Raw genomic sequence first — 72089 nt, forward strand, 5'->3', positions numbered from 1 at the left:
ATGCTCTCATCTCTAAAACTTGTAGTAGGAGTGTTAGCTAATTACAAGAATGTGAAGAATTTCACAAAAATCTAAGAAAAGTCCATTATTTTCCAAGTGGTTTGCTTGGATTTCTATAGTCCTGGAGCCATATTTCTTTAGAACACGTACACTGACTGAAACAGATCTTTACTTCACATCAGACCAGGAGAGGGGCAGCTACCAGCAAGTGCAGCTGCATTCACTTTTATCCAGATTCAAATGCATTCATAAGTGATTATTAAACTTCACAACTTCCTTAAACCATGTATTTATTTTGAATAGCAGAACCTAGTGCACATGATTACTTTCTCCAGAGTAAAGCAGCTAAGTACAGTTTTCACCTAGTAGAAGATCAGTAACAAAGAGTATAATTAAGTTTTGGCAGTGGACTGTGCCACCTTACACAGCCAGCAGGTACAGGATTTGAAAGTGAATTTGTTATCATTGGGCAGTGTGCTCTCTACCACCTAGAAATCCAGAGTTTTGATACAGATTTTGGATGCCCTGCAAAGCTAAGGCTTCCAGCACACGGAGATGGGAAGAGGCACAAACAATTTCTCTTTCAATCTGCAGATGGGAGACTGGTTTGAAGTACGGCTTTGACAGGGAACAGTGAGGGCAGAGCCTCACATGTGCTATGGACACAATCAAAGGCACTTCAGCTGCCTCCTGAATGGGCAGATCATTCAGGAGCTTTGGGGGTGACTCAGTTTTCCATCCTACTGCATTTGTTGCATTTGAGCAGAGAAACTAAAAATAAAAAGGACTAAATCTGCAATAAGTGGCAACAAATTTAACACGTTGTGGTGGAGAAGGAATATGATAATTTGCAATGGCATCCTTTAAATTCTGTTTCGAGGCTTCCATAATTATTCTGAGTTTGTCCATGGTCTCCATAGCAGCCTTTTCTGTAGGCTGGCGTGGTGACTCATGGCAGTTCAGTGAGGAACTCCTTCCCAAAGGAGCCTGAGTCATAGAATGCCAGACCTGGACTGGTTTCCTGTCATACAGATGTTCCTGAGCTATGGTGGAGACAAACCACACGTGACACACAAGCGACCTCAGTGTGGTGCTCCCAGACAGCTGGATGTGGCTGCAGGGTGTATGAGGGTGAGCAGGAGATGCTGCTGCTGCTGCCACTAGCAATGATGGTATCTAAACAAAAACATTTGGGAACTTCTAAGTCATTGGATTCACATTCTGACCTTCAGTTCCTCAGAACGGCAAAAACAGTTTTCCACAGCACAGCAGTAAAAGAGCTGAATTTGCCCCAGGATGGCTTCCTGACCTCATTAGTGGTATAGCTGTGGGCATGGCACTATAGCAGCTGCCCAGTCACCTTTGCCATAAAAGAAATCTCTCAGCGTGGCCACCCCAAGCACCCTCAGAGTGGTAGGATGGATAGTAGCTCATACGGTGTAGGGGAACTAGTAGGTCACAGCTCGAACTGATGATGGAGCACATGTTGAAGTGGTGGCTGACCCAGGGAGCACAGGCAAATTGTTTGCACCTGTGTTCCCCACCTGACCAGAAGGGGTGGACCCAGGATGGAGCTGCCCTCTGCTCATATAAGAAGCAGCCACTGAAAGGAGACCATGGATTGGACTGAGGCTACTTCTAAGGAGGGGTGCTGCATAGTTAGAGAGCTCTTTCACCAGATGGGTAAGGTCCATTTTTCTTTCTGTCATGCCTATCAGCCTACTTGTGAATACTTTGCCTGGCATTGCTAAGAATGCATCAGAAATGATTTTGCTTCTTTGTGAGCAGAGTATACCGGCACATGGGCATTTTTAATCTTGAGGTTTGTTATAGAGCTTGGAAGAAGGGAGGTCAGAAAAGACTACTTCCATCCCAGTTGTGAGCCCTAATCAAAATGCCACTGATTTAGGCTTTTTTTGCTCTTCCTTTTTGTCTCCTGGCTTTCATTTTCCAGAAAAATGAGAAGTGTGCTCCTATGCAGCAGAAGGGTAGCTCCTTCTTCCCTGGTTTATAACTGTGTATTTTAAAGGATGATCTTGTACTTCAACTCTTATAAGGCTAAGGATGGTCAGAAACTCAGGTCACCCACTCTCAGGATGAGGCCAAGCAGGCCTGGCAGGTGCTGCTACCAAGCAGCTGCAGTGTGCTGTATGGGAGTAGTTCAGAGCACAGTGGATGTTCTGAGGGAATGTTTGCCAGAACAGGCCCACATCACAGCAGAGAGGTATTGCTTTGTTTTCTGTTAAACACAGTGGATAGCCTGAGCAACAAATGGGTCAGGCACTAATCAACTGAGTTATCTCCTAGCTATGGAGGAGGAAGCAGCCAGCCCTGACAGCACAGCTCCAGGTGCATTGTGTCACTAGGAAAACATTTCTGAGTTGTTCTCTTCTCTACTGCCCCACCACCCTAAAATGTCAGGCAAGTAAGTTAGAACATAAGAAAAGTGGGAATCTCTAGCAAGGCCACATCCCACACTCCTCTCCCATCCACCCTTACTCAATGACCCTCAGCTTTCATAGCCTCTCACCCTCCCTTCCAAAATCTTCCCTAGGTCAAACCAACAGTCAGCTGTTCCTTAAGGCATGACCTGCTCTATCCTTATCCAGGAGTAGGGCCATCCATGCCTCTTAACTTTACTTTGCTTTCTGAAGGTGTTAACATCTGTCATCTGCTTTCACATAATGTAAAATGTAATAATAAAATTAAGAATATTTCCTCCCTAGAGGAGGTAAAGCTATCTCCCAAACTTACTGATTCATTGGTGTACTTCATTGTGAGTCCCTTCTGTTGAAACTCTATTCTGTGTCAATCTGAATCAAATATGACCTTGATGAGACGTATATGGAACTTTTTACCAGCTCTTGCCTGGAAACTGGAATGATGGCCACTAATTATTCCAGCTTAGGCGAGTTAGAAAAAGCTTACTTTCAGCCTCTTTGTCCTAACCATACCTTAACAGTAGAATTATTCTCACTATTGCATATTTTTGTCATCTTCTCTTAATCTCCCTCTTCCATTAGAGGCCAGCCAATATAGTTCTTTCTCCACAGGCAGGCTTAGCTAATACAGTACCTTTACTGGTAACTTTTGTCACTTATAAAAAGAAGCTGCTAGGATAATTCACTGTCTTCCTAAAGGAGCAATTCATTGCAGTTCTTGACCATCTTTCTTAATGCTTTCAACCTCCAATAATGAATCTAACATTTCAGTTAGGAGGGAAGACATCTTCAACTTAAAAAGATTTAAAGCACTTTCTTGATCCCAGAACAAACAAAATAGATTGTTATATACCTATACAACTATTCAATTAGTCACTAGCATTTGGCATAAAAAGAGTCACAAACAGTATACATCATCTGATGTTTTTATTGATCACAGGTGCAGTGTTACAAAGATGTTATACTGAATAATGCTGTCACAGTCATGTTTTAAAGTGAGGTTGCTACAACACATTTAAATTTCACACAGTGAAACTACTTAGGAAAAAAAATCATGCTTATAACAGAAGATCAAAGAAATACATTTAGTTAAAGCAAAAAAAAAAAAAAACCCAGGATGTCTGCCCTCTTAAACTGAAGTTAATAGAAAAGCTTTCTGTTGATTTCAGCAGGCTTTGAATCCAGCCTCCAACTTGCCCTGACCAAGCCAGAAGGTAAAATACCTCGCTGATCTGTTGCAGGGTCTTCAGTCCTTTAACAGACTTGTGCGTGATGTATTTTCTTTTAAAATGAGACAAACATGATGTATAATTCACTATGCCATACTTAATACATAGCAGAGCCAATTTTGGCTCATTGGCTTCAGAGGGAGTGGGAGAGTTACAAAGGTGATAGCATGGGGACTAGGAAAGAGGGAGTTACTACACTCCTGAGTGCCTATAGCAGCTGTTTGTGTGGTCTGAGCTTCCAGGAAAGCTCATTATTTGCTTCTGCTGGATTTGCATCTGGCAGTGTCTGCATTCAAGACAGGTAACTTATGTGAGCTGGAATTTGGATGATATAGCAAAAGGAAACAGCTAAAAATGTGTTGAGAATGTGGCTATTTGCTGCCAATGAGCAGCCTGTGGGCACTGACTTGTTTTTATGGGAAGTCATCACTTTACCATTCTGCCATCAATTTTTGTGTGAAATTATCTTGGAGCAAAAAAAAAAAAAAAAAAAAGGGGGGGTAGATTTCAAAACACAACAGACTAAATGATACACCAAATCCAAAAATGGCATAAATACAAGTTTAATTTGAAGCAATTTATTTCTGAGAGCTCAGGGATCTTTCTGAATTTCAGGGGGAGATGATTGCTCCTGCCCACTCTGAGGATGCATGTAAAACATGCAGAATATGTATCAAACTCTTCTTCGGTGTTGGAGGCACTAGAGGGCAGCAACGCACCAGCATACCCTTGCTAATAGAACTCTGTTAGCCAAGTTTATTCCTTGCTGGGTACCAGTCTTACTGCTTACCTCAATATAGGTTCTTGTATCACAATGCTGTGTTATTACGCGAGACCCAAAACTCAGTATGTAACTCACACTTCAAGGAAATATGCTGCTTTTTGTATTTCAATGCTCAATAAGGCAGTTATTTCTTAAAACTTTAAAATATTTGCTAATTAGAATATTGACCACATTGATCACAACTTGTGCTTTATAAAAAATTCTCCCTCTCCAGTGCGTGTAAAAGATAGTTTTGTTTTTGTCTCAGACTGCAATGATCAAATATTGACAGCATTTAATAATGGCCATTGTTCTACCATATTCAAGGGTGAACAACAGGAGCTGCCACCCTGTGTTATATACATAGTCCATCAGGAGTCCCTGAGATACAAATATGGCTCCCACTTTCCTCCCCACTGCATTTTGGTCTCAATAAATGTTCCAGCTTATTTAAAAAAAAAAAAATCATCAATTAAAAATTCTATTTACATATCTGTTGTAAAATGGACAAAAATTACATAGGAAAAATCAGACAGTTTCAAAAGTTGGTAAATACGTTTTTAACTGTAAAATGTCAGATACTGGCTGTTTTCTGTCTTGATAGAAGCTGAGTCCTGTAAGTAATTCTACATCTCTGATCCGAGCTATGTGAAACTTCATTCTCTCTTCAACCCACAGCGACTCAGACCTCCCATCCTAATAGGAAAGAGGAGGAAAAGAATTTGTGAAATGTTCTTTTTTCTGATATAGATTTAAATCAATTAGTAAAAGATATTTTCATTTTTTTATGATGACAGACAAAGCAGTAACTGGCAGCAAACAAATAGAAAGCACTGGATTCTACAAATAATAAGCTTGTACAAATGTACAAATCTAGTACTTACTGTTACTTCCTCAAGTGTACAGAACCTGCAGCTGCATCAGTGGAAGCTGGTGATAATGAGGAGTGGCAGGGAAGGTCCAACATCTATTCAGCATTTCTATGATAAAGCTACTGCTGGGAACTTTGCTTTAAGTGGGCAGTTACTTGTGTACATCCTCCCTGTAGGATAGCACTTCACATGCTTTGTTCTGGTTTATAAGGAGCATAGCTATGTACGTTCCCATCATAATGCCCAAGTACTTGAAATAGAAGCAATCAGTGCTCTTCAAGAAATTGTCTTCTCCTTTAGGGTATACACTTGATCTAACACTGGATCTCTTTTGTGGATGACTCATCCTCTCCTAGAAGTTCATCACCTTTCTCAAATAATATGACTGGATATTGCTGCTATTGAAAACTATGCATGCATCACACTGATTCTCTCAACATACTCCTGATTCTACTCAGCTATCTGTAAGTCTTTGAACAGGAAACTTTCCCCATTTAAGCATATGTACACATTTTAATGTAATTCTGTTTACAAAAATATTGTATTCCCTCTCAAGAAGATTGACAAACTGTAGAGTTTTTACAGCCTTTAATTAGCTGGTCACTGATACTCAAGCAGAATGAGCTCAAGCCTGGCTTTATGGAGACTGAATGGACTACTTACTGCACAGCTTTCACTATTGTCTTCTCTGTGAGGTACAATGAAAGATAAGGCATCTAGAGATCCTTCACACTTCAAAGGAGTTTCAGAAGTATTTTTACAAGTAGTCAGCACAATGAAGAAATGAGTAGGAATGGGAACTTCTGAGTTACCAGGGTGTCTGAAACGCAGAAGATATTCCTGTAAGTCAGTAAGTTAATTCCTGTACAAAGAGCAAATAGCAGTAATCAGCTGTACTGTGGTACACTGTTTTTTAGCAACCCATGTAGTTAGTCTGAAGAAAGCTTGGATCTGGAGGTAAAATTAATCTGTAATCAAAGTTAACAGCATATTTTGGATTAATGTTTTGCATATCAAGTTCAGCTTGTAGGCCCAAAATGGTGAGGTGTGACAAAGAACTGACTTTAAAAGGTGCAAGAATTTATCACCTATCTGTTGTCTTGAACCAGTTTTTCCATCTGGGAGTAACTAGTACACTTGTGCTGACAACTCAGTAATAGAACACCACCAGATATACAGACTCATTAATATAAGCCACAATACCATGGGTAAGCCCCTGCTTCATCCAGTTCTAGAGGCAGTGTTTCAGGATGACACACTTCTAGTACATGCTTATTCTTTCTGCTTTTTGTTTGCTTCTCAGCTTTACACAGCTCAATTGATTTAGGTCCATATGACTGCTTCTCTCTGAACTGGTAAGACCTGCCAAGGATCAGTCTCAGCAAGATGCTTTCCTTGCTAACAAGGATCAAAATTACTTTGTGACTACTAATGGAGAAAAGAAGCAAAGGATTACAATGGGAAAGCAGCTCACCTTTTCACCTTTTCTGGGGTATCATAGATCCCATCAGAGTCGTAATCAAACACAGGACCACTTACTACATTGACACCATTTCTGTCTGCAGCATACCCAGGCAGCAGGGACTGATGGAAGTAGTTCCATAACACTAGAATAAAGTAATGGAAATGAGATACATCATCTCCAAGATAGGAGTTATTAATAGAACTGTGCTGTTCCCAGTAGAGTACTGATGGGCATGGTAAGCTAGGAAAATAGTATACTATACATAATATATTATCCTAGGAAAATACAGGTCTTCATAGTTTTAATCTACCTGAGCAGCAGCATCTCCTGGCATTCTGGTTTCACAGTCACCCTAACCACAAACCTGACTGAACATAGTGACACTGCTCCCCTACGGCCTTGGGCTTCTTTCATGGAAACCAAGGTATGAAGAAGCTAAAAAGGGAAGATGAGAGAAAACCATGACTGTATCTTGCCTCATTATCAAGGTTCGAATGGCTAGCATATATGCCCACATCTCCATTTCATGAAAATTTCAATTTATATGTACCTGAAGCCTCTTCTTACCTCTTTCGTTTTAATTATCTTTAAGAGGAAATGACTGTGTTTTTTTTTTTGTTGTTTTTTTTTTCCTCTCCCTCCAGAGGAAGTGCCACGCTTCTTTACATTAAGAATATGCTTAACCTCCCTCAGCCAACCATCTCATGCTTAATTTCACCCAGGAAAGCCCATATCTTATATTAGAAATCTGATTATTTTCCTATTTTCTCAGTTTTAGAGACTCTTAATTTCTGCCTGGAAACTCATCTGACTTTGAGAGACGTTCCTAAAACAGAAATGAATTTAACTTACTGTCATATGTGGCCTTCCAGTACTTGAAGGGAGCATATAAAGACGAAGGGGAATGGCTATTTATGAGGGTGGGTAGTGATAGGACAAGGTGGAATGGTCTTAAACTGAGACAGGGGAGATTTAGGTTAGATATTAGGAGGAAGTTTTTCCACACAGAGGGTGGTGATGCACTAGAGCAGGTTACCCACAGAGGTTGTGGATAGAATCATAGAATCACCAAGGTTGGAAAAGACCTAAGAGATCATCCAGTCCAACCGTTCACCTATTCCCAATAGCTCCCACTAAACCATGTCCCTCAACACAACATCCAGTCTTTCCTTGAACACCCTCAGGCTCGGTGACTCCACCACCTACCTCCCTGGGCAGTCCATTCCAGTGCCTGACCACCCTTTCTGGAAAGTAATACTTCCTAATGTCCAGCCTGAATCTCCCCTGCCGTAGCTTGAAGCCATTCCCTCTGGTCCTATCACTAATGACACGAGAGAAGAGGCCGACCCCCAGCTCACTACAACCTCCCTTCAGGAAGTTATAGAGAGCAATGAGGTCTGCCCTGAGCCTCCTCTTCTCCAGGCTGAACATTCCCAGCTCCTTCAGCCTCTCGTCATATGGCCTGTGTTCCAGACCCCTCACCAGCTTTGTTGCCCTCCTCTGAACACGTTCCAGGGCCTCAATATCTTTCTTGCAGTGAGGGGATGCCCCATCCCTGGAGGCATTCAAGGCCAGGCTGGATGTGGCTCTGGGCAGCCTGGTTGAGTGGTTGGCAGCCCTACACATAGCAGGAGGATTGAAACTAGATGATCATTGTGGTCCTTTTCAACCCAGACCACTCTATGATGATGATTCTATGACATAACTGGCATTTGGGTTATCTAGAAGATACTGTATAAAACCTTGTTTAGGTAGGTAGGGAAATGCAGATAAAAATGTCGGTCATAAAATAAAGACGTCTATGCCACACCAGTGTGTAACTAGCCATAAGCTAATAATGCTGGGCCTTTTTCATAAGGATCATAAGACCTACTTCAGGAAGTTTTCACTGATGTAAGAAATTCAGGGTCTGGGAAGGTCTTATTTCACAGACACAGCTAAATTGAAATTATTTGTGGTGTTTGGAAGTAAGTAAAAAGACTGCAGCCTTACACTCAAATACACATATAAAGAAAATACCTTTAAATGCAGGATACATTGGCACAATGTTGCTGGTGAGCAAGGCATCATAATGAGATTTCTTTGCATCTGTCATAAAATCTAAAACCAAAAAGCACAAAAATACAAGATTAAAGATCAATGCTATGATGTTAAGGTGGAGCTGACCTAAACTCACTTTTCAAAGTTGATGCGTAAATACTGACTTCAGCATATGCTGATCAGGTCCAAAATAAAATAATCTCATCAGCAGCAACAGTAATTGCACTTGGAAGGTATACAGTGTCCACATTATTTTAGTATTTTAAAATATCCAAACAGACTTTTGAGCAGTGGGGAAGGGAATAAAATTCACTTCCTGAGGCATGAGAATAGCTTTCTTTGAGCTTTGCAAACAGCACTTTGTATGGATGTTAAAATAACTTTCACTCAATGCTTTAGCAGTAAAACCAGTGTAAAATGCTTCCAAATCAAACCAGCACCAGTTTACATGCAATATAACCTCTGTAAAAAGCTAACCATATTTTAAAATACATTTTTGAGAATCAGACCTGCACTCTTTACATCAAATACTGAGTCCCTTTACCAAAAGTCACGTATGCACACAATGGTAAATTTCAAACATAAAATAAACTTAAATCAAGACATTTTTACATTTACAGACAAATGTTTCTATTTTACTTTGGGTAGCTCCAACTAATGGAGGTCATGCAAAATGAATTTGCAGTTTATTAGTTTGCCAGACTTGACTCAAGGTTTACACATTTCTTCCAGTTTCTTCTATGAGATGCCACATTAGAAACCAGACAAGTTGAAAAGCTTTCAGGAAAAACTAAATGACCTTGGACTACTCAACAACTGCTGATGCATGTGCAATGTTTTCCTTTCTCATATGCTAAAAAGAACTATAATAATTCAGCAACTACTGCTTCAAGTTCTTAATCAGAAATATCAATAAAAGAAGATATTACTGCATTACAAACTACTTAAGTCACATGTGGTGTACAAAGAAAGCAATGTATTTACTTGGAGGAGAAAGAAATCCATAAGTTAGTCGAGGATGATTGTTGTAAAATGAACACGTCTGGTTATGATTAGAAGGAATACGAAGATCCTTGTGTAAACAGCTGGAAATATCTTCTACAGTAGAATTCCAATTGTCCTATTGAACAAGAAGAAAGTATCACTAGAAAATTAAAATTAAAATAGCTGCCTTGCAATATTTTGTTCAATGTGGGGGACTGCAGAATTCTAAATATTTACCCACGGCTGCTTTCAGTGGTGCAAAGAGGCTTAAGATTCAAATGTTGTCCCTATTTTACCAAGGCCTCTCATTTGCTGCACATGTTTTGTAAATAAAATAAAATAAGCAAAACTGCAGTATTTCAGTTAAGAATAATATCCCCTTCCAAAGGAAAACTGGGAGGTCCCTACTAAAGCTAACTTGATCTTGTCTGAATGCATACGCTTAGGCTAAGAGTCAGAGGCAGCCATCTCTCTCCAATGGGCCACTTGTTACAATAACTGTTTGTTTTGAGCCACTGACCTCTCAAGAAACTCAGGATAAAGCAAACCTTGACAGAGCTTAGTTTGGTTTACTTATAATGGCCATTATTTAAAACCTGTACAGCCCAGATAATCAAACTAAAAAGCATCTTCTACAGTCCTAATTTCACTTCAAGCATGCCTTGGCTTCTAAATTTTCTACAAACTGGAAAACCAATCTGAAAAACTTTCATTCTTAACATCAACAATCTGCATGAACATCTTAGCACATGGTTCAGGACGGCAAAGTCTAGATTAATCAACAACTTTAAACTCAATCAGAATGATCTTCTGAGGGAAGGATTCAATCAAGGCATCAGTGGTTACAGATAGCTCAGAGATTATCTTTTCAAAAGGGTCCTACATTATTATATACACTGCTTTATCTGGCAGACTGCTATAGCAGGCCTACATTGCCAAGCAGTGGAGTAAATGCAGATTCACAGGATCTCTCAGTCTCTGTGGCAATGGTCTCCTCACTTCCTGGTGGATCTGTTCCCTCCAGAGGCAAAAGCTTATGCCAAGAAGAAGAAAGGAGTCAAAGCCAACTCTTATTCCAAAAAGTGGTTGGGAATAGCTGTCATTCAGTCTTTTTAGCTTTCAATGTTGTTTCTAACATTTCTTCAGATACTTACATTTTTGTTAACGGTGTATGAACTCCACAGTGACATCTTGTAGTCCTTGCTGTATCCATTTACATAGCGGTAATGGTAAAGGAGGCAGTAATTGTGTTTCTTCTGCAGAACTCTGGGCCGTCCGTAGGGCAAAGTGAGTGTCTCTATCTTCTTAACTGGAGTAGATATAATGCTAGTTACATTTCAATTGATAATGGTTGTTGAGAACCTTACTCTTTTATACACCTAAAATTGCCCTGATTTCTACTTGCTAAATAGAGGAATCGTAGTAATAAAACAAAAAACGAAAAATTCTATTCTTGTATCAAAGGTGTAGTTTCTATAAGGCAAGAAATTAACTGACAATACCAATATAAAGAAATATGCCAACATACATAACTCAAATGTACAATGTTCAGTTTTACAGTGCATTTAAAACAACACATTTTGACATTTTAAAATAGTAGATGGATATAAAATGCAAATTTTAGTCATAGTTGATTTTGTGCTTTGATATAAATACACGTGTGGGATCTGCTTTTACTTAACATTTAGCTGAGAAACAAACTAATTGTGGTGATTTCAAATCTGCTGAAGGGGCTGTTTTAGTTTAAAGCACAAAGCTATTTGAAGAAATGACATTTATGGCTCTACATTTCATTGGCCTTTAAATGAATGATACAGTGAAATAACAGATTTTCAGATGCGTGAGGACTAAAATGGAGCTGTAGGAAAGAAGGGGACAGACTCTTTAGCAGGGGCTGTTGTGATAAGACAAGAGGAAATGGTTTCAAACTAAAGGAGTGGAAATTTAAATTGGATATAAGGTAGAAGTTTTTTACAATAAGAGTAGTGGGGCACTGGAACAGGTCGCCCAGAGAGACGGTGGATACCCTGGCCCCAGAGACACTGAGTGTCAGGCTGGATTGGACTCTGAGCAACCTGATCTAGCTGCAGGTACTCCTGTTCATTTCAGGGGGGTTGGACCAAATGACCTTAAAAGGTTCCTTCCAACTTTAAGGATTCTATGACTGTGATGGTCATGAAACCCTTTCTCCCCCCCCCCCCTCCTTTCTCAGATCACACTTCTCTACAATGTTTGCATACAAAAAAAAAAAAAAAAAAAAAAAAAAGAAGCATCTCTAAGATGCTAAGATCTCTAAGGGTTTCTGCCAGATCCTTGCCTAGGGCAGTGCCTGTTTATGTCTATTCACCAACTGCCACATCCAACAGAGCAGTGAAGACTTTCCTTTAAAACAGAAACTGTAACAGAACTGTAACAGAAACAATGTATGTGGGATCAAAAGAGGGGATAGTCATTAGAAAGAAGCTAAACAGAAAAGCAGAGTTAGCAACATAAATACTTTACAGTGTATTTTTTCTTAAGATTCTTAAAATAATAGTGAAAAAAAAAAAGTAACAAAATAGAATCGTAAGAAACATGCTCCTGCATTCACCTAATGCAGTCCAAAAACGTCAAAAAAGGTTCCGAATTTTTGAAGATAAACATTAATTTCATCAAAAGACTGAATATTTATTTAGGTAGAAACAACAAAAAAAATAATATTTTCAAGTTTCCAGTTCTCTGGTGTAAAATAAAAACTAAGAAAAACTAGCACATCATGAAAACATCTCAAAATAATAAAAAATATTGCTTCACTACTGAATATGCAAATGTTTTTGATTCTTAAATGTATGGAATTATAAAGAAGGGGGCCAAAGCTTCAGGTATATTTACCATTGAGTAGGTTACTGCCATCCACAAATCTTCAACTTCAAGGCAATTGTTTTAAATGAGGAATTCAATTCCAAATTTAAAAAACAAAAAAAATGAAGTCAAGTTCATGACATTTATTTCCCTACCCATCATGGAAAAGACAAACATTTTAGGCTTGACTGTTTGTTCTCTTTTTCCATAAAACTTAAAAAAGCAGTAGTTAATTGCTCTTATATGGCTGTCAAGTTATAACAAACAGTGTCAGAATATGCAGAGGTAATCAATAAACTGAATACTTTCAAGGAGTATGGAGGCTGGCTGATAGACAAGGTGTTGTTAGAGATGGAAGAAATGCATGTAATAAGTGCAAGATTCATACGACTTAAAAGCAAATTGCTTATACTAAGATCAGCGGTAACCTAGGATAATCCAAGCTAAAATCCTAGTGCTTCAGAAGTGTAGTTTAGAACCTTTGGTTAATTTTTTACAAAATGGGTTCTAAAACATATTACACGCCTGGCATATTTCTCCAAAGCCATATTCAGCAGGGCACTCAGGCTTCTACCTACATATTAATAGTTTGTTTCAGATAAACTACTTACACGCTATGAATAAAGCACCTGCTGCCGTATGCTACTAATTGGATTTTATTTCACTGCTCTTATGCATGTTGCAATACCAATGAGTGATTTTTTAAAAGTCTCTGGGACACACTTTAACAAGATGCCCTGCTGTCAATGGAAAATGCTCAAGAAAACTATTCACTTTTTGTGCCAGGACAAACTACCCAAGTCAACAGAAGCCTTAAATTAGTTCTGAATAAGCATCAAGCACTGGATCCTGCCTGTAGCTGACATAAATCCAATTCTTAACAGTGAGCTACAGCAGGTTCTCAACAAATACAGAGATTATTTGCTTAAGAAACAAGGTTCCATGAGCAAACACCTAGCAAGGTTTCTATCAACTTATTTTCCTTTCCAACCATCTAACTGCTATGACTCCATTTATTAAGGTATTAGCATGAAGGGCTAGATTCCAACTTGTTTTCCATTATTTAATTAATGTGTTTTGCTTTACAAGTTATAAATACGTATATGGCCTTGCAAACTGCAGCTCAAACTTGGCACAAGTGTGCCCACAGAACTGAAATACAGTATTAGCACAGCAAAAAATGATTTAAAACCACGTGATAACCAGATCATGTAAAATATTCTGTACTTCTTTAGATGTTGCCAACATGACATCAATATTTACAGGGATTTTTTATCACATAGTTATCCATTCACCACTTTTGCTTCTCATTCTGAAGGGCTCATTATTTCAGTGTTGGAAAGTTCAAATATTTCAGATAATAACATGCACCATAAAGACACATATACACAGCTACACGTACTCCAGAACAGTTCAGTAGGATTGTATCTGAATCCTACATATACATGACAGAGTTGTAACCCCAAAGAGTAGTTCAAAGAATTTTTAACAATATACTTGATATTTGTTCAGAAGTTTAGATATCAAATATTTTACATTTTTAATTATCCTCCCCTTTATATTTTCATTCTATTTTACAAGCTAAATGTCTTACCTTCTGTTCCAGTAAGATTTAAACGCTGATGAAAATCTCTTACTGGCAAGCCCTGTAATTATAAAGCAAAAACATTGATTTTTTTACTATGTGTTTCACAAAGCAATTTATATTCCACTTACAATAATAAACATAACACATCTGACTTGCAAGTTAACCCTGTACAAAACTCACAGACAGGGACTGCAGAGGAGCTACGGAGAATTGCAGAAACGCACTGTTTTTGCCACAAGTGTATCAACATCTTTGAAAATCAATCCCAAGCATACAACATAGTCACAGAAAGGAAATTTCAACATAGTAAAGTGAACCAAGTAATAACTAAATGCTTTTCCCATCAAAGTTTGCTTCTGTTTTCCACACTCTTTAGAGCTGAATGTTGCTTTACTTAGGAAACCTCAAAAAATGAACATGCAAATATAGGCTCTCTAACTCCAGGCAAGACATGATTTTGAGACTGGATCAAAAAAAAAAAAAAAAAAAACAAAAAAAAAAAAAACAGGAAGCAAAACTACGAGATAAATATTTATACTAGAGAATCCAGAGTCTCACTCTGAATACAACAGAGACAAATGCCTCGATGACTTCAACCATTTCGGTACGTACTGCTATCCTGCAGGAGCAGCCAAGGCTCACTGGAAAGGTTCTTTGTCCCACAAAAGAGCATTCAGAAGGATGGCTTGTTTCTTTGGGATGGTGAGGGGTGTAAACAGGATTCCTTAAGAGATTATTTAGGCATCCATGGGTTCCATTGTTTGGGGCTGGCTTCAAATCAAGCAAGTCTATGAAAGAATTCAAGTCACAGGACAAAACACACTATAATACATTGCTGCTTGTGTTGTGATAGCAATTATGGTTGATTACAAGATAATAATGAAATAATCCTGCACTGCTTGCTATTCAGAACAACTGAAAGGAAAAACAATGTAAGCACTTTAAAAGACAATATATATATATTCTCAGGTAGGGCTCAGGATGGAATTAGTCTGCTTGCAAGGAGGTACAGAATAAGCACAAAAAAATCACATAACACATATACAGAATCACTGAATGCTTGGGGTGGAAGGGACCTTAAAGTTCCAACCTTCTGCCATGGTCAGGGTTGCCACACACTGGGATCAGGCTAGATCCCTTGCAACCCAAGCTGTACTGCAATTCTGTGAAGTCTAGCAGTTTGAACTCTTCAGAAAACATGAGGTGAAATTCCTTCATTCAGACAAGACAATCAGTTGTACATATCTGATGTTTATGCTTTAAGTGCTGACATGCTGCACAAATGCAAACAGTATTTCTCTTTGGCTGCCCTTGGAAGAAGGTGCAGTCAGAGTATTTCAAGAAAAATCTCAGGGACCTGACTGAAAGAACATGCCTTTCTGCAGTCCAGAAGGTGCCTAAGGCCCTGGGCAAGGAAAAGTTTTAGTAAGTTGCCTCATTTCATCATTTTCTATCTAAAAGTAAAGGTGCTGGCTTCTAATTCCTTCTATACAGGATGGAAGAAATCTGGACATCGATGAGTGAATATAAGAAATCTGATCTGCCACTGAACTTGCTTCTATGAGACGTCAGTGAAGACTGCCACACAGCATATACGGAAGGGAATGGGGGAGCATTAGAACAAGGTTCAAAGAAATCAACTACAACATGAAAAGACATCAAAGCACACAAGGGTGTGAGATGCATACTTTCTGACAGTAGCCTGTTTCCTATTCCAGCAAAGAATTTAAACACATGGCTTAAATATGGTATACCTGATTATTGTCACTGATCTCAAGCATGTGCAGTGCTCCCGTTAAGTGCTTTCTGGATCAAACCCTTTGGTAACAAATTGTCTCTCACAGAAGCAGGTGTTAGAGCAAGCATGGATCCTGGTAAGAGAGAGAAGGAGGCAGGAGATAATGGAAACAGGTGAAGACCTCCAGGGGAATAAGTGAACTCGGCAGAAAAAAACAGCAATGGATTTCTGGAGAAATCATGAAAGAGAGGACAAAGAAGGGACGCAGAAAGTAACAGTAACATTGTATTTGAAAGGGTGAAAAAAAGGAGGGCAGCAAGGTGTCTGATATTCTGAAATGAACCCCCCTTCTCTGGTGCAGTGAAAAATCATAGAGAAATGGGGAACCTAACCACAGCAGTTCTGCAGCTAAAGAGATGACTAGCTTTAGAGTGAGACTCTGAAGTCATGGGACTGTAGGCTAATTGAGATAGTTACCATTCATTGAAAGATGAAAAAACAGCTGTGACACTAGAGAATGAGAATGGATGGGGAAACATCCAAACCCCCAATACATAAATTGAATGACAGGCATCAACGAATTTGGGAGAAGGCTTATTATATGAATCAAGAAAGTATACTGTATCAATCAATTTCAATTTCAGTTAACTAAATTGAAAACCTATCTAAATCAAGGCAATAAAAGATTGAAAATATGATAAAGGAAAATAACAAATAAGAATACACGTAGTAGAACGTACAAGGATTGTTCAAGTGTATGAAAAACTGGATGGGGCAGCGGAGCATGACTCTGACTTCCTAGAAATGAGTTGCCTGGCAGCTGAACCCATACCTCCATTCTCATACTACAGTAATTATTTCTGCTCTGCCAGAATAAGGTTTCATTATTGAAGTAAGCCTCTGGTTAAACAGGAGAAAGAAAGGCAGGGTGTGTTTTTGGCAGGAGGAAGGTAGTGTAGGTAGTTTTAATAGTAGTGAGTCAAAATGTCAGCTTTGGAGCAGGTCAGAGGAACACTCACAGTGACTGGTGGAAAACACAGATACAGGCGGCCTGAACAGCACAGCCTCAATAGCAATTAGTCCTTTAGAAGCTGAGCCTTTCTCAGGTACTAGTGAAAATTGGCAGAAAGTCTTAAAGATAATTTTCTAAGGACATTTAAAAGTTCATTATCAAAAGATTTATGACACCCAAAAGATTTTGTTTTTAACAAACAAAGAAGACCCCCATCAACTGTACTTACCGCACATTAAATTATATACTTCAATGTTTTCAAATGGATCAACTTGCGTCTGAAATTTGAATCCTGGTCCAAAACCAATAAAGATAGCCTAGGGTTCACAGAAAAAAGGGGATGTCTCTTAAAGACAGGCAGAAACTGAAAATATTTTCACATCCCGATTTTTTTTTTTCTAGGAACTTATCCTTAGCAACACAGCACAGGTCAAGTTAAAAGCAAGCTTTTCTTAAAGAAGTAAATATTTTTCCAGTAAAATACACATAATCAGATATTTGAAAAGATGTAGGAATAATTTTAAGAAGTAGTCAATAAGTATTAGGAAACCCAGTTCTGTCTCACTGCTGCCTTTAAAAGACGCCTTCAGCCATTTATGAAGTTCTTTGCTTCCCTCTGCTTTTGAAGAACATCATTCTCTCAAATGACTTAAATGACTTAATGGAAAAGTTGAGCCAAAATAACCATCACTTTGCATGCCTTGTAAACAATTTGGGAGCTTTTAATTTAAGGCTGTGAAAACATCTGTTGGTAGTAATGCTTTAAATGGATGAAGCAATTGCAAGATCCAAGACTTCTATCACTTCTTCTTGCACCACTTCCTGAATTGGGCTGGCACAAGCAATTGTGTAGCCAAACAGTGAACCCAATCCAGGAACTCAGCCAGCTCAAAACACTTAATATTTTTTCTTCCTGGCTCTTTTTCATTTGATTCAGTTCCCTGACCTACTTAACTCCGCAGCAACACAAAGTTAACACTAGCATAGAGCAGGGTTTGCTGCAGCAGGAAAAACAAGGGGGTGAGGGCAGCAAATGCTTACACTCAACTTATGATAAGATTGTTTTTAAACTTACCTTCAGATATTCAGCTTTTTTTTAAGTAAAGCTTGCATCCATTTGTGCTGCACAGATATTAAACAAGGATGCATGCTTTGCATTCAACACGTCTCAGTGCTCTTTGCAAACAATTCAATTGTCTCAGATTTCATAGCTATGTGGAAAAAACAGGCTTTTTTCTTTTCTTGTTCTTTTTCTGAGATGTAAGCATTAGACAGGCTGTCACTCCACAGTGGTTGCTACCAAAATCTGTAGGTGAGTAGAGACCAGACTTGACTGGCTAAAGGATGCTGTTAAGGGTCATGTTCCTCAGTGCTACATGGTGGGAGGCAGAGGGACAATAGGCATAACTTGAAACAAGAAAGTTTCAGTCTGAGTATTGGTAACCCATTTATACCATAAGGACAAAAGAGCAGTAAGGCAATGGAGCTGCCTAAGAGGTTGTGCAGTCACTGTACTCGAGAGTTTTCAAGATTCAATTGCACGAAATCCTGAGTAATCTTGTCTCATCTCACAGCTGACTCTGCTTTGAGTTGCAGATAGGACTGAGACCTCCTGAGATCCCTTTCAATTTGAATTCTCTTGTATTTTATGATTCCCATATTTGAAAATTTGAAAAGATAAGTTCTCTTTTCCTGTTTTTAATGTTACAACAACAACAAAAAATGGGCACATATTTATATTCTCATCAGCAGAAGTTGAATCTCTGCGGCATGGACTGAATAGCGCCAGATCTCAACAATAAATAAATCTCAAGCTTCAGCAACCACAACATTCATAATCAGAAGATGCTGAAAATAAAAGCCAATATAAGTTTTCAAACCTTACCTGCATACTTGGGAAACGATTATCTGAGCCATGGAATCCACCTGTGCAACTTTTAATCTCAAGCGGTTTCCTATTAAAAATTCACAATTTACATAACTCACACTTTACAAACTTCATCAGCCTAAAAAACATTCAGTGATGCACTGTTTACTTGCTATTTAAAGATTTTAGAGGTTTTCCACAGGGAACAGAAAGTCTTCACGGTCTAGAAAAAATGCCTTTTGAATCCTCCACAAATATTACTCCTCTGGAATTCATAAAGGTCTGTCTTAGAGCCACTCAAAATCAAAAATCAGATGACACGTGAAGAAAATATTTGTTCTCAGGCTAAGAAATCATCACTTTACTGGCATTTGAGTAAAAGAACTTGATAATACACAAAATAAATAGTTATGTACTTCAGAGGATTCAGCTGGGCATCTTGTAGTCTAGTAAAAACAAGTCTCAAACATACGTTTGTTCCACATACATTATTGAAAGGTGTTTATTTTCAGAAACTCAAACCTGATTTGCAAGACTTGTACACATTTCATTGTTACACAACAGGACTTAGTGAATACATGGGCTTTCAGTATCACAGAGGTGTTTAAAACTGCGTCGTTACAGCAGATGTCATTATGGGAACTGTTAAGTTCAGTGGTCAGAATATGTAGTGTAATCATTGATAACAGTATGTTCAGTATGGCTCATTCACATGACTGCTTCAACAACAGCAGTTACACGCATGCTTACCAGGACTCACTTTGGAAATTCCTAAAGCATGGCAAGATGTTCATGAGACAGGGGGGACCTTAGTTTCTAACATCTGTGATTAAGCATTTGCACTACCAGCATACTCAATCAGGAGAGTATCCATAGCTGTGAGATTAGAATTGAGCCTCCTCAGGTGAGCACAAACTCACCCAAAAAAGCTTGGCTTCTCTTTGCAACATCTCTTTGCTTACACAAACAAGAATTCCAGGCTCCAATAGCTATCATTTAACTCTATACACCTGGAAGTCAAAGACTACGAGAAAACAATGATATCTTTGCTGTATAATCAAGTACATAAAACTGTAACTTACCTAGCTAGTTGCCACTGGGAATTTAAATAAAAGTGCAGTGGTTCAATCCGGTCATTATTGGCATAATGGAAACGCTTGGGTAGAAACTGTTTCATATAAGCTTTGAAAGGCTGATTTGGTTCTATGCACTGAAATATTTAAAATTAAAATATAAAATGCACATTCAATCACAATTTCATGCAGAGTTCTTAGCACTTCTCTCACAAAGGGTCTGCAGTAGTTTCTTCTAAGAACAATGGGACTACATCATGTTTGGAGTAACAGGACACATAAATATTAATAAATATATAGCAAATACGAACTGGTTTTGCAATCAACAGTTATTAAAAGAATATTTATATGGGATTATTAATATCATTTACTCTTGTTATTTTTTTACTTACAGCCTACAATTGTACAGAACCAAACTGTACACTGAGACATTATGATACTTTCAAGCGGTAGGAGCGTATCCAGTAAAATAATTCTATATTTCTGTAATATTAGAGTCACAGATACTCAAATCAGGACAGTCATTTTATTCTGACAGCTTAGGATCCATTCATTGTTAAGAACAACATGACTGAAACAGTAGAACTTTGAATTCACCTATACAAACAGCTTAGCTCTCACTGACAGCAGTGTCAGCACAACTGAGAAGCTAACAACAGGTTATGGTGCAGGCATGAGAACAGAATCAGGAATAGCAAAGTTCAAGCTGGAATTGACAAAAAGATATCACTACCCAACTAAAAGCTGTTTATCAAATAGGTGTGAGCAAGCTAATCTTATGCTCATCCAGGAAATGGAGTTAAGATTTACATTATTGTAGCCTTCAGCCAGTGTGGTCCAGAAGCACAAGTTCTAAAGAGCAACGTGATTATAGCATTAGGTAAGAGTTAGTGAAAACAAATGAAAACAAAACCTTAGTTAATACACAACCAGATACAGCCATATGATACCCTAATAAACTTTGGCCTTCTCCTACATGGAATTACTTTTATGTTGTTAACTTTATAGAATGTAGAAAGTCACTGACTCAAAGTCCTGATGTCATTTTAGCAGCTTAGAAAATAGTTGATGCTACAAAATGCCTAGTAGAAATAAAGCTAGAGCAGCAGATAAGACAATACTTACTGTGAGGTTTCTGACAATGCCTTCATAATTAACTGGAAGAATCATATGTAAGAATTAGTCACCTAAGTTAAAAAAGATCAGATGTAAAATGAAAGCATCTTCCTTACGTAATTTAATTACCTTCAATTTCAAAAATTTTCCAGAACAAAAGCTATCTGTAGCAAAACAATCAAACTATTGCTTCTGTGAAATTTTAGTTCACCTCCCTTGCTTACTTACAGCTTTACATTTTTAAACAATATTAGCTACATCAGAAAAGTAATCAAAGAAGTATGCTCCCACAAAAAAGGCAGCTAAGTGCTGTGCTAATTAAGCTAGAATTTTTCTGCTTGCTAATAAAACTAAGGAAAAAAAGAAACAAATAAAACAGTAAGGACTGCAGTCTTGTCTGGCAAACATCCTTAGCAAGAAAAGCCAAGTAAAGTTAGCCAAATACAGATTCTTAGATTGAAGCCAAAAGGGGACATTACATCATTTAGCTTGACATTTTGTGTAACAGAGGAACATTAACATTTCACACAGTTACTCTGCCCTAAGTCTGATATTCAATGCTTGACTGAAGTACATAAAGGATCGCGTTTGCAAGGAACCATTAATAGTTCCTGCAAAGATACGTGCAGTGCTACAAACACAGCTATGTTACTTCAGGAAGACAGTACATATATCAATAACAGAAGATGCTCTGCTTTTCTTCCTCCTGAACTTGTTTATCCAGACAGAATCTGGAAGTGCAGTTGACTCCCACATTCTCCAAGGAAACATTTAAAGTTGTTTAGAATAGCACCAAGAAATGACATAAAGAGAAATAAAAGTTACTGGTGTTAATGCATACAAGTTTTAATGAGCTTGGAGAACAATGGAAAAAGCATGTCTTCTCTGAAAGAGATATGAAACATGAAGGAAACACTCATGTTCTACATTAAAAACAGTCAAACCCTGCAGATATCAAGTGTTCCTCTGCAATGTGACTGCATAATAAAGTTAAAAATTTGTAAGTATTCATTGATTTTTACTGAAGGGGATTATCTTCTTTTACAGTTTACTCTGCTGATCTGTTGCCAGGACATTAGGAGAAAACCCATTTTTTCATTATAAAATAATATGTAAAATACAAAAAAAAAAAAAACCAACAAATATTACTTTAAATCAAAAATAAAGCATATTATACGTTTACACATGTTTATACTGGTAAATCACTAAATAAGGTGAGATATGATGGAGGATTAGAAAGCTATCTTGAGATCTGATTCAAAGGAATGTCTTTCATATAGCAAGAACATTTGTAGTTGTTCGCATGCAAAAGGAATTTGTAGGATTTACGCACACTTTTGGCCCTACAAAGCAAAATGCTCTTTAAAAGCATGTGTGCACCACTCAGTATTTTTCTTTCATTATTACTCAGGTTGTCCCCAGCTGAGCTTCACTCAGGTTTACCAGTGTATTATGTGAATCTTAAGTTTGTATTCAGAAAGCACTACAGTGTATAACCAAGTAATAAAAATGAGTTTAACAACTACATACAAGAGAAATACTCATCTGGAACATTATTAGGTCGAAGGCGAGCTGCAGGACCAGGCACTAATATGAAATCTTGAACGTTGTGCAGATATCTGTTCAGATATGCTGTTTTTCTGCAACTCCCTGCTTCCATCCCTGCACAAGGAAGTACATTTCATTTAAAAATGAGAATATCAACGTGGAGTGTCCTTACTGATGAGAGATATAAGACATAAAATTTAAGCTGTAGAAACCACATATGTAATATCTCAGGCCTTTTTTTTTTTTTCCTTAAATCAGCAATACCAAGACATGTGATCCAAGGATACCACAATACACTTGTACATAAGAAAGTGTAAAACATCACACGTACATATATATATGCACATATATAGCCACTTCTTCAGCCCAGAAAGTCACTCCAACTGAGTAAATTTGACTGGACAAATTTTCTCAAAGGGAAAGAAATTACATGTGTCTAAGAACAGTGGTAATGATGAGATCAAATATTGATAGAACAAAGGGCTTTCAACTAAAAGAGGGGAGATTTAGATTATATATAAGGAAGAAAGTTTTTACTCAGGGAGTGGTGAGGCAGTGGCACAGGCTGCCCAAAGAAGCTGTGGGTGCCCCATCCCTGGAGGTGTTCAAGGCCAGCATGGATGGGGTCCTGGGCAGCCTGAGCTGGTAGACAGCAGCCTTGCCCACAGCAGTGGGATTTAGAACTGGATGAGCTTTAAGATCCTTTCCAACTTAAATCATTCTATAATTCCATGATTCTGTGATTCACTTAGTCCAACATTCCACCTAACTGTGTTTCAACTGATGCTTGGAGAAATAATGTGTAAGCATATCAACTACGGACTGAACTTTCTCCCATTGTTTCTTAGCAGTTTCCAAAAGTCATAAAGTTGCACACTGCATTTGAACTCTTATATTGAATTATAGCGCGACAGGTTCATCCTCCATTTATTTGTTAGATGTATTTTAAACCTGCATATATATTTGGCTTAGATCATTCCCAGTGACAGTGAGTTCTGCAAGTTGGTCCTATGCAGCATCAAAGTGTACTTTCACTTGTCAGCCACAGTTGAAAAAATGGAATGGTGAAAGATACAACTTTTTAGCTCTTATTATAGAAATAATTAAAGAAATATAGAAAAGCTACTACAGAAGTAAATCCAAGTTTCATATTCACTGTTTTTTAATAATGGATAAGGTAATTAATAACTGAAAAGAATACATGGCATTGATTTTTACTTCTTCAGCAATTCATAGACCATTGCATAGTGTAGTTAAAAGAATAAAACAAAACCTGTTTTTTTCCAATTCATTTTTTTACTTCTCTTACCAGGTGGCCCTCCCTGTGCTCTTCACTTCTTTTCCTCACACTCATAGCCTAATTCCCACCTAAACTGATTGTCTCTTATGCCATCTTCATAATATAAAACATATTTTATATGTTAACATTACCAGAAACACGCAAGAATAAATTCAGAATATTACTTTATGAAAGCCTTTCAAAATTGTGACATATTTTATAAAAACAAATTTACCATGATCTGATATAAAAATAATGTTCAGGCATTTGTGCAAGTTCATTTGTTTGAGACCATCCATCAGCATCCCAACTATTGCATCTACTCTCTGCAATGCCAAAATGACCTGCGAGGACAAAAATAGGCATGTCATCTTCTTAAACATTTTAACTGAAGAAAAAAAAAAAAAAAAAACCCAAGCCAATAAGTAAGTAACAATTAAAAAAAACAATGAACTCCTCATTTCTAGAGAGAGGGAATAAATTTAAACTTCAAAGGTATGTGCTAATCATAAATAAAAATCTCTCCATTTAAGGTGAGATGCAGTTCAGACATAGGTGAGGGACATAGGGCAACTGGCCAACTATGCAGCAACCTTCAAACTCACTACAGGGAGCACATAAAGGAGGAACATATAAAGGTGCAAAGTAAAGGAAGAAATTCGAGGACAAGAGAGTGAAGCATTCTCAATACCTCATTAAACTTGCTTCTTGTCTATTTCCACTTCTCTCAGTATCGCATCCTTCATATGCATATTCTTTGTGTCTATTGAGAAGAGGCTCAAGAGGTATAACTATCATGCTAAATGGAACAAGAGCCTGAAGACTGCCTAGGATCTGCACTACTCAAAACAACCTCCATCTACAGAAGACTGGCTGTATCCCTACAGCTCTTGGTTCCAATTTTTTCTGCCCCTCACGCTGTACTAAGACTAAGCTACATGTTTTTATGTGTTCTCTCAGTTAAAAACATTTGCAAAAAAAATTAGATTACAGCCTGTGAGATCAGTTTTAGAGTATGAAATTGAGGATGTTTGTCAATTTACCAGGGGCACAACCAACGACTACAAGGAATGCCTCACAACACAAGTGCTGGTGGCAGAACACCAGAGGACTGAAGCGAAGCCCGCAGCTATCTGCCTCAAAATTCCCATTTGGAACAGCCCCGGCGGCAACTATCCTTGAAATTACCCTTGAAAAATCAAGAGCTTTCTACTATTGTCACTACTGAGGTTAGATATCTAGATAGATTCTCAAGCTTTATAAACATTCAGTAAAAAGTTCTTGAATTTTTGAGAACTTTTTCCTTTGCATTTTTCACTTCAGTTTGTAAAAATAGAAAGCCACTTAACACTCCTGGAAACAGAAACATTGATCATTCCTGAATACTTCTTACGTATACAACAGCTATATTACAGCCTGTGATATCTTCCCTTTTATTACCTTTCCCAAGAAGGTATTAATTATAACCTCAGGGAGGTAAGATTAATATTCTTTTAACCTTCGTACAGAGACTGGTAGAAAATCATAACACGAATGTTTATCCACCAAAATTGGACCATCACCACTAAAACCTCTGTTTTTGACAAGGTGAAAGTATATAATCAAGATAGTGTTTCTGTTGCTGTGTTGGGTTTGGATTTTTTGGGGGGTTTTTTTGGTTTGTTTTATTTTTCTAAATTCATCATTCAGAATTAGTATCAGACAGATAAAACAACACGCAATACATCCAAACACGCTTTGGTGATTAAAGTTATTGAAAAAAAATATATAAACATTAAAGCTAGACCTTCTAAATAGGCTGCTCATTACATGTTATGCATCAATGTTAATTACGGACAAACCATCTATTTACAAATTTTTTTTGTAATAAGAATGCTGACTGTGGTCTTAGTTAATCAAACACAATTTATAAAAGCTTTATTATACAATCATATCAAAGCTTTAAATTAAAAAAAGAAATTACTTACTCCACTGCTTACTGGTCCAAACTTATGGCCTGAGGAATCTGGTTCTTCTAAATACAGAGTGTAAAAGTGTGGTCTAAATCAAACAGTACCAAAAATGTAATATTTTCCATACACATTGAGACGGCTTGAAGAGATTATATTTCAACAGTGGATACAAAATATCAGAAACAACTCTATCATTCAGAGGCAGGACACATTAAAGGCAAAGAGAGAAATGTAACAGTAAAAATAGGTTTCACTCATAAAAACAGGCTTGCATTAACAGTACTTTAACATTGCCAGAGTAATGTTTAAGACTATTTAAAACAGAAATCATATTTACAAAGTATTTCATTGTAAAACCACTGGAACAAAACTTGCAATTGTATACCTACCTTTCATCTTCAGGTAACTGCAGCCAGCGAAGAACAGTTACCACCCTTTCTTCAAAGGGGATTGAGCTGTATCAAAACAACAGAAGATCGACTACATATATTTCCAAGATGTATAAAATTTTAGTCCCACATTTTACAAAATCAGTGTTCTTCTGAAGAGAAATTTGTATTCAATGGGATGGTATTAATGGACATATAAGAGAATGCAAGTTTATGTGCTAATTTTCTGGGATTCTTCAAGAGCCAATGACCAATGTTCTCCCCACTGACTGCAGTGCGCTTAGCATTCAGCTCTCAGTATTGCTTGAGTTTATTTCGCAAACAGAATAATTGACTTAAAGTTACAAAGACACACGTAGGTTTTCATTTCTGTATTAAGTCTCAAAAAAGTCTTAGGTTTGGATTTTATATTTATACAGTTTGAGTACAAGTTCCCATACTACGTCACAAAGCAGATCATCATATCAATTTCTGAAATAGACCAACGATGAGCATGTTGACCTGCAATAGCACAAGGCATTCACAAAGTTAATAATTCAGATACCTATCACAAGTTTAACTGAACATATACAAGTCACTAAAGAAAAGTATTGATATTAAGTCAAGAATCAGGATTTCCATGCTACATTAAGGATGTAGGAAGACAGAATGATCCTACAAGACAGAAATGAGAAGCCTGGTTTCTTGGAAGAGAGTTGAGACTACTACATAAATGATGACAACTAGATTTATGTAGCATTTTCATTAGGCAGAAAATGATTAATTGCAATGAAGACCAATCACAGAATAAAGTATCATTGGTTTAATGTGAACTATTTTGAAAATTTGCAATGAAAATAATTTTACTTTGGTAAAATTATCAGTAAGGTGTTAGTTTTCATGGGCCTGATCTATTCACGTTATGAGAAATATAGATTGAGTATTTCTAAACACACACACAGAAGACTTGTATAAATGAAAAGTAAAATAAATGAAAAAGCCAGTACTTTTTCAAAGCTGTTTTTCCTTACTTTTCCTGTAAAACGTTTGCTGAGGAATGACAAAACAGGTAGACAAATAATCTACACTACAGTGAAAAGGAATTAATTGGAGCTTACTTTTCTTCCATACTGCGTACAACTGTTAAGGAATGCAGGAAAACTTCTATATTTTCTCTGGGATTAGTACCATTGCAGCAGTTAAAGTAAAATATTAATCCAAGACATAAGATTTTACATACCTATTGTATTCTTTATACAGATCTGGAAAAGTCCCATCAACTGCTACATCTGATCCAGGCCAGAAGAATGTACCAGCTTTTAGACCTTGGTACATAGCTGTTAGCCAAATCTGCAGGAGAATAACTGTTGTCATTAGTGGATTTCACTCAACTGCAAATCACTCCCACCACCTCTGCACATTCCAGAAAGATGAAAAACTAAAAAATAAGCAGAGCACACAAGACAGTCAATTTTGTATATCACTTTTATCTTCAGCTCTAATAAACTGTCCCATTTGATGCCTTATTGCAAACACCTGTATCCCGTTTGCTGATGCACCAGGGAGAGCCAGGACAGAAGCAGGAGCTATCAGCTCCCACAGCTAGAAGCATGAACACAACAGCAGAACCATGGCTGAATACTATGAAGCAGAAATGTCTCAAGAACGGTGCAGTAAGCAAGAAGGAGCAGGAATGTTCCAAGGAACTATGCATACTGTGAAATACAGGAACAACAGCTAGGTCTACTCTCTCAATTTTACTACAGATTCTGTGATTTACAGGGTTTTTTTTTCTCTTTGAGTGTTTTTTTTCCATTTGACTCATGCACCATTTTCTTCTCCATGGTCTGCAAAGTCTAACTGTATTCTTTCCTCCTCAAAAAATCAATCCTCCCACTACTACTAAAAGGTTGTATCTGTTCCTTTCCTATTCTTCATGCTAGCACTCAACCAATCTTTCCCATACCATTTCATTTTGATGGCAGTCTCAGCAGATTTGCAATAGAAGTACGACTGAACCACAAGGTTTTCCTTTAGAACTGTATCTTTAGACTCAATAGTAATTTGGGTGTAATACAAACTTTCACTACTGCTTTTTACCAAAGCTAACTGTCCCGTCAATTTCCTTAGATGAATTAACTGTAAACACACTTGACATTGAGAACAGAACAAAATCTGGTATCTTTATTAGTTATTTTAAGCTATTTTCTCCTTGGGGAAAATTCCACTGAAGTTCAACAAAATCTATTTCACTGTTTCATTCCTAATCCTGTGGCTCTACTATGGCAATTCCTAACCATGCTGAGTAACCCTTCTTGGCTGACTTGAAAGTACCCTCTGTACTCTTTCAACATCTCTGTGTAACCAAGTGACATTAAATAATATGAAAATACACTGCAGTATGCTCTCAGCAGTGCTCTAATACTTACAGGCTGTCCTTGGTACCACTCCGGATTAAATTTCTCCTTACTTTTAAGGGTAAAGTATGCATTTCTTTTGAGGTCATACATCTTGTTATCAATTATACCATGAGATTCAGGATACAGTCCCTGTAAAGGAGATTAAACTTTGTTGCAATGCAATAAAGAAAAAGAACCTTGTACCTACACAAACAGCTGCTTGTTTGACAAATATGCAAATCAAATAAACATGTAACCTTATTCCTCCAGTAATTCAAGTCCCAAATATAAAATCAATACCTTTAATTGCAACCAAGCCTTGTATTTTAATTCTTCACTGCTTCTCAGTTAGATAAGAAATATAGTAATGATAAAAAGTAGGTATTTCAAGTGAAAATTATCTGTTAATGGCTGAAAGCTCCAAATAGGGAAAACGTGTAAACAGTGAAAGAAGTTCTCTGAGTCATCAGCTGCTAGGTAGTTTGAGTTTTACTGCTCTGCTTTCATACAGGCTTCTTTTTAGATTAAAGGATGCAGTAACAACACCATTAGGGCCCTCATAAATATCATAGCCTGCTAATTTTTACAATAATGGGCAGCTGAGACAAAGCTCTAGACTATATTTAGAGGTACTCTAAAGTGGCTGTAGAACACGATTAATGCCTCTAATTGCATATTCAAACATGGATATTTGGGAGGAAACACAATTAAAAATCTCATTCCTGTCGCTCCTGCTCACTTATCAAAAGAGAGTCCAAAACACTGGGAAGAGAAGAAAGAAGACTCAGATCCTCAAGTATTTAATTGAATTTTAGCTCTCACATCATGAAAATAAGAAGGCTTTGCTGGATTCCAGCTCTACATCCAAACTTGAAAATCTTCTTTTTCTTTTTACACACAGAAAGTAGAGAAATTTACTAGGCCAGGACTGGGACATCCCTATCCAGGTTTGAGTATTGTCAATCACAAAATGAACATTAATGCAATGTTCAAATCTTTCATTTCATACTCATCTTTGGGTCAGATCAAGATGCCTGAAACAAGTGGAACAAGGCTGCCTTCTTACTGAAGAGAGATCTTCAATTAGTGAAAGTATTAATACAAATTAGGAGTTGAAAAGCAACATAACTTTGCACCCATATTGGAACTCTTACAGCTGGTATTGGAAGAATTCAATTACTTAATCAGATTAGACCAAACTACTTAATCATAGTGCTATGTAATGACTGTTAATCCAAATTTTGTAGAGTACGAAAAACATACTTCCACATTCTTTAGGCAAAATCTAATAATTTTAACAATGCACACAAGAGAAAAAACACTGTTGCCTTGGAGACAACTTGATAATAAAGGTTCTTCAGTAGCAGAAACGTAATACACATGAATACCTACTGTGACAATGGAGTAGTGATTGGGAAAGGTTTTTGAAGGATACACTGGTCTCATATTGGAAGTGTACGTTCCACATTTCTCTAGAGAGAGGGAAGAAGGCAAAACAGCTAAATTACAGATGAAGAAATCTCAGTAAGTTTCTATCATGCAAAAACATTTTTTGTTGTTAGTTTTTGGTTTTTTTTAAATGATGCTTCCAAAAAGTTTTAATTTTTCAGAATTCTGGAGTTAATATCTCCTAATTCTTCCCACATTTATTTACAAGCTGAATGAGTGGTTAGTAATACAAATTTTAAATATTCCTAAAGACTAACGCCAATGGTCACATGAGTAAGGTCTACAGTCCTTATGAAAAGCACATGCATAGGTAAGAATGAGTAATCATAGAATCACAGAATCCTTAGAGTTGGAAGGGACCTCTGTGGGCCGTCTAGTCCAGTTCCCCTGCAATGCACAGGAACACCACATCTAGATCAGGTTGCTTAGGGCCTGATCCACACTCACATTTGAAGCCTTCAGGATTGGAGCATCAATCACAACACTAGTTAACCTGTTCCAGTGTCTCACCACCCTCACAGTAATCAAAGAAATCACTCCCTCCAAAGTTGTCCTGCTGAGCAGAAGGTGAAATGAGCAACTTTAGACCAACTAGCTTCTTGAGAGCTCACAGAAGTGAAATAGTTGATGGCACAGTGGTGCCCTGGCACTCTCAATCGCCTATCAAATCGCTATTCACTTTGCACTTTCTTCAATTATTTATTTAAATAAGCTCTTATTCTAGAATGAATCTCAAAGCTTTCTCTACCTTGATTAAAAGGAAAGAAGATTAGTGCACGGTCTTTATTATTTTGAAGATACATTTTCCAGACCAAAACAATTCAGCAAGTTTACTCAAGTTAGCTGCCTAGATTTCCACAGGCAAATGTATGGGACCTGGTTTTTGGTAAAAATAATAGCCTTCATTAATAACATTAAAAATACAATGTGAAAACCAAAAACATTTCAATGGATGCTAAAGAGCCCGAAGTAAAGATCCTGTAGAAAAAGATTGGATCTTCTTCACTTACACTCTGGGTCACATGTATGCTTATAAAAGAGAACAAAAAGATTGATAACACAAGAAGCTTTGCTTCAAAGCACTTAGAACTCATGGGACTGAGTCTTAGCTGAACTAATTTATTTGTGGGAATAAAGATAAAAAGAAGCCAGCAATAAAAACCCTCTCAGATTACACAGGCATTCTCTTTACCTTTGTGTTCTGAAGTAACAAATAATTAGCTGTACTTCTTCGGTACTGCAACACACTTGATGAATTTCAACCAACTGCAAATCTGTTGTTGATGTTGTTTTTGTGAACAGCAGTTAGTGCCACTGTGTGGGTTGTTTTGTTTGTTGGTTGGTTGATTTTGCTTTAAGTTAGAGAAAAAATACACTGAGAACATGTTTTGTCCAAAACTCCAGAGCTTTTTTTTTATGACACTTTCCATGAGTTATCACTCCTATTTTTGGTTTGTTGTCTTAGTTAAAGACTGAAGACAAAACGATTTATTTTAAATTATGATATCACAGTGGAAAAGAAGCATGTGAATATGACCTCTCTGAACCTCTGTGTACACATAATGGTTATGTATATGATCCCTGAGAAGCCTCAGCACCATTCTGAATACCCCACTTTCAACAGACAAATGTGGGTGTGTAATAAAACTTGCTAAATGTGAAATTATGATATTGCTTTATAGGCATTTACTCTACCAAGGATCTCCAAGAAGACAAGGAGAGTTGTACTGTAGATATGTCTGAATTAAAATGTGGGGATTTAGCAACACTCTAATGTAAGGAAACTGTAAGCAGTTACATTAGATAACATGAAAAACTGTTCATGGTTTTGTAAGTGCCATAATTTATTAACTATAAGTCTTTTAAACACTTGTCAGTCCTTTAAAGGGATAACTACAACCTTCAGAAGGATTCAGCACAATCTTTTAACAATTGCCAAGCAATTTATTCACTATAATTTTCAGTCTTCCAGAGGGGGATAGACTTCACTACCCCTTGTAGCACAATAAAATACTGTAGAAATATTTATGCCCTCACAGAAATGACAGCTTGCACCATTTTCAGTGACCACAGATGGATGGGGTGCCAGGCACATGGAAACCTGAAGGCTCGGTGTCATATGATCTGCTCCTTAGTGAAACCAATATCTGATGACTTTTCTTTTACAGAAGGATATTTGCCTCATCTAAGCTTTTCAACAATTTTACTGAGGAAAAAGTGTTAGAGAGCAAGGTTTTGTGAGAAAGACCAGGCTGATTAGTCTCTATACAGTATTATAAAGGACTATCAGCTTACAAAAAGTGTTCCAGAGTAGTAGAAAACAGCAGAATTAACATAGAAATCGTATTTCTATCCATATTGTTTTTCATTTTATTCTAAAACATTATTAGACATTCTGGTTTTAGAATCTTCAAACAATCTAATTTTTGATCACCTAAAACTCCATGGCTCTTTCATGAAAACATTGAAAGATTTGTTTGAGGCAACTGAATTTCTTAGTAGTTAGAATTCATCATGGATTCAGTGGAAACAGAAATACAAACTTGTTATGAAAGTCACGAAGAAAAGTTGCACTGTAACCTATCCAAACCAAAGAACTGAGAAACTTTGCATATAGAAGTGGACATGGCAGCCAAGAAGTCCTGCAGATGCTTTTTGACACCGTCTCATATCTCAGCCAGAGTTGTAACCCTGATTACAGCCAGCATCTCCACTCAAAGCCCTTGTTATGGTGAAAATTTCAATAATTGCATTTATGAAATTTTTTCAAAGCCTCATTTTATTCTAACAATGAATAAAAAGAAAAGCCAAAACCTCAAATGCATCTGTGAATTGTTATGCTCTGGAATAGATCGAGTTGTAACAACCACTGTAAAAAGGCAAGTATTTTTACTGATTTATTTTTAGTCAAACTGAAACCAGTCACACCAGGTAGTAATTTATGAATGACAACAAGATTGGCGTATTTTTCAGACAAGAAATGCCACCATTCTTTACAGACCACAGGCAAAATAGAGACAGGAAAAGTAAAGTTACTGAGAAACTTCAAAGTTCAGTAAGATACTACACAGTCCACAGGGAAAAAAAATCTGCATTTATGAAGCTCTAATTTTTTCTGAAAATGTTTGCTAAATGTTTTCTCAGATTCATCATAATTCTATGCCACATATCAGCCCTTCTAAATGATCTATTCCTAGTATCTTCCTTTTTTTTTTTTTTTTCCAAACAAAATGAAATGCCTTCTACCTGATTTTCTTCAAAGCCGTTCCAGCTAAGTATGAGACTATGCAATGCACTATGCAATGCAGACTAAAATGTGAGCCTACGTCAAACTCACAGCAGAAGCGTCTATCTCCTAAATACTGCAAGGGCTGTGTAGCTGATATTTTTAAGGTTATACTGAAAATCCAAAGTCCAGACAAACTGTTTCTAATACCCTCTCTTCTCCTTGCCCTTCCACCCCCAAAAATCTCAAGTTCTCTATAAAGCTGTTATGTAAGGCAAAAACTTGAATTTTATGCAAGATTAGTGAGGATTTTTAAAAGTAAGAGTAGCGGCATCTACAGAAAAACAAAACCAATGGGGTTTTGTGGTAAGACAGCGTGATATTGCTTAGACAAGAAAACTACTCACGTAATTTGCTAATAACAGGCAGAAGTCCACCCCACGTCTGCAAATATTCTGCTCTGAAGCCATCCAACGAAAACAGTAACACCGGAGATTTGTTAAATCTGTATAAACAGAATATTAAGTATTAAAAGTAACACTGAAAAATAAATTCATATCATTAATTTAAAAACTTTTCCCAATAATGTTAGACATGTTCCTTACGGGACTGTAAACCAGACTGATAAAGAGAGAACTACAAACCAGGCCCAAGAAGAAAGGTTCACAGGCTGGCATAACAGCATGCAAGACATCCATTGCATCCCCTTTCTTTGCAGGGTAGCATAACACCCTGACTGAAGAGGCTGAGGTAAGGTGTGCAGACACATATGCACACCCCATGACAGTGCCTAACTTCACAAATATAAAAATAAAGTACAAGCCAAGATGCTCACACAACCCATCTGGGTTCTTGTGTACTCTATCCTCAAGTCAGCCCCACTGGAGCATCACCCAATTCCTTCCATCCCCAGGTAACAAAAGGGAAAGAGAAAAAGCAATGGTAATCTGTAGCTCTCCTTTATTCACTTTGTTCCTCTACAATTCACAATTTACTTTTTTTCTGTTAAAAAAAAAAAAATTTAAAAAAAAAAAACACCAAAATTTATCTTCTGACTACACAAAACTAAGAAAAATCTCATGTAGAGGATATGTTCAAACGCTACTATAACATTTTTTTTCCTTTCATCTTACAAAGATTATTTAACCACACAGATCTGAACCACCATTCCCTCTAATACTACAAGTACCATCAATCTCAAACCAAAAAATGCGGCCCTACAACTGGAACACTGTAACAATATTTCAAGCCAGAATTTGACAGGTAAATTCAGAAACTGATTTCACTGGAACTAGCAAAAACAAATTCTCCCTTTCCAGTCTCCACAATACGTATGTTTTCCAACCCTGATTTGTTCCCAGCTTCAGCCCTGTCCAAACTATTTATCTTCAACTGTAAGCACTAAATCTACTGCATCACTGACAGGAATAGACATCAGTAATTTCTTCCCTGAAGAAAAAATATCCTTGCATTGAACCTATATATGAGAACATGCAAGGCTGCCAAAGCATTGCAGTTCAGCAACAAAGCAATCACTGAAAATATAGTTTTGCCTAAAATAAATGAATATATAACTTACACTCCAATTGCAAGCTCATTTTTCCTTTTACTGTTTACAAATTGTAAAATGGAAATTTTAAAAAAAAACTTTATTGCACTTCAGTTTCCCAAAATAAAAGTGATGATAGAAGACAAATATTGCTTGTAAAGTGTTGACAATTTCCTAAGTGACATACCACACAAAAAAATCCAAACCACCATTTACCCTGACAAGTGAAACATTTATAAGCCTTATTTCAGTTTAAAACAAACGTGACTGCATTAACCTGAAGATTAGTCAGACAAACAGAACACGTCTATCCAAAGAAAATTTTAATCAACAGGTAGAAACTACTGGAAAACAGTTCAGCCAAAATGACTTCTTTAGTCAGAACTGTCACGCAGCCTGCCTTGTCTCAGACAAAATAAACTATTAAAATGTATTTGTAACATGTGTGCTTGTAGCCTGATTTTCATCTATATATCATCTATAATACCATCTTCTGGAAAGTTCAATAGAGACAGTAAGCTGGGAACAAGAAGCGTATGACCATCAGGGCCAAGAGTAAAGTCTCTGGTGAAAAAAAGAGTAAGAAAACTCTTCACCCATTATCTTTTCACCTATATTACGGGCATTTTTTTTTTCTATCACAAGTTTTGATTTCTACACTTTCTCTCAATTCTTTTTTTTTTTTTTAAATTGATTCTCTCCAATGAAAAAATTTCTAAAATATTTCATTGCAAATGTTCTGCAATAAAATATGACTTTTGAGGCAAAGTCTGTTCAATACTTGCTTACAAATCTAGCTAAAAACCAAAAACTCCTTAGAACGGGACTTGATACTATTGCGCCTTTGGCATTTACAAGTAAACCAACCACTTAGTATATGTCTTAGTTGTCTGCAAATCCAGGTACTGACCACCTCACACACATAAATTAGACTTGACAAGATAGGCCATTGATACATTTTGCTTCTTGTATCCTCTACACATGCTGAAATTCAAATAGTTGATGACCTATCCTGTATTCAGGGAAGCACAGCATGAAAGATTACGTTAGACCGTGTTCTTTGGAAGAGCTCCAGTACAATTCCCTTTGAGTAAAACCCTAATTCACAAACTGACATAAGCTCAGTTCTGAGATAAATCAGTGATTTCTATGACCTTCTGGTGGTATCTAAGCTTATACTTGCTGCTTTCAAAATGCGCTATCACGAGCAAGCAGAGGTGAGAGTTCAGTGGCTCAAGTTTTGGCCCGGTCTGTGATTCATGCTGGCTATGTGCAAGCTGTATGACAAGGCTGTTTCACAGCACTTGGATAAATACGTATGCCACAGTTACATCCTGTCTCCAAGCTAAAGGAAATGCAGTGGCAATTATCTACTCCTATAAGCTGGGTTCAATGGAAACATAATGCAGGCAATACAGGCTTGCTGTGGTCTAGCAGGTTCACCAGCCAGCAAGATTGCGGGAACTGAACTGCAGACAATGCTGCCAAGCCGACCTGCTTCTCAGTCTGGTTAGACCACAGAAATAACAAGAAAACCTAAACATTGTACACAGAGAAGTCCTATAGAACTCTGCCTATACACAGTCATAAAGTACTAGAAGTAAAACTTCATCTTTTCCATCAGCTGTATGTAAGCTTCAACAGGAAGAAAAAAGATTCCGTTATCAAGGAGAAAGTAAAGAATGAATGACCTTCAGACACAGGGTTTCTTCCAGCTCACTGAAGACTCCACCACTTCTCTGGGCAGTCTGTTCCAATGCCTGATTACTCTTTATGAGAAGAATTTTTTCCTAATATCCAGCCTGAACCTCTCCTGAGTGCAACTTAAGGCCATTACTTTCATCCTATTGCTGGTTACCAGAGAGAAGAGACTGACTTCCACCTCATCACAGCCTCCTTTCAGGTCAGTGTAGAGAGCAGTAACATCTCCCCTGAGCCTTCTCTTCTCTGGGCTAAACAATCTCAGTTCCCTCAACTGCTCCTGTTAGACTTGTGCTCCAAACCCCTCACCAGCTTCACTGCCCTTCTCTGGACACGCTCCAGGCTTTGATGTCTTTCTTGCAGTGAGGGACACAAAACTGAACACAGCACTCAAGGTGCAGCCTCACCAGTGCCAAGTACAGGGGACGATCACCTCCCTGCTGGCTGTACTATTTCTGATACAAGCCAGGATCCACTGGCTCTCTTGGCCACCTGGGCACACTGCTGGTTTATGTTCAGCTAAGACCTCCAGATCATTTTCCTTCATGCAGCTTTCCAGCCACTCTGCCCTTAGCTGTTAGCACTGCATGGAGTTACTGTGACCAGAGTGCAGGATCTGGCACTGTTTCTTGTTGAAGCTCATATGATTATCTTCATTTGTATTTCATTTACAGCATTTGAGCAGTCAAACTGAAATCAGCAAATTTTCTCAGATTTAGCACATCATTGAACACTGCAGTTTTTGTCTCCTCTGCACTACATGAACAATCCAATTTGAGCCCAGAAAACAAATACATGAATATGTACAGAATCAGAACCAGTACCCTGAGGCCAAAAACCAAGTGCTGAGCTCAAGTCAACTGTGATCTTGCCTATTCTGCCACAGGAAGAAGTGATTTGTTTACAGACTTGTCAGTCTGGGGAGAAGCCTGTGTGCTAACAGTCTGAGGTGAGCTTTCAGTACACGCTGCTTGATTCAAATTTGACCACACATCACCCTTTCCTTAGCTGGGTTTTATTGCAACATTTCTGGTTTTGCCACAATTAAAACAATTTTAGTAAAGTAACTATGCATTCTTTCCATGGGTTGAATAGGAAAAAAATAACAAAACAAAACAAAACAAAAAACCAAAACTCTCCTTAAAACAAGTTAACCACCAGGAGTTGCCCTATGACATTTACACCATTAACTGTGGATCTGCGTGAGGCTTGTTTGTTTGTTTGCAACTTAGTCAGCATCCTAGGGTCAGTTTCCAGCACACAGCCCTACACTAATATTTCAGAAGAGGAATAAATCACAAAAGCTTCCACAACTGGGTGGTTACAGTTTTTCTATGTAGAAGCTTACCAGGGACTTGGGCTTAATGCAAAAAGAACCTCCAGTATCTGTCTTGAAACAGATTCTGAAGTGCCAGTTTGCTATTCTGAATCAGAATGAAAAATGCTCATTTGGTATAGAAACATTAAAAAAAAAGTACACTTTGACAATATTATAACTCCAATAAAGATAGTATGATTTAAATACTTAAAAAGAGTAACAACAACAAAAAGTTTTACTTTGCTAAGTATATTTCCAGAACATCATTTCAAAATCATCAACATTTGTTTTTGACACTTTTCAGACAAGAATGTAGCTGAACTCAACTCATTCCCACAGCATATATTCACTTTCTTTTCCAGTGGAATGCTTTTCAGTCAGGAATTGCTAAGTCACTTCTCTTAATGCCTGATGCACCCAACAACAGGGTGCAATCAACTTCCGTTTTACTGTAAATTTGAAGATCCCACAGCAAGAATATTACACAAAGTGCAGCCTGACTCATTGGCTGAGAACTGTGCTGTTCCCACATGCTGGTGCCATACAGCTTTCAGGAGCAGACCCTATGTGGAACAGACCCAATGATCAACAATCCCCTGGGAGCTGGGGACAGGCTGAGGGAGCTGGGCTTGTTCAGCCTGGAGAAAAGAAGGCTGCGGGGCGACCTCATTGCAGCCTTTCAATGCCTAAAGGGAGCCTACAGAGGGGAGGGTTGATATTTGAAAGGGTTGATATGTGTAGGACGAGGGGAAATGGTTTTAAGTTGAGGGAGAGGAGATTTAGGTTGGACAGTAGGGAGAAATTCTTTACCCAGAGAGTGGTGAGGTACTGGAACAGGCTGCCCAGAGAGGTTTGGATGCCCCATCCCTGGAGGTGTTCAAGGCCAAGTTGGATGGGGCCCTGGGCAGCCTGGTTTAGCATTAAACGTGGAGGTTGGTGGCCCTGCATGTGGCAGGGAGGTTGGAGATTCATGATCCTTGAGGTCCCTTCCAACCCTGGCCATTCTGTGATTCTGTGAGCTCACATGGAACCTTTTTACGTCTTCAGAAGAAAGTAGCTCAGCTAGCTTGCTAAAAATTCTGTCCTAGTGCCAATGACACTGGGACAGTGATCTGCCCATGTCCTGCAGCTATAGGGTTGAAGCAGACACAGGGTAATGGGGAAGAGAGTCTGAGACTGCCAGGTGGGTCCTCGAGACTGGGTATGTTGGAGCATGTTTTGAGTAACAGTATGGCTAGTACAAAGAAGGGCTTCTCAGAATATACACACAGCTGTGAGAGATGGCAAAGTGTGGGAAAAGATATACCCTGCAAGTCAAGCAAGTGCTGGAATATGTTAGTGCTGCTGGGATTGAGCAACCCAGCTTGTTAGTATGCACAACCCAATATTGTCTGAATGGCTGGCAGTTTCTCCTACTATGAGTAAGAAAGGTAAGCAGATCCCAGGAAGGCACAGGAAGGAAAATAATCTCAAAAACAAAGAGCGAAGCTATGCAAATATACAATATCCTCACCCTTTTGGACACTGAGGTTCAGTAATGTCCTCACACTCTTCTTCAACCCAGCTTGCCTCTCCTTAAAACAAATGAGTGCAATTTATTTTTCAAGACAGTAAATTACTTTATTGATCAATGCAAGTTTTTTGCTTTATAAGATGTTTTTAAAAATACTGTGACCTTATTCCATTCAAACAAACAGAGGTACACAAGAGACACTACAGGAATTCACTGAGGGCATTTACCTTTGCATGCGGCTTGATAATTGACACAGCAATCATTATTTTCCACACAATCATCTGAGCAGGAGCAATGATACTCTGGTCGCCTCTTCTCTCCACACCTGAACTTATTACATGTCCATATATGAGCTACAAACAGATGACAGACAGTACAACAGTTAACACCCATGCAAGTGTCACATTAAAGTATTGAATGGTAAGTTCTCAAATGTGTACTCACAAAAAGAAAGTCCTGAGGTATTTGATGCATGAATAATAGCACAACCTTTGGCATTTTGGAAGACATTAACAGCCATGGCTAAACAATTTGAATGCACAGACATCTGAAGATAATTATGCAGCATATGCTTGAAAATACCGCAGATCATGAAAGGTCAACAGAAAGTATCTACAGGTCTTCTTAAGTATGGTAATTTCTTTGGACTTAATCCAATAAACACATACTATAAACAAGCTCCCCAACAAGTGCATCAAGAAAATCCCTAACTTAGTTGTTAGACAGGCTCTCCTCTTTGTTTTAAAGAATTCTTTAAACTGGTGTTATTAAACAGAGAGGAGGGTAAGTCCCACACAAGTTTTCTAACATGCAAAAAGCTTTATGCAGAGGACCTCTGAACAATAATCAGTTGAAGCAAACAGCTGAATTCAGTTTAATCATTTGGTTCTAAAAAGTCAGCATTGGAATTTTAAATTTCAGGGTGAGACTATGTTAATAAGTTTTACAAAGACTTGTAAAGTTGGGCAAGATGAGAAACAAGTGGTAAGAATATCATATATCATGTATTAAGGTAAAACTACAAGTTCTATCTTTAGTGTTACTATCCAAAATATCATCTTACTCCATACAATTTCTCCATGGTACTTGTCACACCTTTGCCTATCTGGCTTGCAGCTTTTGATAAATCATGACAACTTCCTGCTTTGAGACCATTTTCCAACACTGCAGCCTATTTTGTTGTCCCGCATTGTCCCAGAGGCCAGCATGATAACCTTGCTTCACACTGAAGCAGGGGAATAATAGGGCAGAGTGCTTGAGCAGCAAGGTATTGGATAGGAAAAGACCATTCACAGAGCAGCTCTGTCCTCCCCCTTTCTCATGTGGGTCGTAACTGACACAAAGACCCAATATACGGAATCCACGGGACAATGCATGCCACTGTTCTCTCACTCCCAAGCACAGAAAAGAAAAGGCTGGCTGAGACCTTCAGCCACAGTTCTTGCTGTGCTTTTCAAGGCAGAGTGCAGCAACACACTCTCACATTCTCTCTCCCATTAACCACATTCAAGCTTTACTGGTGTGTAGAACACATAGTCCTGAAGCTCCTTCCCCAGGAGCCCTTAGTAAAACCATTGCCAATAGAGTGAGTAGGAGGATGTGGGACTGCTGCAGCAGAGCCACCGCGCTCAGTCTTCCCTCTCTTGCCCCCTGAAAAGCATTTAAAGTTGAAGTAATGACCACCTGACCACAACAGAGCTCACATGTGCTGGCCCATATGAGAGCTTGCCTCCATAATTTTTTCCATCCTTACCTGGTTGTATGCATGTTTCCTGGTAGTCTAAGCAGCAGTTTCCAAGCTTAACACAATCTCTGTCACAACGACAGCTTCCAAAGGTCCTTTCAAAGCAACGACCTTTGCAAGTTTTTACTGTAATATAGAATAGTGTTATTAATCTATATGCAAAAAAAAAAAAAAAATCAGCCTAAAGAGTGACACAGTTGATCATTTCACTACTCACAGTGTAGCTGCAAAAAAAAAAAGAAAAAGAAAAAAGCAGCAGCTGAAGAAAAGTCTTAAACCAACTAAATATGTTTATTTTCTCTTACTGAATGAAGGTGTCATGTTTTAACGGGAATGTGATGTTTCATTTCTGGCAGACATCATTGAAAGAAAGGACTACAATTCCAGTTGTGACTGCCACTGCCTCTCTGCATCTCCAGGAGATACTTGTACAGTTATTTAGCACATGAAATATCTCCATAAGAGGAAACCCACTGAGGAAACATGAACCCATGTTTCAGCTAGAGAACACCTTGAAAGTGTAGGTAACACTGATCTTCATTTCTGGGGCTGACAATGATCTACTTTAGGTAAGCAAATAATCATCAGTTAAAATCTAGATCACATGAGGCAGGCTTGCAATTCTTCCATAGTCTGAATGGCTATTTTCACACAAAACAGAGGCACTCCAGAACAGAAATTGAAGAAGCCCAGCTCTACATCCCACTGTATCACAGTCAAGGTATCACTCAGAGACACAGGAAGAAAAAAATAATAACATACTACTGATTTGCAGCATTAGCAGCACCTTATTTGGCCAGCGTTTTACTGTAAGCAGTAAATGAAGTGAATCCACAATTCTGTTTTTCACTTCTCAAAAATCTTGAAGTGTGTGGTATAAGGTAATAAAAAAAAAGGTAATAATTATGGTAAAGCTCTAATAAAATGGGGAAAGTTAAACAGATTCTTAATAAGGCGCTAATATTATGCATCTTGGTTAAAAATCATTGCAGCACTGTTTGTTAAACATACTTCCAATTATTTTAGATTTGTAGCATGAATAAAATTGTTCTGAAGGAAAAGCTTGATTTCTTAAAATATTTAACCTTCTGTCTGAAGAAACTTCACCATCAAAAAGATCGTTTATTTTCAGGGAAGAAAACAGTCAAAAAATTTCACAAAAAACATTTTCAGACTACAGTTCCAACCAATAAAAAAAACCAACCTTTTTATTTTCATAGTTGACAGGAAATGATGAAAAATAAATGTTCCCGGACAACGTGGAATATGAAAACGTTGGTTTTTGAGTTTTGTTTTTGTTTGTGTGTTTTTTGGGGTTTTTTTTTGTTTTTTTGTTTTTTAATGGGGAACTGAGAAAAGTCAGCCACATGACATCACCACAGATGCAGCTGAGATACATGGAAGCTGCCAGCTTAGATACTGAGCACAGGGATGAGTTTACTTTCCAAAGAAGTATACAGGTACTAAAGACACCTGATGTTTATTTCCCAGTATTTTCATACCACTCTAAATGAAACTATTTCAACCAATGCATCCAATGTTCTTCATGTAGCAAAAAAGGATGGCATTCTGATAATACTAAAATTAACTCACAGAAGAAGAAAAAAAGAAATTGCTATAAAAGTTACTAATAAACAGCATAATAGTTACCATCTTTTGAACAGCTAGGCTTCAGGCCAAATATACATCCTAGGATTGTTGTTAGCACGCAGACACAGAGTATCTGTGGGACAGAAAGGAAAAGAGAGCAATTGTGAGTGACCACAGAATGGTTTAGAAAGCCTTCATTTTCTCTAGTAACACTGCACAATTGTACTGAACGTGATCAACATGCAGATTAGGAGGCCGATTTCACCACTTGCACAAGCAGTTTTCACTCACAGCAGCAGTTTCACTGATTTCAACTGATTACCTGTGCACGAAAGAAAATTCTCTAGACTGGGTTTCTAAACTTTCTTATTAAGTTAGGTCAAGTAAATACTGTGATTTATTTCCCTCTCACAAATGAAAAAAAGTTGCTTATGTTTAGACATGTATTCATTTTCTACAAAACTTTCTTTGTTCCACTTCTTCCTTCCTCCTGGACTGTTCTAAGAAAATGAAGTTATGCCTTTGACCACAGACTGCAAACAGAAGCCCTGGCCTTTAAGTGATACCTATAATTTTCCTAAGCAGGAAAACCTTTTCCCACTTCCTAGTATGTAGTTCGGTGTTGGTCTATACAATGGTAAGCAGCTGTGGGATGTCACCTTAGACCAACCACAGTGTCTTACACCGACCAGAAACTGTCGCCATGTTTACTTTGGATTCTCAATGCTTTAAGGCTGTTAAACAGGCACCATATTGCTCATACCCAGCACTTCAAGCAAGATCTAATGCTTACTTAAATAAAGGGATAGATTCCTTCTAACCTCACTATCCTCACTGGATTTATGAGAAGCAGCTGAAGGAGCTGGGATTGTTCAGTCTGGAGAAGAGGCGGCTCTGGGGAGACCTTGTTGTCCTCTATAACTTCCTGAAGGGAGGCTGTAGTGAGCTGGGGATCGGCCTCTTCTGTCATGTAACTGATGATAGGACTGGAGGGAATGGCTTCAAACTGCGCCAGGGGAGATTTAGGCTGGACATTAGGAAATACTACTTCTCTGAAAGAGTGGTCAGGCCCTGGAACGGGCTGCCCAGTGAGGTGGTGGAGTCACCAACCCTGGAGCTGTTCAAGGAAGGTGTTTGGTTCTTGTGTTGTAATATGGTTTAATTAATGAGTACTATTGGTGATAGGTGGATGGTTGGACTGCATGATCTTGTAGGTCTTTTCCAAACTTGGTGATTCTGTGATACTGTGATTCGTTTTTGAGGAACAGTGCACATATTATCACTACATCCATAGTAATTAGAAAGCCAGCAATGCATTCATGACTGCGATTCTATTCGAATGTAAATTGTAATACTGATGTTAGCTAAAAGTCCTGAAAGAGAAAGCACTTTCAGAAAAATAATGCTTTCGTATTCAGAAGTGTTGAGGAAGATAATAGAGAATGTACATCTGGTCATTCTTCTCTGAGAAAAATGACTTTGAATCAAAAGTTAAATATTTTCAAACACACTTCAGTAAAAGTTAAGTACTGCCCACATTAAGCATTTCTCTTTTTACCTCCTTCCCCATCAGCAACAGCTGCTGAATCAGTTTTTTTAGTATAATACCTATAAATTACTCTGGACCTTGGAAACTTTCCATATGAAATATCACCTAGACAAGTACACATACAGTGAGGTAGGTGGTGTGTCAGATGCTAGACTTCAAGGCTTAGGAAAATCACTGTGGAGAGCAAAACTTATTACTGTTCTTTTTATTTATACATTACTATTGGAAAATAGAAACTCTTGAATTCGGTTATAAAAAGTGAACCTGAGTCTACTTTATTTCAGGGTGATGATGTATTTATTGCTTTGTGCCATGCTACTAAGCTCAAAGAGTAGAATGTCTGCTGATATGTAACCACAAGCAGGCATCAAACAAATAAAAACCACTCTATTCTGAGTGTAATCCTATTCCTGAGCTTCTGGCACTGAATGTTACAAAGCCCTGTTTTTGCACTGTGCTCCAAGATTCCAGTTTTCACTTCTGTGAATATAACTAATTTCAACAAGCAAAAGCATGGAAAGGATAATGTTTACTGGGACATACTAGTATCTTTTGGGTAGGAAAATGATAATGTTTCTGATAAAGTAGTGGAAGCTGTGTTTCCAGCAAGCGATACTACGGAAATTACTGAGCTTCACAGAACACGGCACACTACCAATGCTTTGCCTAGTACAAATCTATTCTGCTCTCGAGTTTCTTGAAAAAAACAACAATCTCCAGGTCCTTACGTGGCATTCTTTGTCCACCTGTAACTAAAGAAAAGCTGGGAACTATACTGTACCATAACAATGGATATTCAAGCCTTTCTTTTCTTAACACTAGCCCTGAAAGAGCATAGAATTTTGCAGTAAAATATATTTAAGACTATTTTTTGTTCCTTCAAAGCTTAATAAAGAAACTTCTTAGGGATGGTAGCTTAGAGCATTTCATGATGTCCTGGGACAATCAAAGCTGACCAAGTACCCTATACTACATAATTACTTTGAATAAGATCTTTACCTTCAGTCTTTAGTCATTTCAATATTACCCACACAAACGGCACAAGCATTCTGATGGAACAATGTGGAACAACTAAACCTGGCCAACAGCAGTAGCAGTCTTGCCTAAGCCCAGCAAGAGTTATTACAGTAACTCTTAACATGTTGTCTATCAGTGAAAATGCTCTGAGATCATCAGCTCTGCAAATGACCAGAAATGACTGACTTTAAAGAAGACTGCCCAGGTACAAAAGGTTATCTCACTAACGCAGCCCTAAGGTGGACTAATTTACTTCACTTCTTGCTATTCGGGACTTCACTGCGGCAGGTAGCTTACTAATATTACCTGAACTATTTTGCATACACCTAGATCAGGTTTGGGATGCTGCATTCTGCTGTGTAAAGATTTTGTTTATTGCTGTTAAATACAGACAAGTAGCTGCATACATATAGTACAAGGTTTACTAACAAGAACCTTGTTACAACCTTGCAGAAAGAATATGGGAATACAACACATAATAGGAAGGCAAAGAAGCAGACCTCATTATAGACAAAAGCAGCACATGAACTTTTTATGATTTTTACTTTGAGAGATTGCTAGAACAAAATGTAAGGTTCTCAACCAACACAGTAACAACCGAAGAGAAGAAAATGTCCTGTTTTGTTTTAAAAATATTTTCTGAGAAAGTTTGTTTTGGAATCAAAAACATTGCCATCCAGGGATGAATCTCTGTCTATCACTGCTTCCTTTACGTGGGAGGAAGAAATAAAAGCCTTGCTTTGTAAACATTATAGTGGTTGGGAATAGGTGGTTGAGTATTTGGAAAACTGCAATCCTGAGAACATTTCAAAAGCCTTTTATTTTGAGCTGGGAAGATGGCAAGATGATAACATGGTTAGAGGGCAGGCTTATTTTCACCACTCATCTCTGTAGGGATGAAGTCAAAGAGAAATCCACCAGCGGTTTCAGTGAGCTGGTGGAAAGGCTTAAGAGCAGTGTGTAGATACCAAATGCCAAAGTGACTGATCAGCTAACTACAGGGCAGGTCCCAGTGATACACAGTGATACACAGGGAAACCTTTCACCGTTCCTTTGCAAAGGAAAATTAAAATATTATTCTGCCACAGTCCATTTCTCTTCACTTTTTACTATGCCTGTCCATCTCCCCTACTCTACCCTGTATTCATCCATTCTGTATTTCCTATGGCAAAAAATACATTGTCTTTTCCTTTAAGGCATAATCATTCTGGATTAAGTTTCTTCCTGTGCTGACTCTCCTCATTCTTTGTCTACCGTGTATTCAGCTGCTTTCTATCTTTCTTTTTTCATCCCTAGTGTTCTATGTCACTCCACGGTTTAAGGCACATTAGTTAACTAACTGCTGTGCAATTAACAAAGAAACCATGCAAAACAGTGGATTTTCATTCTAACATCCATGATTGACTCTTGCAGTTGCTGTGTCACGTCTGCCCATGAAGTGAGAATGTCTAGACTGGGTTGGTAATGCCAGTATTACAAAAACATGTGGAATTTTCCAAAACCACTGGGATCTGTGAAGGGCTATGTTTTCACCATTTTATGCGCCTAAAATAATTACACATAGACACAGACTTTAACAGTGAAAGACTCTAGAGGAAGAATTTCATCTGCGAAGAAGATAGTAATAAATAATTAATTTCAAGTAAGAGCATAATCACCTTCTGCCTTTATAAAGGGCGTATTAAAAGTACAGAAAACATACCGTACAGATTTAAAAAGAAAACAAAAACAACTTATCCACACGTGCCAAAGGCAGCAGAACATTTGCTCATGTTTATAAAAGCTATTTTTAAGTAGGGATAACCCTCACCAACTCAGCTCTATACACAAACAGGAGGATATTTAATAAATTTTACTGAGCTGAAGTGAAACGGATACTTCATTCATACCAGCACAGCTATTAGGCTAAGTAAATCAGCAAAAAGAAGTTAGCAGTACTGAAACAAATGTGTTACACACGTCATATTTCCTTCATTCACCTCTAATTTTCCAAATTAAATTTTTTAATGATTTTCAAAGACTTGATTGTGTTGATCCACATTCCTTGTCTGCAGTCCACAAGGGGAAAGGGAGTTGCTAAGACTCTGAGATCTTGGTTGTCTTGAAACAGTGAAGGTGACTGAATTAGCCTGAAGTCTACAGAGGCAAAAGATAGAGATCATTGGTTTTCTTCTCAAAGAAGGATGCAGAAGGCCTATTCATGTTGTTTCTATGAAATGCTTTCAGACATTGTATGCTACTGCAGCCATAGCCTAAGGTCATTCAAGGGACAAGAATGTTTTAAAGGTAGCTTGAGCCAATGCAAGGTGCTACAAAAAGCCTTCAAGAAGCTAACCAAAGAACTACAACTCTAAATACCTCACAAAACTCTTAAAGTGTCTAGCTTTAACAAGAGAAAAAAAGATAAAATAGAATCAGTAGCTGCCAACACATTAATAAAAGCAAAAGTAGAGAAGAAAATATGGTGTTCTGCCGGTCACACTCTTCCTCTTCCAAAAATCTCTTTTCAAGAATAAATCTAAAGTTGTCATTATTTATAGTACTTTCATAAGATTAGTAACAAGAAGAGTGTTGCTTTTATTGAATGCTGATAATACTATTGAATTTACTGAGTAAGCCACTTCCATTTTTCACCTGCAGATGTTGCTACTGCCACCATTCAGCAATTTTAGGCTGAACGGGAAGACACAGTAACCTTACAGAGTCAGTGAATAAATTCTGTAAAATGGACCATAAGGAGTATCAAAAAAATTGTGATCCACAAAGGGGAACAGGAATAAGACAAACAGGGTATCAGAGTGACTCACTATGACACTTTACTAATCTTGCTGTTAACCGTTTACAGGCACACTTTTAGCCCTGGCTCCAAAGTGAAGGGCTGATAGAGAGGCTGTTATTTACCTCTGTATTCCTTGAATACAGCTCCTCAAAATACAAAAGGCAGACTATCAAAAGATCCTCACTTTACAACTTGGAAACTTTGTATTTCAGCCAGAAGAGCAGTTGAGCACCGTCCCATCTGATCCTGATAGAGAGGAGTACAATGGAAGACCAACAATATTTTTATTTAGATCAACTTGCCTACATGCCTTTAGAGAGCTGAACTGGGACAAGGTGCATCTGAATTTTTTCAATGCTGTAAATATTACTTCTTTTTCATTAATTCTCTCTTGTCCCCAGCCTTCTTATGCAATGCTGAATAGTTAAACAATAGCCGAAAGCCCTTCCTTATTCTGCTCAATGGAATGTGTTCTCCATCACACTGCATTTACAACAATATCCACCGCTGTCATATAAACACTTTTATGGCATTGACCTGTGCAACATCTGTACAGGAAAGGAAAGTTTATTTAGGGTGATTTTTTGTTTTGTTTTTTTTTCAGTGCAAGAAGTGTATTTTTACTTTGCTTCAATTACTTTCCCCTGTTATTTTCAAAATTCCAAGACATTATAAAATAACTTGTTTGAAAATGACGTGTTTGATGACGGTGATATGAAACACTGACAAATCCCATTAGAGCATTCTTTAAAATTAGTATTTATTCAGTTCCTATTGTGTGTTCACAGTGATGTTTACCAATACATTATTTTCCAGCACTACTCTGGAGCAAGAAACTTTTCAAATTTTCCATGATTTCATACCTTTACCTTGTTTCACTTCTCCTTTCAGCTGACATCAACATTCAAAGTCAGGTCAGAATAATTCAATCATTGTATATTTCTACTGATATTAATGAAAGAATGCCAAGAAAAAGTTTTTAAGAGTAGAGGTTTGGTGGAAGCCTTGCATAATTTTGTATCTTTGACTTCGCCTGAAATTGAAGCCAGCTTGTTCGTAGCAGGTAGGCAATTACTGCAAAATTAAAGAAAGGAAATGAAAATCCTAAGATGGTCCGAATGTTCAAGATCCTCTGAGCACACATAATACTAATCATGGCCCCACTCCTTTGTGCAATCTGACCAGACCAAATGGCTGATCCAGGCACACCAGTCTAATTTATTGGCAGATAGTCTAAACTTAAATTCCTAGGCACAGCATGGGTGTTTTCAACCACACAGTCAGCCATCAACATTAACAGAAACATGCAAGCCCCACAGCTGGATGTACTTGATTTGATTCCAAGCTCTGCACTGCAACTGTAGCCAGGGAAACCAGCAGCACTCATATACTGCACTCAGGAGCGCAACTGAAAACCTCCACCATAGTTTTAATCCTTCAGCTCAATTACATAAGGGAGGAGAGCATTTTGCAGCCTGTCCTAAATGGCACCTATGCTGGTAGCAGTGCCTAACCTACCAAGCTCAAAATGAACTCAAGTACACTAAGAAAAGTGGCAAATCACACCTGACTACAGCCTATCCACACATGAAGTGACTCTCAGGTCATGCGAGAGCTCTGAAACAATGCAAATATATTCCTGACATGGAAGGGACTCACAAGGATTATCAAGTCCAACTCCACACAGCACCACCCAAAATTCAAATGGTACATCTGAAAAGCGTTGTCCAAACACTCCTTGAATTCCGGAAGCTTGGAGCTGTGACTGTCCTGCAGAGCCTGTGCCAGTGCCAAAGGTGAAGAACCTTGCTCCAGGCTCCAACTTGACCCTCCCCTGACCCAGCTCCATGCCATTCCCTTGTGTCCTGTCACTGTCACCACAGAATAGAGATCAGCACCTACCCCTGAAGAATTATAGGCTGCCATGAGGCTTCCCCTTATTCTCCTCTGCTCTGGGCTGCACAAACCAAGGGTCCTCAGATGTTGCTCATGCATCTTGACCTCTAGGCTCTCCATCATCTTCAGAGCCCTCCTTTGGATGCCCTGTAATAGTTTTATGTCCTTCTTATATTGTAGCACCCAAACCTTCGCTCAGTGCTTGAAGTGAGGCCACACAGCACAGAGCAGAGTGGGATAATTCCTCCTTGTGCAGTGGCAGCACTGAGCCTGATGGTCCCCAGGGAATGGCTGGCCCCTTGGCTGCCAGGGCACGTTACTGACTCAGACTCAACTTGCCATCAACCAGCACTCTCATGTCACTTTCTGTGATACTGCTCTCCAGCCTCTCGTCCCCTAGTCTGTACATATATCCAGAGCTGTCCTGTCTCATGCGCAGAATCCAGCACTTGCTCATGTTAAAACTCTTACAGTTGCCCTACCCTCCAATTTATCAAGATCTCTCTTTGAGGGATTCAACAGCTCCTCCCAATTTACTGCTGTCCACAAACTTAACTTAGTATACCTTCAAGTCCTGTATCCAAGACATTAATGAAAATATTAAAGAGAGATGGCCCTAAAACTGAATCTTATGGAATCCCACTGGTGACTGATCTGCAGCCTGACATAACCCCATTTACTACAATCCTCAGCACTCAACCCACCAGCCAGATCTTCAGCCACAACACTGTATTTCTCTCTAATGGCATACTGGACATTTTGTCCAGAACAATACTGTGAGATACAGCATCAAACGCTTTGCTGAAATCCAAAATGACATCAACTGGCTTTCCTTGGTCAACTAGGTGGGTAACCTTGTCATAAAAGTTAATTAAGTCTGCCAACCACGCTCATTAAACAGGACTTACACCTCATAAACCCAAGTTGGCTGTGACCAATGACTGCACTGTCTTTTTTCAGTAATTCCCAGAAGAATCTTCCCCATAATTCTACCAGGCACTGAAGGGAGATCAACCGGTCTGTAGTTAACCAGTGTTCTTTCTTGCCTTTCTTGAAAACTGGAACAACGTTTGCTAGCTTCCAGTCAACTTGGTCCTCTCCAGACTCCCAGGGTCATTGAAATTCATCAAGAGGTCTCACAATGATATAAGCCAGCTCTCTGAGTATGCTGGAATAAAATCCATTGAGACTCTGTATGGGAAGTGCTGAGTCACGGCCTGAACCTCTGATTGATCACCTGAGGTGAGCAATGAGTCAGCCATGGGAGCACAGGTGAAGGCAATTCACCTGTACTGCTGGAAGGGGTGGAGCTTGGTTTCACCCCCCCTAGACCCATTTAAGAGCTGACTACCACTGGGGAAGGCTCTCTTCTGGAGATCCACTCCACTGGAGTTTCCTAAGCCAGCCCAGGATAAGGGTAAGCATCCCTATCTTTTTTGTTTTCTGCTTTGGTGTAATGACTACATAGCCAAGCTCTCTGCTATACTATAACATCTGTATATTCATTGCTTGTACAGACTGTTAAGCATATATGCATCCAGTTGAAGCAGTAAGTGCCACCAAATTTAGGGCTGGCTGGGAATTTATTGTTACTGCAGTCAAAATCCTCCAACTCTGAACCGAAGACAGAGATGAAGAAGGCATTAAACATCTCTGCTGCCTCTGCATCCCTATTTGTGATGTGACCATTCTCATCAAGTAAGAGACCCACGTTATCTCTGGTCCTCATTTTGTTGTTAACATATTGTTCCCCACATTAAGGGCCAGCTTCAACTCTAAGTTTTGGCCAAACAAATTTTATTCTTACAGTGACAAACTTCATCACAGTAGCCCTCCTATGTCACCTAACCTCACTTCCAGCAGCCATACATTTTCTGCCTAAGCTCTGATCAGGATTCCTGCACAGGCAAGCCACCTGTGTTGACTTCTAATGTTTTGGAATCGCCTGTTCCCTGTGCTCTTAAGAGGCGGTACTGGTACAAAAAAAGCCACCAGTACTGATGGATTCTAATGCCTTCAAAAGCAGTTTCCCAGTGAATTCTGCTAACTAATTTCCTGAACAACTCTTCTAGAGTTAAGAGTCTCTCCTGCTTACAGCAGTGGCAAATGCTGACAAGAAAAGATCTGCATCAGGCTAAGCACCCCAATTGCTAAGGGGTTTATGATTCAAATCTTAAACACTAACCTTCATGTAGAAAGCAACAAACAACTGGAACCAGATTTATGGAATCATAAGGCTAAACGAGAGGGACCTCAAAGATGTTTTTAGTCCAATCACCAAAGCAGGTTTAAAACAAAATTCCGGCCATGCTGCTGAAGGCTACATGCAGTTGAGTTTTCAAACCCCTTCAAGAGAAACCATTCAGCCTTCTTGGGCAATGTGTTCAAATACTGAATTGTCTTCCCAGGGTGCTGGTTTTTTCCTCCCTTATACTCAATATGAGAACCTCTACTGCTTCAAATTAAGTTGTTGTCTCATGTCTCCACTTGTACATCCATACAGGTACAAGGTTCATCTTCTTGAAAACACCCTTAGAGGTAGGGGAAGGCTGCTATCATGGGCAGGATCTGAGCCTCATCCAAGCCCATCTAGGCTGAACCAGCCCAGCTCCCTTGGCTTCTCCACATTAGTGAGGAGCTTCTGTCCTTGACCACCTTGGTGTCCCTCCATTGATCACAATCCTGTTTAGATTGATCTTTTCTGTACCAGAGAACTCAAAACCTGATATTTCAAATGGGATCTAATAAGTGTTGAGTATAGAGAAAGAAAAAAAACTCCTCTTGATTTGTCAGCACATGGACTTAATTTTCACTGCTAGAAAGCTGAGAACAGTGCAGAGATTCCCAGGGATGCCATCTTTATCATGGTATCATTCACTGTCTTCAACCTAAAGGCGAAAACAAAGTTTTGTCCCGCCCAGTAATTTAGCTTAATCCTCAGGTTGATAAAAAGTTCACTCAATAACAAGGGAAAGTAACCAAGCCTACAGCTGTGCAACCATATATTCTTTACCATTCCTCAGAGTATCTGCATTGGTCAGTAGTTAACTGAAAAACACAAAGCAGATTCTGGGAGTACATACCAGAGTCACAGTGTCTTAATTTGGTAACTAGATTGTTTAAATTCACACAGTGTTGCACAAGCTTTACCTGTTCTCCCTATGAATAGAAGAAGGCAACTGAATAAAAATTTTTAAAAAGGCAGAATACAATTGTTTTTCACAGGTACATAAAATACTAACTAGTATACTTCAGTATAAAATACTAAATTAAGAAAACTTGGACTGGCCTTCTAGAAGAAAGTAAAAGAAAAAAAGACACAAAGCTTCCAAAATACTTTTATTTTTAAGAGTATTCCTACAATATTTTTTAAAGCCTCACAGTTTACTATCTTAAGTACTTCAAAATGCTTCAGGAAGTCTCTATAAGAATCATGCACTTTCAATGTTTCCGTTCCAAGTCTATCTGAAATATTTTGGTTTGGTTTTTTTCCCCCCAATCAGAAATTCTTGATCTGTGATCTTCTAATGCAAGTGTCACTCGTAAATGACTTTTCCAGCTCTGACAAAGAAAAAGTCTGAAACTGTGAACATGAAAAAAACATTTTGTTACTTTTTTTCCTCCTCAACATTTCAGCTTTTAAACACATGGAAAATTTTAGTGAAATGAATGAATCAGACAAAACCCAATGAGATTTCCTGGCCAACCTGAATTGAAAACATTAAACCTAAGGAAGAATTAAGTTGCTCTTGAAAGGCAGCCAGCTGGTCAGTCACGTAAAGGCAGCAGATGAGCCTGGAGAGAACATGAACAGCACATTCAGCTTTGAAGGACAAAGGTAAAAACACAGAAGTAGTAAATGGAAAGATGTGCTAGGAGATTACATAAATAAAGAGATCATCTCCCAAGATTGCTGAGCGCTGGATGTTTGCACTCAATTGCTCTTCAGGAATAATGATGGGTTAATAAATCCCTGCAGGTCTGTCCCGCTATCCAGGAAATCCTGCCCATGCATAGCACCAGAAAAGCGACACGTGATATGAACATCTACTGCTGAGCTAAAATTGTGCCTGCCACAACAAAAGCTGCTAAAAGCAGAGGTGATTCTATACCACTTCCTCATCTACCCACATCCTCCCTCACCCAGTGTTTGCTGGTTCACAGTTCATTCAGTTCACAATAGCTGAGTACCACCATGAGACATGGAGAGGCTCCTGAAACCACCCACAAGTCAGTTCTACATGACAGCCTTCTGCATATGGTGACTTCACAGCTTTTCTCTAATGGGATAAGATCACCTCATCAGCAGAAGCTGACAACACAGAAGTTGCATTCAAGTTGTACAGACATCTTTGGATGGCAAACACATGCACAGAAATAGGGGAATATAAGCAAGTCCACGCTTTCCAGAAATTATTTTTTTTCCAAACAAGCAGACAACAAAAAATGAAAAATAAAAAACAAATACCACTACACCGAGAACTTACCTGAAATCACATTTTCCCATCTACCCTAATAAAGGTAGCAACAGCACATGCAACAAGGATAATGGCAGGTGTAAGAAGTTACCCTATGCTTACTTCGGGCAACATCACTTTTATTGTTTCCCACTGCACAATCAGGATCACTAAGCAAGCAAGTCAACTCCTTTTTTCACCAGTCTAGTTTTCTACCATTCTGACTTCCTACCATGATGTTTAAGCTAAGTATACCCTTATTTTACTCAGGCCAATATTATCTAGTATCTGTAAGTTTTTCAAACGTTGCCTAAATACTCTAAATTATCGCTGTTTGCAATAACTACAAACAGTGCTACACAGTTGTTGCTTTTTGCTTGCTTCTGTATAGATGACATATATTTAATTTGAAAAATTTAAGTCAGCACAGGATGAATGCCTTGCCAGTTCTTCGAGAACTACTGTGGTCTGAAAAATAAGGATGTGATTCAGAAGTGTACATAAGTGCATGTGAAAGTTTAAGCTTGTGCTTAACTCCAGTTTTGAAGTGATTATTTCTATTTGAATAGCATATGATTTTTCACTATCACAACCCATTTTGATGGCGAAAAGAGCCCATTTTTTTTTTCAGCCATCTGCTGCAATGCCTTATTTTGGGACATCCTGTCCTTCCCAGAAGAGAACAAAGTTATGAAATAAGCTGCAGCCCATTACCTTTAAGAATGCTTTTCATCAGTATAGTTGCCAGGAGGAAAAAAATTAAAAAAAATTAAAAAAAAAAAAAAAAAAAAAAAAAAAAAAAAAAAACCACACAAACCACAACCAACAATCCTCTACACATAATCATAGAACTTATGGAAATTGAGTATGTTTCGTAGTGTTCTAACAAACATGTAAATGCAATTCACAACCTATTATGTTAGCAAATATACTCAGTGTGCAGTTGCCAGTGTGATGGTTACTGTTTCAGATGAACTGACCAAGTGATGCTAAACCTGGAAAGGTAACTTGATTTGAAAGTGTACTGTTTATGGATATACCACGCAATAAAAGCTGCTGCAGTTCCACAGAAGCTTCCTTCCAAGAAGGCCACAGTTTAAGCTTGATAATGACTTCAGCCTCGTAATGATCACTCCGGGCAGTCTGGACAGTCTTATTTTCACATCTCTACAGGAAGGATAATTATAATACAGTTGCGTGGCTAAAACTGGAAGCTGACCTACCTGCTAAGAATGGCTTTGGACACAGGTCCTCCGAACCAGGACTGAAAGCGGCTCCAAGGCACGCTCGGAAGGCAAACTTTCAAAGCACAGCGTTTCAAATGCAGCACAAAGCCACCTTTTAATCCTTCCGCTGTCCTCCCGAAATCTTTTACGAATTTCCAGTCGTAACTCCTCATTTGAATACGTTTACTTTTCCCCTACATTCTAGTTAGAACCGCACGAAGAACATTGGATAATCGCTAAAACTAGGAAAGAATCAAGGCGATTCAAGCGCGCGCGTCGCCAAGAGACGAAAAGGAAACGACAAGCCGAGAGCCGCCCCGGCTCCGCCAGGTAGGCTGCTGCCGGTAACTGCTAAGCACGCCACCGCAAGCGCCGCACTGCCGCCTGAGGACGAGGCGACCCCGCAGCGCCCTGTTGCTCTGGCAGAGCCCAGCCGAGGGCTTCCCAGGGGGCTCCGAGGGCCCCGCGAGGACGAGCCTCTCCCGACCCTCAGGGTGGACAGCCGGGGCTGCCCGCCCGCCCGCGTAGCGCCGCGGTGCTGCCCGCCGGGCCCGCCCGGCCCTTACCAGGGAAAGCACTTTGTAGGTGTTGGGGTCCTTGCTTTTGCCGCCCGGAGCTTTCTCCGGCTCCTCAGCCACCTCCAGGGCCGGCAGCATTGGTACGGCCGCAGCCTGTAACTCGCCGTCGGCCTCCCCTTTCCCGCCGAGGCCCTCCTGACGGCCGTTGCCCGCCGCCTTCTCTCCGTTGCCCTGCATGCCGCCCGCCGCTCTGCCCTCCGCCGTCCCGGCCGCCGTTATTAATAGCGCGGCGGCCCGGCCCGACCGGCTCCGCCCCTGCTGGAACGCGGCCGCCGGCAGCCCCCACTCCCACGCTGGCGGGGCCGAGCCGGGCCGGGGCTGCAAGCCCCGGGTACGGCCCCGTTCCCCGCCCTCGGCCTGCAGGCACGGCCCATCCGCACCTGTGCTGGTGAACCTGCAGCTTGGGTGGCTGCGGGTGTGAGGCGCCGTCACCGCGAGCACAAAACAGGAGCTGGCAGGCAGTGTTTACGGGGCAGAGTGGAGAATGTCGCTTCTCACTCGAGGCAACTTGGGGTTAGCTGTCTCAGCAGGCCGGGACAGCATTAGTGCAGTACCTGTGTATGTACCTCCTAGGTACCCTTCTGTCCACACCCTTCTATGTCTTGTGTTTAGATCTACTCATCCATGGTCTGACCTCTCCCTGCCTATTCTCACTAGCTCAGCCCTACTGTTTGATAAGGGAGAGGTGCGCTGTTAGCTTTTTTAATGACCCTACTTGACAGCTTGCTCCAAGGATTATACATCTGGCTGTTTGTTATCAGTTCCACATGGACTATGAGCCTACCAGTTGCCTGAAAGGTTCAGAGAATGCTTTGTTGGTCATTTCTCTAAGAAGCATGGAAGTCTTCAGTAACATCAATAGTTGGAAAGCCTCCTTGTGCTTAAAATTGCTAAAAGTTAGCAGCTTAGCACAGGAGGACCTGGATGTGTGAGGTGGACATCAAGCTGAATAGGAGCCAGCAATGTTCCTTTGCTATGAAGAAAGCTAGTGGTATCATGGGCTGTGTCAAGGCAATGGGGAAGGTCCCCTCTACCCAGCACCTGTGAGGTCACACCAGTAGGTCCTATGCTGTGATCCCCCACACAAGAAATGTAGACATACTGGAGAAGATACAGACTTCTGAGAAGGGCCATGAAGATACAGAAGAGATTGGAGCACCTCTCCTGTGAGGAGAGGCAGAAAGATTTGGGACTGTTCAGCCTGGAGCTAAACAGGGATTCAGGGATGATTTCATTAACATTTATGAATATCTGAAGAATGGGTGCAAAAGAGACAGAACCACTCTTACAATTCTTTTCATTTGTTTCCAGTGGGCCCTGAGAAACAAAATGAAATAGAGGAAGTTCCCACTGAAAATCAAGCAGCACTTCTGTGTTGTGTAGATGATGGAGCACTGACACAGGTTGTCCAGGGAAGCTATGGTGTCTCCTCCACAGAGATCTTCAGAAGCTGCCTGGACGATCCTATGAGTGTCCCCACACAGGCAAGGGTTTGAGCAGATGGACACTGAAGACACCTCAGCCATCCTATGAAAAAACTCGTTTTCCATCATTACTTACATTTTATGTATAGATATATATATTGAAATTAGATTGTCTTTCATTCTAAGGTGGTGATGGCTTTGAAATACAAGGACTTTGCATCAGAAACAGTGTTGCAAGCAGGAGCAGAGAGGTGATTGTTCCCCTATATTCAGCACTCGTCAGGCCGCACCTCGAGTACTGTGTCCAGTTTTGGGCCCCTCACTGCAAGAAAGATATTGAGGCCCTGGAACGTGTTCAAAGAAGGGCAACGAAGCTGGTGAGGGGTCTGGAACACAGGCCATATGAGGAGAGGCTGAAGGAGCTGGGAATGTTCAGCCTGGAGAAGAGGAGGCTCAGGGGAGACCTTATTGCTCTCTATAACTTCCTGAAGGGAGGTTGTAGTGAGCTGGGGGTCGGCCTCTTCTCTCGTGTCATTAGTGATAGGACCAGGGGGAATGGTTTCAAGCTACGCCAGGGGAAATTCAGGCTGGACATGAGGAAGTATTACTTTTCAGAAAGGGTGGTCAGGCACTGGAATGGACTGCCCAGGGAGGTGGTGGAATCACCGACCCTGGGGGTGTTCAAGGAAAGACTGGATGTTGCGTTGAGGGACATGGTTTAGTAGGAGCTATTGGGAATAGGTGAACGGTTGGACTGGGTGATCTTTTAGGTCTTTTCCAACCTTGGTGATTCTATGATTCTATGACTTAAGAAGTCTGTAGCAGATTTTCACGCGATTTTGTTCCCTTCCAAAATATTACTACTCTGTTTTCTATTTCAGCTGAGTCTCATAATCAGATGGCCACTACAGTCTCCAGGATAAACAAAAATTCTAAAGACTTAGCATTTATTTAACATTTATAGAATTACTGCTACTACAGCTCCCAGCATATTAAAGACCTGGGCAAGGGTGACTGTCATCACCTTCTGAGTCACATTCTGGCCTGTTTTGACTGCACAGGTGTCATCTTGAGCATTTCTGCACTAATGATTCACTTAGTGACAGAGAAAAGGAAAAAGCAGATGGGGCTGTGGCTATCAAACTCTTGAGTCTACAATAAGATCTCCTTTATTCCATTAATCCAGCATTTCAATCTGTGAAACTAAATAACTGATACATTTTTAAGGACTTTGACATCTAATAAAAAAAAATGTAAATTTGAGATTGTCTGATAACTTTAAAAGACTCATAAAAACTCGAATAGCAGAAATAGCAGTTTTATTCATTGAATGTGGTTTTAATAACTAGTGCAACAAAAGACAGTTACAACCTCCCTTTTTTTTTTTTCCTGTAAAAATTAAAAGATATTGCAGTCACATGGTTTTCAGTTAAAATCTTCTTTTTCTTTCTATTTCCAAACACTCTGGCAGGATTTTTTTTTTTTTTCCCCCCAGTATGTCTGGGCAATTAAAAGTTCTTAGCTAATTTTAAAGAATTAAAAATTCATTTTTTCATCATTTTTTTGTGTATTTTTCTGATAGCTTTTAAGAGTAAGTCAAGTAGAAATCTTTCTTGTACTGTGTAAGTCATCAACTCAAAAGTTCCAGCAACACATGTTGTGCACTGGTGATTCAATGGAAATGATATATAATTAGATCACAGACAAAAATGTGTCCCTTTTTTCCCATCTGAAGAAGGGCTTTACTGCAGTTGCATCTAACTCTCAAATCATTCATTGAGTAGCAATCCATTGACAGCTGTTTTTCTATGTACAAATATTTGTGAAACACCCCCAATTTTATCATTTCTTTCTATGTCAATATAAACAGTTAAGGTACTTCAGGCTAGGCATGGAAAATAATTAACCTGTGTAGAAAATAATTAACCCACCTGTGAGAAGAATGCTCATTTTAGATGACTGGCAGTGTGTCTAAGGTACACTATACAAGAATGGAAAGGAAAACCAAATATGATTAAGTTCTGAAATCACATGGGAAGCCTTTTCTGATGAATACTAGGAGACAAGATAGAACGTTTCAAATGCTAAGCCTTCAGGAATCCACAGATACTTCACTGCTTCAGAAGGAGATTGTGAAATACTGGTCAATACAGTTTTAATAAATATTTGACAAAGTATATAACTGTAAAATTAATTAATTTCAATTGTTACTAAAATTGCAAATCCGAATTCCAAAAGACTTGGCTATGGCATTTTCAGCAGACACAGAAAGCTTCAGAGGGAGCCCAGATTCCCAGCAGCCAGCGCAAGCATTAAGCAATTCATCTCCTCACCAAATGTAAGGGGAAAACCTCTTAAAATCAGCCATAGATTCATAGAATCACCATCATCTAGTCCAACTGTCCACCTACCACCAATATTTCCACACTAAGCCACATCTGTTAGTACAACATCTAAACGTTTCTTGAACAGTTCTAGGGAGGATTACTCAACCACATCCCTGGACAACCCATTCCAGTGCTTCACCATTCTTTTGGAGAAAAAATTTTTCCTAATACCCAACTTGAACCTTTCCTGACTCAACTTCAGCCCATTGCCTCTAGTCCTATCATTAGTTACGCTAGAGAAGAAGCTGACCTCCCTTCAAGTAGTTGTAGAGAACCTTGTGTTTCCAGGCCTCATCCATAAAGGAAGTCATCAGAGTATGACAATTTTAATTTTTTCTCCAACCACGAACTGTATCAGGGAAGAAAATCAAACACAAACAATGCAGTGAGAGGGAAAGGCAAACACGGGAGTTCTACACGCTGCTACGTACCAGTGTTCATGACATTTGCTGCTTGCATTTTTTATCTGGATGGGGTTGACAGTGGATGCCTCTTCAAAAGACTGCAGCAAACACCAGATACACGTGAAGTCTCAGCCTGACCCCATTTTGTAAGCAGGCTGTAGCACAAAGGACATGCAGCTGGGTGGCAAGGTGTGCGTGGGGCACCTCATTACATAAGCAGATTTCACCTGGGCGCCAGACAGGGCACAGGGACCCTTCCTGCTCTCTCAGTAGGCCACAGGTTTAGCCTGTGGGCTAAGTAGTACCACGATAGCTGCCGGTGATAATCAGTTCTGTGCTGGCACGGTCTTGACACTTACATTGTAGCACGGAGCTCCTCCCATTGGGTGGTCGCAACCGTGAGCTTCTTGTTGCTTTATCTAATCCTCAGAAAAATTTCTGTAGCTGCAAAAAAGACCAGAAACTCCAGACCAAGGACTTGCTTGTTAAAGATTGTTATGTCTCAATGTAATGCTGGACTCTGCCCTTATGCGTGCTAGTGAAGCTGTGTTTCTCAGCTCCCCCTATAAGGACTTCTCTGGCATTCTTGTATGAGAGCTGCACTGTAAACTGTTCTGAGAAGCAACAAGCAAATCAAACTTACATAGTTTCTGAGTTATCATTCTTGAGAGTTTAATTTAGTGCTCAAAGGTCACCAACTTTACAAAAAAAAAAAAAAAAAAAAAAAAAAAAAAAGATTTAATCTGTAAAAACCAGCATGAACTTTGGCTGAGCAAAGACACAATTTCATGTAAAATTTCAGGATTCAAATTGTAAGTCTCAGAATCTGAATTTTCTATCATGATATCTCTTTAATGGGATTTTTTAAAAAATAGAATAATTCAGCTTTTTATAAGTGCTTATTTCAAAAACTGTTAATTTTGCTCTTTAAAAAGTCTCTTTTTTGATAAGTACAAAAATAATTTTTGCAAATAACTGCCCACTTTTTTAGCTGTTTTACTGCTATTCAAGGAAAATAAAATCTAAAGATAATAAACTTATCACTAGTATTTTTTATAATACTGAAAAACTGGGTAATCCTACCCACTTTTAGTCTTAATTTGGCATAGATTATTACAAATTTAATAACTGTTAATCCAACAGCTGTTATTGAAGGCAACAACACAAGCAAACAATGGAAAGTCTATATTGTAACCATTGTATTTGCTTTGCAGCAATTGTGTGTCTAAGCAACATAAAAATGTTGTTGATTTTAGAAAAAAGTGGCTAAAAACCTTTACACTGTATAATCCTGACACTGACAATACGTAGACAGACTTTGATGGGATGCATCAGTTACTACCTATGAAAATATCCAGAAGATGTTTGAATACTTTAACGTTACCCAGGCAAAAATTAATTGCAAGGCAGTTATGCTGTTATTATCAGACTAATCTCACCAGCAAGAATGGTCTTACAGTTGCCAACCACGGCTAGGAGGTCTGCATATGCAAGTATATCACCAGGAAGAACAAATTTGTGCATATATGGGAAAAATTGCAAGAAGTTTACAAACTGGAAGGGAAAAAAAAAAACCAATACTGTATACTGGAGTAATTAGTCCAGCAGTTTCCTGAAGACCTGCTGGTTTAATTCAGGGCTTCTTCTAGTGAAAGCAGTGTTTATGAATCTGGGGAGTGTAGAGCTTTGATTGTTTGGCAGTGACTCTCAGCAGTAGTGTAGGTACAATAGCAGCCACTGCAACTAGCTGGGAATTTAAGGAAAACAGAAGATTCTTTCACAAGTTAAATGTTGTGTAACTACTAAAAATATATAAATAATTACAAGCAGAACTTCTGTTCCCTTTCATGTTATTCTACGCATGATATAGACAAGCTACAAACTTCTTTCAGTTTTCTGTCTAAAAACCAATATCTTTTAAGATACCTAGAAAATCAGTGAATCAGGAGAAAACATATAGAAAGGTCACTGTGAAATCTCAATGACATTTTCTCCTTTGAATATGTCAAATGTATCCTTAGGGCCCAGCTGCGTGACTCAAAATCACATTGAGAAATCCCTTTATACAAGAGAAGGCTCCAGGGGGACCTCATTGTGGTACTTGAAGGGAGTATATAAAGGAGGGGCAACAGCTGTTTACATGGGTGGATAACTGATAGGATAAGCGGAAATGGTTTTAGACTAAGACAGAGGAGATTTAGGTTAGATATTAGGAAGAAGTTTTTTACACAGAGGGTGGTAACACTGGAACGGGTTTCCCAAGGAGGTTGTGGATGCCCCATCCCTGGAAGCATTCAAGGCCAGGCTGGATGTGCCTCTGGGCGGCCTGCTCTGGCGATTGGTGAGTCTGCCTACAGCACTGGGTTGAAACTAGATGATTTTTGAGGTCTTTTTCAACCCAGGCCACTGTATGATTCGATTATCTCATTGATATTTGATAGCTCAAAGTGAACAGCAAAACTCAATACAAACAGGAGAGGGAAAAATAAATAAACTGCTTTCAAAACAGATGCACAAGTGGAGGCAGAGATTTGAGAAAGTGCCTAAGGAATTTAGGAATGCACACCCTGCATCTCCAGGCAGATTTGTATTCCTAAATCACTTTGAAATCCAGCATTACTTCATGCTAAGAGCACAACAACTGTATTAAGTCAGCTTAAACAGCAGTCAGAGATCTGCAGCTGAGGAGAATTTTGAGCCAGTGGAAAGTTCTGCTGCTAAATACTATTTTAAAATGCTTTTTCATCATGTCTAGCCACTTCCTAAACACATGCAAACATGTAGCACATACTCCATTTTGCAGTAAGAAGTTTTACTGTTTCAGTTTTGAAGAAAAACTCAATTTATTGCTTATTGTCATCATGCAAAATTATGTAGTCTAATGTAATTTCACAAAATTCTATGCCCTGTGGAGTAACGTATGATTCAGGTGCTGCATTTCTCCTTTTCAGCAGCTATACTACAGTCATTGGCATTCATAAGCCTTTTACTGGAAGCAAGTGCGTGGAATGCAAAGTTTGCAATTCAGTGCTGGAACAGCATCTATTTTATATGGACAACAAGTGCCATCAAAACAAGACTGGAAAATTATCTTTCAGAAAGTACACAGAAGGACGCTTTAAGACATGCAATGCTGAATTATCATGGAAAAAAAAAAAAAAAAAAAAAAAAAAGGAGAAAAAACACAACAAAATGCAGAAAACTTTTTGTGACTTTCACAATGCAAGTTGTCTCAGGGCTTAATGGCCTACAAATGACTCAGGAACTTGGTGCACACTTAAGGAAACATCTGGTATTGTAAAATACAATGTTACATAAAAACCTCACAAACAATTTAAAGAGTACCTGTAAATATAATGAGAGAAGTAACCATTTGTTACAGTAACCATTTGTTACAGTTACTTGTTTAAGGGGAAAAAAAGAAAAAAGAAAAAGAAAAAAAAATAAAGCATAAGGAGGAAAAAGGCATGACAAGGATAGTGCTAAGACCAAATGGAAAAATTGAGAGAGAAAACTCAAAGATTCAGAGGAGATGAGAGAGGAAGGGAGAGGAGAGGAGAGGAGAGGAGAGGAGAGGAGAGGAGAGGAGAGGAGAGGAGAGGAGAGGAGAGGAGAGGAGAGGAGAGGAGAGGAGAGGAGAGGAGAGGAGAGGAGAGGAGAGGAGAGGAGAGGAGAGGAGAGGAGAGGAGAGGAGAGGAGAGGAGAGGAGAGGAGAGGAGAGGAGAGGAGAGGAGAGGAGAGGAGAGGAGAGGAGAGGAGAGGAGAGGAGAGGAGAGGAGAGGAGAGTTCTGTGTGTTTTTTAATGCTGCAGATGCTGTTTCTCGATTATCTGAATTTCAGTGCTGTACATGCAAGCATTATATCAGATTGGATAGAACAAAACACCTAATGAAAACATTTTGTTGTTGGGATCAAATTTCCCTTCCATAAAAGGACATCTATAAAGCTTCCAAGTAAGTTGGTTAGCTGTGGGGTTTCTGTGCTCCAGGATAACACCAGTACCACCAACAAATACTTGTTAACTGGACATCTGGTTTTGCAATCCTGACAGATCTGTAGAAGAGCACATGTGAAAGCTTAAACCCTTTAAAAACAGCATCTGTACAAGAACTTTAATAAACCATGAGCTTTTAATAATCTCTAAATAGCCTGACTAAAATGTTTTGGAGTTTTTTTCTAGGAAGACAGTAACTATTTTTTGATGCAAATAAGCAACCAAATTTAGGGTTTTATGTGTTTTTACTGTCAGGAATAAATGTGTTTCATTACACTGCCACATCAGCCTCAGTTTCTCTCTGGTCCACGTCTTGCTTACCCTTTATGTTTCTGTTCTTCTGACTTGTTGCACAGATGAAAAACAGGGAAACTCTGTCTCTTGTTCATTCTTGTCTCCAAAATGAGTCTGGATCTAAGTGGAGGTGATCATCACCTGAGCTCATCCCAATTCTTCAACTCTACTTTGTCACCAAGCTAGCCTGTGCTTCTTCCTCTTGGAATTCCACAACCAAATACTACACAGGGAAACTCATGGAGAGCATCTTAGTATTTTGGGGGGGGGGGGCATGGTTTGCCTCCTCTGCATTCTTGAAAACAGATCTTTAGAAATATTTATAAAAAGCTTAACAGGATGCACAACATTGCCTCTGGTAAAACTGCTTCAGAGTGTCAGAATGAGACCATTTTCTGGGACATGGCCTAGGCTAGAAGCCAACCAGGAAAGGGAAATTATGCATGTTTAAGCAATTCTATTTTATTTATTTTATTTTTTTTTTAATCTTTCAGGATCTCAAAGATGCAGTTAGATGTTCTAGAGCAGTGCATTGCACCTACCTCTCTTTTTGAGAATAAGTTTGAAATCTTTAGCAGAGTTCCTACTGCTAAAACTCATCTACTTCATCTGGCATAGATGCAGACATCTCCAAGAGACTGCCCAAAAAATTCTCCAGTTACGTGTCAGAAAAAAAATATCTAGTTCAGACTAGTGGAGAATGCCAGGAAGTACATTCTTCCAAGTTTGAACCAAAGCTTACGCAAGGTTCCTTCTACTTCTGAGAAGCAGAGCTTACTTTATAAGACTCCGTATCATTTGTTTCCATTGTTAACACTCTTATTGTTTTTCGTATGTCTGCATTAAACTAGTCCTGCAATTCCCTGGATATGCACAACTAGATTATTTTAAAGTGTCAGATACACTATTTTCCTTCCATGATAGGTTTCCTTGCCTACCCTTCTTTGTCTCCAGACTCTCAGTAGTTCAGCACTTAAAATAAAGTTTGTGTCACTCAGTAAATCTTGGCTAAGCATCACTCGCTGTAGAACATGCAATGCAAAGACTCTGAGTGCAAGTGACAGATGACTATATGAGCTCTCTGTGCTAGGACTAAGAAGCTGAAAAAGAGGAATGCATCTCAAAAGATAAGTGTATGAAATTTGTGTAGCAAATAACTACTCCAACAGAAAAGTTCAAAAGTTCACTGTTTTTCTTCATTTGTCTTTTTGTAAGAAGATATGGAGGCAAAAATAAATATACTTAGAGTCAACTCTTGTAAGGATGTTTGTACTGTCACCATCTAAAAACCAATACTTCCAAACAGGCCAAATTATGCATTTTAAGGGATGTTCAATTGACTCAACCAGGATGTTAGTGGTGTCTAAAAGTCATTTTACCTTCACTCAGAAAGAAATATATTTTTAGTGAAGATTTATTTGTGTTTGGGTGGTTTTTTTTCATGGAAAGTTCCAAGGGCAAGATGTGTACAAGATTCCTTGGACACATAGTTTACAAGTTATTGGTAAATCAGATTGTCTCATGCTAACCATTTCAACTTCTGCAGAATAGCTTGTCTTTAGAAGGTACCTTCCTATAATGCTTTGAGGGTGTAATTCACCACTGGGACCTTGCACTTGGTCACCCTTGTACTTACTCTTTTCTTCAATTCATAGAGCAAGCATCTGAAAATTAGTGAGAGTTGTCATTATGAAGATGGCAGAGCATTTATGTTAAGGCTCTTCCTTGTTAGTTACCACTTGTCCAGTGTCAGTAAAGATTATAGTGTTCAATGGCAACAAGTTCACTCATAGTAATGCCTTGTGAGATACAGATAACCATTCATCTAACAGCTAGGCAAGATCTTCATATATATTCAACCTTAAGTCATATTTTTAATCTGGCCAACTTAAAAGAACCTCCAGAGATATCTTCGAATTGTTCTCCATATAGAACAGAGATTGGACAAGGAATTTCATATGATGTGTTTTAATAGACAATCGGAAGTTATTTACTACATTTTTATGATTTAGCAATCTAACCTGCCCCCTGGGCTTTTGGGAAAAAAAATATGCAAATAATTAGGAAAAAAGAAAAATTTTGGGCATATATCCTTGTTCTTCTCAGTATTTTTAGAGAACATTGGGAGTATCTAATGAGATGGGAGTATCTAATGAGATTCTGTTGAAAATCTAATCTGCATTACAGAATCCTATTAATCATCATAGACTATTTTAGACTAGCCATAGTTTCTTTTCCAAGTGCCTCACAGAGACATTTCTCAGGCTTTTAGAACAATTCTTTATAACTAAATTTCCCCAGTGAGGTTTGAAGCTATTGACTAACACAGTGTATGGAGCCAGAGCATCATACCTGTCCCATTTCAAAACTTGCTTCTCTCTAGCATATAGAATCCAACTCAGTACCTCTGAGACCAAAGTGGAGGATCAACATGATAAGAAGGCCTGCTTGTACAGGATCAAATTGACACCTAGGACTTCCACCGTGGCCTGGTCTCTCACCAAAACCACCAGCCTCAGAAATGAAAAACCAATTGGCACTGGATAAGAAGGTATAATGTTAGGTGAATCCCAAGCACCAGTGACCAGTTCCAGCAATGCCAACAGTCCTCTGTTCAGACCGTACTTTGTCAAAATCCACTTGTACTTTGCTCATCCCGTAGTTTGTTTACAAACAAAAACCTACATGTTAGCAAATATTACTGTCGTGTAGCTTCTCCACTGGAAGCTAAATTATAATGGAATAGGATGAGAAGATGCAAGAAAAATATTACTGTGTTCCTTTCTGCATATTATCTTAAAGTCTCAATGTACATGCCAGAAATCTGTCTTCTTAGAAACAGCAGAGAGAGATAAGCAAGCATTAATTGTACCCTGTGAACTACATAAATACTGAGCGTTTGCAATGCTTATGTGAAAAATATTTGGAACAGTCTTTTTACAAAAGCAACAGGGCAATAAATCTAGTTATTCTTCCCCTTTACAAAGTAAAAATTCAAAGCTCCAGCATATAAGTTTTAGTTTATACATCAGGTCAAACATGTAGAGCAGTTTGCCTCTGATGTTCTTTACAAGGTCACTGGTGATATGTAGATAACTGAGAGGTGGACAGAAATGCAGAAAACTATGTGGTTTTTTTTTTCAACTATTATAGAAGTGTGCAAGCTCTCCTACAGACATGCCTTGCAACTGCCCAGTATAACAGCTGAGTACTCTTCAGTAACTAGTGAAAAAATTCTGCTGATGAATAGTGACCGACAGCTGCATGCTGCAAGCAAAACTATGAAGAAGCAGGGACCCACTTAGTCACATAATAGTCATTTAGTCAATCAGCTCTCACATTTAGATGATTTGATATGATTTCCTTTGGTCTCGTGCATTTCATCTCCATCTTCTGACTGACTCTGCTTTTAGTGAATATAAATGGGTATGACCTGAAGGACAGCTTGTTCACAATTAAAACTTCTGAGCACATTCAGTAACTACCACCACCTCCACCATGTGTCTGAGCTTTTTTCAGTCAGACGGACTCACCACAGCCTCTATATATGTTCCTTCTAATACTTCTCTTATGAGGAGTTAGGATGTGACTGTGGAAAAGAAATTGAGTACAACTGCATGGGTTTCTGGACAAGCTGAAGAGGAAATTCATGGCAGAAATACTTTGCTGGAAATAAATTTCCTATCTTTGGAGAATTTTTAGAACTTCAGGCATTCTCACAGTCTGCACCAGGTCATAGCCATCTTTCAAATGGAGAGAGCAATCAAATGGAAAAAAAGCAAGGCGGGTAGCAGATCAGTTGTTGAGACACTCAAAATCTAGCATCAAGCTTGTGCCTACAGCGGTCCAAACTATGGATTTTGTCATTTCAGCCAGCAGTGCAGTGAAGTGGCTGTCATCTGTGACTCAGTGCGTTCAAGTTGTTTGCCTGCTCAAAGAAATCCTGAAAAAGGAGTCACAGGTATGTTATGTCAGCACCCAACCTTACTCTGAAAACTGTTTGGCTGACAAGGTTGTGTTGGGATGCCACTTAAAGCAAAGTCAGACTCTGCAAAATGATTTAATTTCAGTGGGCTTACTAATTTAGGACAACAACAACATATAAAAGAACTAAGTCTTATTAGCTTCTACTGACCAACTCTATCTGTGCCCTTTTTCCCTAACTAGTCAAAGGCACTCTGTACAGGTATTTTCTCTGGCTAAGCACGACATCTCCTGTCATCACATTTCAGAGAGACTCTGTGCAGTTTTTAGAGATGCTGTGCAAAACAGTCACTAAATTTAATACTGTAAGGAGATATTTATGAGCTGCATTGCAACTCCAACCCTGAAATTAAGGACACTCTCTTGTCCTATCGCTCCAACTTTTTCCTTCAGCCATTCACAAACATACTTTCCACCTCACAAACACAGCTGAAGGAAATCAAGAAGGGAACAGTATTCCTATCCAAGTGCTCAGAAAGATAATTCATGTGCAATGAAAGCAGAAAGGCAGTTTGAGCTGCTGAAGTGGCAGCATAATCAGTATTCACAGAAATCCTGGAAGCACAGGTACTTTTTTAAAATTGCAATAAATTCAGATGAATTTCTCAAGTTCCTGGCTATCAGGAATCTCTATGTTATCTCCATTAATAACCTTGAGCTCTGTTTGGTGAGTCAAAATTGCATTAACTTTTTATGGTAAAGATGCTTTTTTACTCAGATGTTATTCATTGAGGAAAAGAACACAGATCCAATCTGAGTCACTGAGGCAGTTCCCTGCTTTCATGGCTAATTTTGTAATTCAAGCTGATTCATATATTGACCAAGCTCTCTCTTGTTTTTTTCCTTGCAACTTCCAGTGGGTAGCTGTTACAGAAGCTTACTGGTGGGAACCTTTCTTCTGATTTCCAGCTGGAATCTACTGCTAGTAAATTTGTATATAATTTTAATTACCAGCATTGTTCTGTAGCATAGATAGCTCTTTTTTTCCTTGCTCTGCTCTTCATCACTGATCACTCCTAGAAAAAGTGATTTATACTCTTTCCGTTCATGCGTTTCCTCTGTTTAACAATTTTAAAATAATTTATTGTTTAATAAGTCGTAAAAGTAAGAATGCAAGGACTTTATTTTCCATGTCATAGCCAGGGTCTTCCTTTGCTTCTATTCTAAATGAAGTCACCTCTTCAGTAACTGGAATTACAATGTTCCCTTACAGTTTGAAGTCACCTTCACCTACTAAGCAGCAACAAAAATCTATTATCACTGTGCATTAGCAAGTCTTGCATTGGCTCTGCTGTGTCTTTACTTACAACACTTACCTCTGGAAGTCATGAGGACAAACATTTAACAGGCTGCTTAGCTTCTGACAATTACAAGCGGTACAGGAAGGAGAAATGCCACCAATGACAGTCATGCCATTTTCCAGGCTGCTCTCAATTCATTCTCTGCCAGTCTGTATTTGTGCTGGGATAAACACCAACGAACATGGAACATCTCATTTGTTTGAAAAGTGGTATGTAGAAGTTGAAAGCAATTTACAAATGACACTGAGCAATTAAAACACAGATGGATTATCAGAGGCCAAAAGGAAATCACTGTTTTCTTCAGTATAACCTCAAACCTCAGTAAACAATCAAAAACGTCACACAGGAAAGTCCCTGGGCATAAATAACATACTGGTGTGCCATATCCCAGATATCATTATCCCATGCTATAGCTGTGCAGAATGCTGTGCCACTTCGTTGACAAGAAATAGACTGTGGATTGAGTGATTCATAAAACAGAAATCTTATCCAGAACATACAAAGCCTGTCAGTGTTATTTTTCTCTGCAGTTGCTTTGCATCTATTACAGTATATAAACCTATTATAGAAAATACAAAATCAATTCTCGTGAAGAAATATGATTTTTCTTACATCAGACTTCATAAGGCTCCCAAGATATTCCAGAAATCAAACATTTTGACATCTCCTATTGACCTTTATATCATTCATCAGTTGTGTTTCACTGGGATCAGATTTTCACAGCAATCAATCAGAATTGTAGAATCACAGAATGTCCAGGGTTGGAAGGGACCTCAAGGATCATGAGTCTCCAACCCCCCTGCCACATGCAGGGTCACCAACCTCCCCATGTAATACTAGACCAGGCTGCCCAGGGCCCCATCCAATCTGGCCTTGAACACCTCCAGGGACGGGGCATTCACGACCTCTTTGGGCAACCTGTTCCAGCACCTCACCACTCCCTCTGTAAAGAACTTCCCCCTGACATTCAACCTAAATCTTCCCTCCCTCACCTTAAAACCATCTTCCCTTGTCCTGCTGTTATCTACCCTTTCAAAGAGTTGATTCCCCTCCTGTCTGTTGGCTCCTTTTAGGTACTGAAAGGCTGCAATGAGGTCACCCCGCAGCCTTCTTTTCTCCAGGCTGAACAAGCCCAGCTCCCTCAGCCTGTCCTCATAGGGAAGGTGCTCCAGTCCCCTGATCATCTTTGTGGCTCTCCTCTGGACCTCTCCAACAGCTCTCTGTCTTTCTTGTACTGGGGGCTCCAGACCTGGACACAGTACTCCAGATGGGGCCTCATGAGGGTGGAGTAGAGAGGGACAGTCACCTCCCTGTCCCTGCTGGCCACCCCTCTTCTAATGAAGCCCAGGATACCATTTGCTTTCCAAGCTGCAAGAGTGCACTGCTGGCTCATATTAAGTTTTTCATCCGTCAGGATCCCCAGGTCCTTCTCTGCAGGGCTGAATACAATGCTTGCATTCAGTTCTTATCTCTGGAAAAGAGCTTCCACAATTACACTAACAGCACGTACTGATTTCTGCCTTCTACCTCGACACAGCTTGTCTTGTGCAAGACACAGAAGTCTTTTATTCTATTTTAATTTCTGTCTCTAGAAAGTTTTCACATTGCCTGTGTACAGGTATTCTAGCACATGGTAGATTTTAATAATTACAACATTTGAGAGTTCTGGGTTGTTTATCTTCTCTTCTGCACGTGAGGAACATTTTAAAAGAAGGACAATACTTCTGTAACCCATATACTATGTAAACATAGAAATTTCATAGTACCTCTCATATAATCACTTTTACTTGTAAGTAACCATCTTTCTTTGATAGAAGCCTCACTGCCTCCTCTTTACTCATCTCCCAACTGATGGTGGCCAGTTTGTTGCCCCCCCCGTGTGGCTGTGCCTTTGGGAATGGAGATTATGGGCAATTAGTTGCTGCGAGGCTAACAGAAGCATGTTTGATACTTCAGGCAAAAATTGAAAGTTGTCAGCAAAGTTTTATTTCATAAATAAGGATGCATTTTTAGAAAATAGTAGAACATATCATCTGCATTTCCTAAGGATATGCAGCTAAAACTAAGTGCTGCTTATAAGATTCACTGAAATGCCACAAAAACTGTGATCTAACATATAATGGTGGAAAGAAAA

At 38.9% G+C, this 72089-nt stretch overlaps 1 protein-coding gene across 1 annotated transcript; it reads right to left on the reverse strand.

Annotated features, from left to right (window-relative positions):
• Positions 1–4961: 4961 nt before the first annotated feature.
• ENPP1 (ectonucleotide pyrophosphatase/phosphodiesterase 1) lies at positions 4962–56344 on the reverse strand (the record flags this gene model as incomplete). The annotated part of the gene is made up of 25 exons (XM_079550287.1): positions 4962–5129; positions 5969–6125; positions 6780–6912; positions 8790–8870; positions 9795–9930; positions 10949–11103; positions 14230–14281; positions 14836–15011; positions 17203–17290; positions 18859–18928; positions 19923–20050; positions 21039–21070; positions 22560–22691; positions 24092–24200; positions 25824–25896; positions 26198–26263; positions 27417–27526; positions 28606–28725; positions 29968–30047; positions 33658–33755; positions 39332–39392; positions 39559–39684; positions 41085–41201; positions 42726–42798; positions 56156–56344. The coding sequence occupies 25 exons, from the start codon at positions 56342–56344 to the stop codon at positions 4962–4964; spliced, it is 2730 nt and encodes a 909-aa protein (XP_079406413.1).
• Positions 56345–72089: the final 15745 nt, after the last annotated feature.

The sequence above is a fragment of the Tetrao urogallus genome, assembly GCF_951394365.1.
Source record: "Tetrao urogallus genome assembly, chromosome: 2".
In the NCBI taxonomy this organism is placed as follows: domain Eukaryota; kingdom Metazoa; phylum Chordata; class Aves; order Galliformes; family Phasianidae; genus Tetrao; species Tetrao urogallus.